Below are 70,224 nucleotides of genomic sequence, written 5' to 3'. Positions count from 1 at the left end.
AAGTTTCAAATTTTCAGCAAAGTAGCTAAAATTATGTTGTTTTAAGCAAGATTAAATTTTTTGACACCAAGATTAAATTTTTGACGATTATTTATAAGCAATTTATCACATTAAAAATAATTAATTCTAGGATAAAAAAAGTTGTTAAAACCTGCTTATTGCACATTTTGTCTATTTTACTAATTTTGATTATTTCACAGCTATTTTGCACATCAACTGCTTTAAATTGGTTATTTAACTAAATCACCCTTTATTGAATTAAATATTGATGAACAATTGAAAATGACAAATGGAAGCTGTAAATAGCGAGCCCAAGAACACCATAATCGTAAGACTTGATAGGCTGAATGTAATGTGCAGAAATACTCTCCTCGATCTCATATTTATAGCTCTAGGCTAGGCGGGACGAGCTCCATTTCTTCAGGACCACGTCATGCGTCGGAATCGGATGTCATTGTTCATCTAGGGGCCATGTTTCACCTTTGACCCGATCTTAAAGTGGCGGTCGAATAATTCGTGCTGCGATCTTCGGGTCTTCGGGGAGACGGTTGAGAGAGCTCGCTGACCCTCACAAAGGTGAGCTCACAGGATACAGGTTGATAGTGATTTGTTATATCGAACTGGACCCGAGCTCAGATCTAGCTCGGTCCGTTTTATGGCCTAACTAGGGCTACGAGATTGCTCTCTTGACCTGAACCAAATTAGACTAATTTGGACGCAATCGATAAGTATTAATGGAGGACAAAGTCCAACATCAACAATGATAATCTCCAAAAAATAAGGATCGACAATTAATTGAGGTTTATGAAAAAGGTCTTCGTAAGTTAATCCGTGGCCGCAGATGAATATTTTATTTTTTTTATACTATTTTTAGTAGTATATTTGATAACATGCAATAGTTAAGCTCAGATTATAAATTTTTAGTGTCAACTAAGCTATATGAGTTCTAAAAGTAAAACAAAAATTATTGATAGAAAATATACAACTGGCCTTTGGTAATCTCCCGCGTTATAATATTCTTTGATGCTATTATTGACCTACAGTTTTATATCCATTGACATTTTAATCATATAATCAATAAACATAATTTATTTAGAATTTTATATCAATTGTCACACATCCTAAGCATTTGTTTTTCATTTTCTTTCGAATTTCGATGGGTCCAATTATTATCAATCCAAACCTTACAATAAAGTAGCATAGATTTTCGTCTCAAATTGAGACACTCAATATTCAAAAGGAATTTTTGTTTCAATATCTCGTATTAATATATTTCACCGGATTCAACGGTTAGAACATGCAAACTCAACGACTTGTTCTATATCCAACTCAAATTACTACTAAATTTATTATTGAACCTTCTGACACACGGTGTCAAGAAGCTGCTAATTTTTTATATTCTTGAAGTTCTCTTCAGTCATATTCATTTCTGTATAAATAGGCATCCGTGAAAACTAAATACGCCACACCAATCATCAATTTGATTACACAAATTATCAAAGAACAATTAATAGCAAAATGGAAACTAGAGGCTTTATCCTAATCTCAACCATACTTTTTGTTCCTCACTTCCTTTTTACTACAAGTTTGGCTCAAACTCAACTTCGCACCGATTTCTACAAAAACACGTGTCCAAATGTCGAATCCCTTGTCCGCGACGCTGTCGAGAGTAAATTCAAACAGACGTTTGTGACCGCTCCCGCCACTCTGAGGCTCTTCTTCCACGACTGCATGGTTCGCGTAAGTATATGAACAATTCATTTTGTCGATAATAATTGTATTCTTTTAATTAATTTTGAATTTTTTTTTAGGGTTGTGACGCTTCGGTTATGATTCAATCGCCCTCGAACAAAGCGGAGAAAGATCACCCGGACAACATTTCCCTCGCCGGAGATGGATTTGACACCGTGATCAAAGCCAAACAAGCCGTTGACGAAGACCCTAATTGCAAAAACAAGGTTTCATGCGCCGATATTCTTGCCCTAGCCACCAGAGACGTCGTTGTTCTTGTACGTCTTAAATAAATAATCATGCTACACAAATACTACTTATTAAATTAACTTTTATTTTATTTTTTTTAATCAAAATTTTACCTATTTGTCACTCTACTCGTATTTAAAAATATATATATATATATATAGACCGGAGGAAGATCTTACGCGGTTGAATTGGGGAGACGGGATGGGCGAGTGTCTACTGTCGCTAGCGTCCAAAGGCGTCTTCCAAGTGCCGGCTTCAAGCTAGATCATCTAAACAAAATTTTCTCGGCTAATGGCCTTAGCCAAACAGATATGATCGCGTTATCAGGTACTTAATATATGATCTTATTAACTATATATTATTAGATAATGTATAATTTATGTTTTTTGTTTCCTCAGATTATTACAAACCAAAAAATGAATATTAGAACTTTCAATTCTACCCGCAACAACAATTTTCAAACATAATTTTTGTGTCACCAACTGTTGTGTATATACATAATACATCGTCACTTGTTATTTTCTTATTTCCTAGTGTATAGTATATTATCTTACCGCGTCCACGTGAATGTGCACAAGCCATAACGTGTACGTTAGATTAATATGATGTTTGAATAGTAGCAATACACACACACACACACACACACACACACATATATATATATATATATATATATATATATATATATATATTATTCTTTACGTGGCGTCATTCATATTACTTGTTTTGAACGCATATAATTAGTGACACCTTGCATTTAGTTTCCTAACTATGTTCTTTCACATTTGGTTACAAGCTTTTCTTTAGAAACACGATTTTGTGATAAGTTTAAAAGATATAGTGCAAATTTAATAGTATTATATATAATTGTTACAAACCATAAACATTAAGTATTTTTACTACCGTTTTCTCGTAAAAATAAATAAACATTTTTAGTTGAATTTGCTATATAAAAAAAAAACATCAAAATTAGTAGAATTTGTGTCCAATTCACCATCGCCATAAATAATTTAATAGCAAACCCTATGAAAGGATCCCTATAAAATGGTAGTGTCATAACGTGATCCATATGTTAGACGATGGAAAAAGACCGTCGTTCAAGCCCTGTATGACATATTTAAACCGTTATCCAAGCCATTTTTTTGTACTAGTATAGATTCATGCATTCATGATCAAAACCCTAACTTTTTCATATATGTATTTATGTATAGGTGCGCATACATTGGGGTTCTCACACTGCGGAAAGTTCTCAAAGAGGATATACAGTTTCAATCGAACACACCCGATAGACCCGACGCTGAACAGACAATACGCTCTCCAACTACGGCAGATGTGTCCGCTTAAAGTGGACCCACGGATCGCCATCAACATGGACCCCACGACAGCCCGGACCTTCGACAATGCCTACTTCAAGAACCTTGTCCAAGGCAAAGGCCTCTTCACGTCCGACCAAGACCTATTCACCGACTCGCGCTCCAAGCCCACCGTCGTCCGTTTCGCCGCTAATGCCGCGGTCTTTTCCCGAGCCTTCTCTAACGCCATGACCAAGCTCGGCAGAGTCGGGGTCCTCACTGGCTCCAAGGGCGAGATCCGCCGCGATTGTACTCGTCCTAATAATTGATATTGTTTCTATATGATGAAAACAACTTCTACTATGTATCCACCATTATTCTTTTCTTGAAGATCTTGAAGAAATAAAAGTTTTCCAATGAATTTAATTAGCTACTTTTGAAACTTAATTTAGCTTGTGGACTTTAATGGGATCTATTCCGGGATTGCCGAATAGCATAGCATTCAAGGGAAAGATGATTGAAATAAGGTAAACATCATACAAAATAGTAATTTGAAACTAATTGTTCAGTAAAATATCCAAAGTATTAAATTACTATCAAAATAGCAAAATTACATCGTCAATTTTTTTTTACACCGTTATTATTTTTTTTTTTGCCGATTTATTTAGGTAATATAATCGCTTTGAAAAAAATGTAATCGGAGGGTCAAAAAAATTATGAAAATTTAGTACTTACACATCTTGGGTATTTCAATTATTTTAGACAAATCTTATCTATTTTACCTATCTATTCATTTCAATAGGCTATTTAGCTAAAACACACTTGACATAAAAAAAAATAAAAAAATAAAAAAAATAGAGCAAAAGCATACCATTAGTTAAGGCAGAGAAAATGCAGAAATAGAACATAATTGTTTGTATTGAGGAAGATAATCTCCATCTCCATAAAATAGATTTGTTTACAATCTAAATAATCCACCCACTGGCGTAGCATATGTGAGATAATTTTTTTTGTTTTCACTCATTTACAAAAGAAGTAAAGATTTTTGTTTACCCTTAAACATCTAGTTTGGGTGGCACTAGCTACCTTCTATTTGTGAGGTCTATTCTTGCATGAAGATATGAGTTCAATCCTTTGAGATATCAATTTATTTTCATTATTTGAAGTTTACATAATTTATTTATAGTCTGAGTTTAAATATTCCATTTAATCAGGATTCAATGTATGAATGAAACAAAAATTTAGTAAAAACGTAATGATTTTTTTTTTAAATTTTTTTTTGGTTAAATAACCACGTATCTCAAATTGATCATCAGAACAATGCGTAGTTGTAAGACGATGACGTTTAAGAAGGTTAAAAGAATTTAATAATAAAACAATGCATAAATAAAGTTCCATTGACATTACAGAAGACAAAATACACATGCAATCAAATTCTTAAAGTTAAGAAAACATTGACAAAGGATTATAATTATACAGCATAGCCTGCTCTATAGTGTAAATTCACTTGGTGTAATAAAATTCATTGAATAGGGTCTACAATCACTAATATTTATGGAGGCTGATTTTTGTTGCAATTTTCTCTCAATCTTATTTAACTCTTCTTTCTTAATATGCATGAAAATGAATGCCGTCCAGTATTATAAGACTTAAACAACGAAGGAAAGAGAAATTGATTAAGCTATTCCTCTTGTTCTAAACTGTTCTAACAAATTGAGTTTGGTCAAATAATCAAACTTAAGGACCCATGAAATTTGAGAACATAACAATTTTTTGCATGAAAATGTAGAAGATAGACGCTTCTCTGAGCAACAGTTTGCTAGTTTTCTGAGTTAAAAAAAAAACACATATACCATTTTTATTTCAAATTTCCTTCTCTGGTCATAGATATATCTCTTTCTCCAATTTTACCATATTTCTAATTTCTTAGTATATATATTCCCGTTTTTTATTTTCAAAGGCCTCAAGCGTGAATTAAAAATTAAAGCTTAAAAAATAAATAAAAACAAAATAATGAGATATTAAAATAAAATTCATATAATTTATAAAAAAAAATAGGTAACTAGTCAATTTAGACATATAAAATTGATACATAGCAAACGTTTGATAAATATTTGGTAAATAACCTCAAACATGAGGTGACATTCCTGATTTACCTTTTCATTGAAATAAATTGTGGAATATTTACGTTAATTTAAGTGTGTAAATACGGATGTGACTATTTATCAAGTATTTATCAAACGTTGATTAAACAGCAATCTCAAAATGTAAATATGACTATATACATAATGGATCCAATTTATAATCCTACCTCTTAACAAATTGCAAAAATCAAAAGGTAGATGGGTGTTTTTTATTTTATTTTATATTTATTATTATCATTTTGTAGATGAAAAAGGTTAAGATTTTTTGTTTGTTTTCGATTTTCATTTATTTATTTTAATATATAATTGGATATGACTTTTTTATTATTATTTATTTTATAATGTTTCATTCCCAGTCGCTGGCATTCCTTGACAATATTTCGTTGAATTTTCTGTATTTGCACGTAACTTTATAGTTGGCATAGTAGTTTATATATGATACATTCCCTAGTATAGCTTATTTCGTTTACAAACAAACCGCAATTGTACTTTTTCTGAATATGGATTTTGACTTTGAACCATTTTTATCTTCCGATATCGAAGTGCACAGAAGAAGTATGGACCAAACAACTATTTGATTTCTTTGATAAATATAGATTTCGAAATATAAAATGTCAAGTCTAATATTCGCTTCCCTAAAAACTTGACGGTAAAGGAGTCGAGTTTGACTTTGTGATGAGGATGTGTTTTTCGTCAAATCTATGGAAGCTGACCTTTCACCGATTTGCCCTTTATGTCTCACGTATCCTATTAATCGCGTTTTTTTCTCGTTTTTCTTCTAGGAGATCGAGGACAAATCTTTGATTTTGGGTGTTTATCTCTGTTGAATAATTCTCCCATCGTCTAGTCGGAATCATACATCCGTTGGGATAACAGCGTCGAAACTGTTCATGAGAGAGAAAAACGTTTAACCAGTTGCCAAGTGACTGGTAGTTTGGTAAGATCAGAGGACTTCTGGAAGCATTTCTACCCACTAGCCCTTGCGTTCCTCTAGCTTTGTCTTGAGACCTTGCTTGTTTACTGCTTCCACTGACCCGTTGGATTATGGTCAGACTGGAGTCGAAAAAACTTTGTTAATTCGTATTTGTCACAGAGCATTCAAAACGAATCAAAATCAAATTGAGTTCCGTGGTCGGATATTCTTTTGGTTGGTATTTCGAACCTTGTTATGATATTTTTCCATACAAATTTCTCAATATTCCGAGAAGTTATTTTATTTAGATGTTCGATTTCGACTCATTTTGAGAAATAATCTATAGCTATTATGGCGTACATGCAGCCTCTTTTTCCTATTAGTAATGCTCCGATGAGATCTATCTCTCATTCAGCGAATGGTATCAGGAATGTCACTGTTATAAGGTTGAATGGAGGAAGCTTCAAAATGTTGGAGAATTTTTGGTACTTGATGCGTTTGCGGGCCATACTCTGAGCGTCCTTTTTTAGAGTTGGCCAGTAAAGAGCTTGTCTAAGAGTCTTTTTGGCTAATGCTTTTGATCCGATGTGGCTTCTGCAAATTCCTTCTTGAATTTCTCAGAGCATGTACTCGGCTTTGTACTCATCTAGGCATCTGAGGAGTGGGCTAGTGAATCCTGAACTTTAGGTTCTAAGATTCTTCCTTGTCACTTAGGAGGATGCCATTTTTCAGGTACTGAATGATCGGAGTCTACCACGATTCTTCACCTTCTATTTGGAAAATTTGACAGCCCTCATGTATACTTGAATGATGAATTCGGATGACGTAAATCGATTCTGAGACAGATCCCTATGTTGCTAACTTTGCCAAGTGGTCAGCCTCTTCATTCATAGCCCTTGGAATTTGGTTGATCTCGCAATATTTGAATTCCTTGGTGAGGCTTCGAACTTTCTCAGTGTATAGCGACATCTTTTCGCCTTTTACATGAAATTCATTTTTCATTTTATTTATTATTAGTTGTGAGTTCGAGTAGACTTTAAGCTTTTTGATTTCTAAATATATTGCAATTTCGAGTCCATGTATCATAGCTTCATACTTGGCTTCATTGTTTGAAGCATTGAAAGCCAAATTTAAATTGTGATTATCTAGTCCTGAGAGTGATATTTCGACTCCCACTCCTTTCTCATTTGCAGCCCCATCTATTTGCATTTCCTAGATAGGGTATTCTAAATGTCGGTATGTGATTACAACGATGAAGTCTGAGACTGCCTGCCTTTTTATGGCAGGTTAGGTTTGAACTAGATATCGGATTCTATCAATTCAATTGACCATTTTATTAACCTTCCCATGGTATATTTCTTTTCAGCACTTGTTAGAGTGGGAAGTTGGTGAGCACTGTGATTGGATGCGCCAGGAAGTACTGTTTATCTTTCTAGATGTTGTGATGATAGCGAATGCTAGCTTTTTCAACTTGGGATATCTGCCTTCTGCACCATTGAGATGTCTCAAAGTGTAATAAACCAGTAGTTCATTTTTCCCTCATTTTTAATGAGTGCCGAGCTTACTGCATGCTTCGAGACTGCTATATATATATCCAGTGGTTTCCCCTTCTTAGACCATCCGCATGGTCAATGGCCAGGTGAGGTGCTCCTTTAGTGCCTCGAAGTCTTTGTTGCATTGTTTAGTCCACTCAAAATCTTATGATCTTCTCAAGGAGTCGAAGAAGTGGATACTCTGATTTGTTGATCATGATATGAAACGACTGAGTGCTGCAATGCATCCGGTGAGCTTTTGTACTTCCTTGACACTCCGAGGTGGTTTCATATCTAGCAAAGTTGTGATTTTCTCATGATTCACCTCTATTCCTCTTTTATGTAAGATCAAATCTAGAAATTTTTCCGCAAATATACCAAAAGTACATTTTAAAGGATTTAGTTTCATACGAAAATGTCGAAGGATTTCGAAGGGTCTTTTTAACTCCTCAACATGATCACTAATTTTTCGAATTTGAACTAGTAGGTCGTCAATGTATGCTTCCATTGTGACTCCGAGTAAGTTAGCAAACATTGTATTAACCAATCTTTGGTATGTTGCTCTTGCATTTTTTAAGTCCAAAGGGCATTACTGAGTGACAATATAGACCTTGGTCTGTAATAAATGTAGTGTGATCTTTGTCGGGGGCATACATGAGGATTTTGTTATATCCCGAGTAAGCATCCATAAAACATAAAAGTCAGAGATCCGTCGTTGCGTCGACTAGTTGAACGATTCTCGGTATTGGGAAACTGTCTTTTGGACACTCCTAGTTTAGATCCGTAAAATTTACACAAATTTGTCATTTCCCATTTGGTTTTTTTAACCAGCACAAGATTTTCTACCTAGCTCAGATATTTGGTTTCTTGGATCGATCTATTTGAAATTAGCTTATCAATTTCTTTTTTTTAATGCAGTGTATCTTTCACTATTTAAAGTTCTTCTTTTTTGCATAATAAATCTCTTTTTGGGGTCTATGTTTAGCCTATGACATTCTAGTTCGGGATCTATCCTTACCATATCAGTCTGAGACCATGCAAAGATATCTAAGTTATTAGATAATAAAGTGATGATGTCGATCTTGGTACCTGATTCGAGGTATTTCCTGATTTTGAGCTTCATTTCTGGTTGCTTGAGATCTGGGATAACCATTTCCACCTCGTCTCTAGGACCGATAGCTCCTCTGCTCGGAAGGCGTAGGTCTAAGTCAATGTTGAACATCATTACTTTGTGGCCCTGTCTGTCTTGACTAGCTTTAAGATAGTCGGCATAACAGCTTCTTGTGAGGGCTTGGATGCCCCGTACTTCCATCACTCCCTGATCCATTGGGAACTTCATTTTTAGATACTGCAATATGTTAATGGTTTTGATCACTTGCAAGGTAGGCTTTTCAATGATCGCATTGAATGCGGATTTGCCAGGAACAAACTACCCACTTGGCGTTGACGGCTTGCTCCCCGGATGTTCCCCCATTGTGATGGGGATCGATAGTGTTCCTTTGAGTTTGATCGAATCTCTTGTGGAATCATACAAGTTTTCTAGAGATGGAGTCAGGGATTCTTTCTTAAGACTCATTTTTGTTGTATGTTTCTCCATGGAGAATACCAATTGCGCTCCCATTGTCTACCAGGATCTGATGAACATTTCGATTCCTAATTATGAGGGAAGAGATGACCAAAGAGTCATTGTGTGGAAACATCACCCAATGTGCATCTTTGGGTGTAAAAGTGCTGGGCTCCGAGATGGATTTAACTATCTTGCTTGGCCTCTGCTCCACTGTGAATAAGACTTGACGGTGTCTGGCATGGACTTCCCTGACATAGCTTTTTTGGATAGCTTATTGTATTCCCTCCGATGTGTGGTCCGTTCACGATTAGTGAGATGTCTCCATAGACTTAATTGTTCTGCTCGGTCTGTTCTCCAATATCGGCTCGGAACTTCTTCATAGATCCTATTCGGATCAAAGCTTTTATAGCTTCTATCAAATTGAAGCAGTCCGAGGTCTTATGGCTGACATCGTGGTGGAATGCGCAATATTTCGTTGTCTCTTTTCGAGATGTCCTTCTTGATCCTATTTGGCTTAGGGAAATCTTCCTTGTCCTCGGTGAAATTGAATAATTCCTCTATATGAGCATTTAGAAGGTGGTACTTATCGAACTTACTGGGAAATGGCTTGACGAGGCCTTCCTCTGAATGACCTTTCTTTGGTGGACAAGCATCTTTGGACCTTTGTCCTCTTTGCTCTTCCCATCGCGGTTTAGGTGATACGACCTTCTGAGCTTTCAATCTTGCTTCTTCAACATTGATATACTTCTAAGCTCTTTTCAGAAAGTCGTTGTAGTCCCACGGACTTGTCTTCTGGAAGGATCACCAGAATTCTGGTTTCGTTTGAGTGACTCCTATGAGCTTGCCTTACTGCCAGGAGCCTTTTCTTGGGATTTTTTTTCCAGAACTGGATACGACAAACTGCTCCAGGAATTTATGAGTCATTTGCTTCCACGAGCCCACTGCATTCAGTCTAAGCTTTCGGTAACACCTTTTAGCGGAGCCTGAAAGGGTAATTAAGAATGCTCTGCACATTACCTCGGGTCTAGCTCCCTGTAGCAGCATCCAAGATGTGAAAGTGTCGAGTTGGTCACCAGGGTCTTTCTTCCCATCATAGGTCGGAATGTTGGGCATCCTGAACCGATTTGGAAGAAGGTATTCTAACACTCTGGCAATGAATGGTGAAGTAGTGTCCCCGACTCTTGGAATTGAATCTTTTTGACCCAGAGCCACTTCTTCGATTCAACGCTCTATTCGATTGAAATCAATTTCATTGGTGCTAACACTGTCCCCAGTTTCCAAATCTTCTTCGCGATGGTATGATACTTGCTTTTCCCAGTCGAAGGTTAGTACCGATCAAAAATCTTTTCCTCACTGGCTTGATAACCTTCGGTGTCCGAGTCTTCTTCATCCATCTCATATCGATCTTTGGCATGCTTCCGAGATTTCTTAACCCTTGACTCCTTCTCGGCATGTTCCTTACCTAGTCGATGAGATGGCTCTTCATCAGGGATTACCACTACACTTCGCAATGTTACCCTCTTAGTTTTGAGTTTCTCTTACAGTTCTTTGTTGCTTTCTTCCAGCGCTAAGAGACATTCTTCCATCTCTTTGAACTGTTCCACCAGGCTAGGACGTGGCAGGTACCCAGTTCCTCTGAATTGAGAAGCAAAGTGTTGTTGTGGTGCTCAATTCGATGATCAACACCGGTAGAATTATTGATTCGATTGGAGTTGACGAATTTCAATGCTATCCCTTCCTTCAACCGTCAAAATGTTGACATGTAAAAATAGTACAACAATTATCTCACGAACAATATTTGGTTCCGATAATGCAGTCCCCAGAACTTCAAGTTTCTAGGCAAGATTATCTCTAAATATAGACGAATCTAATAAAAAAGAGAAATGCAAATAAGGGTGCTGAATGATAGGTAAGTCTTCTGGCGTGTTCTTGTATGCGTGAAAAAGTGAATTGTCCCCTTTTTTCTATCCTCTTCTATTTATAATGGTTGGGGTCGAAAACGTGGGATGCCCAGTCTCACGCCTCTGACGGCAACTGGATAACCGCTCTCATAACGTGTGTAGTGCGTGGTTATGTGCTCGAGTGCTCGGGATAATCGTTGAGGTGTCCGTTTTACTTACGTTTTTATTTATCAACACGTGTTTTCTTTGGTTGACTAGTCTTTGACTTATCAACTTCTCTTCTATCTGAAGTTCTGCTCGGTACGGTTCGTTCTTGCCTTATCAACGGATTCCTCAACTTATTCTGATCTCTCGGGTCTATTTGACTCGGGATCGGTGATAGATTCTTACTACTTCTTGGAACATCCGACCACTTCTTCGAAATATACGAATCATGTAAGTAACAGAGAGTAACATTAAGATTTAAAACTGGAATGGGCATTGACTTCAATTACGTATATTATTTCATCCTTACCTCTCATGTACGCATCTCCCAATTATATTATAAATTCTGTTATGTTCGTGTACATAATATTAAGAGCTTTGCAGTCGAGGGCGGGCCCAAATGTAACTTTCAAGAGGTCTAATCCCCCTAAATTCAAATTTTTGGGCTAAAAAAAATTTAGTTTTTTTTTTTTTTTTTTTTTTTTTTCTCAGCTTAAATTGTTTTTTTTACCTCTCTCCCTTTTTTTTCTTCTAAAATTTGGGTCCGCTGCAAGCAGTAATTGTCAATGATAATATATTCGGTTATTAACAGTTTTATAGTGACTAGAAGTATTACGCTAGAACTATAAAAATTGTGACTTAAACAAGAAACGGGAGACCATGTCTCTTCCTAGAATGATTATTTAAAAAAAAAAAAAAACACTTAAATTGACTACAGAGTACGATATAGTGATTGAGACAATAGACAAAGTCACTAGTGCTCATAAATTTCGTACTCTATTTATTTATTTATTTTAGGTCTATTTAAGTTACAAGTCTTTGTGATAATTTGATTCATCCACCAATAGGTGCAATTGGAGGAGGAGGTCTATAGGGGCCAGATCTCCGCACAGGTCCTTTGGTGTCAACGATGACGTGGAGGCACGTGCAATGCCCGGAAATACTGCAAATCTTTTTCCCTCCGATCACGTGACATGTGGTGTCCTTACAATCGTCGTCGCTCGAACATTGCTTGCCCAATGCCATCTCTGCGCCTACACGTGTACGACTTACATACATTCAACAGCGACCAAGCACGAAGCCATAGTGCTCAGGGGTATTATAACACCCCCTCAAAAAAAATTTGCACTTTTTTTTTACAGTTTTTAATTTTTTTTTTAAATTTATCCCAAATATTTATAAATTAGACCTTTCTCCCAAATATTTAATTACAAATTATCTCAAAGTTGAGAGAGCGCTATTTTTTTTAAAAAATTCCTTGACAGCGACCATATATATATGTGAACGGAGCCAGAAACTTAAATTAAGGCTTAATATGCAAACAAAAAAAATGGGAGAACCAATTTGTAAATACTTAGAAGTAAAAAATAAAGATGATATAAAAAAAACTGGCAAAAAATGTAAAAGAAAAATCGAGGGAACTTAAACACCATAGGCTTGAAGTAGCTCCATCCATATCAATAATATATATATATATATATATATGTATATTATATTTATATATATATATATATATATATATATATATATATATATATATGCACGCTTGGTATGCATGGAACAGCTCTTATAATTATATCAAGAATTCCCTCCAACAACTTGCTGGAGATCGATGCAAGGGAATGCTATTTAGGGTTATGGATTTAAGGGTATGTGATATATATATATATATATATATATATATATATATATATATATAATATAAAATTATACACACACTTGGTATGCATGGAACAGCTCTTATAATTATTTCAATAATTCCCTTCAACAACTTGCTGGAGATCAATGCAAGGGAATGTTATTTAGGGGATTAAAGGGTATGTGTGTTATGTATAAATATGTATATATACATAGTTATATACAACGAACATACCCCTCTTTATATACATAGGAAGAGCGAGAGAGACTTACAGGCCATAATGGCTAGAAACGCAACCAAGGAAGTCATGAGACTCTTCATGTTAGAGCTTTTGGTAATCGTTTTTTGAAAATTCTGAGGTCGATGAATTCCGATTCAGATCAAGATGAGACTATTGGTTTTTAGTGCTTTTACTTGACGTTAATTTATAGGCGAGGAAAATTATATATTTTTTTTTATCTTTACTAAACTGGTATACGTGATTATCAAAGTAAGATATTAGTATTAATTAAAACAGATTTTTATGTGAAGTATTAATGAAGAAGTAATGACAGAATCAGGAACTCCTTTAGTTTAGATATTACCATAAAAACTTATTTTCGGATAGTATGTGAAATATTCTAACAAATTTAGTTGCATAAGGATATGTACAAATTTATTTTCTGATAGTATCCCTTAATTAGCTTTTGCAAAAGGATATGTACAAATTTAAAAATAAAACTCTCTCGTCCAACACTAGCCAGAACTAGGGATGGCAACGGGTACGGGTAAGGCCGGGTACACCTATTCCGTTACCCGTATCCGCTATAATTTTTTACCCGTTACCCGGACCCGTTTACCCGGATTTTGAGACGGGCCGGGTAACGGGGATACCCACCGGATAAGCGGGTTAAAAATATTGGACCCGTTACCCGTTTACCCGGTTTAAAAAAAGGGTAGCGGGTCGGGTAGACCTACTTACCCATTTATAAAATAAAAATCCTTCAACAATATAAAGTTTAAAAATAATAAAATTTAGATGAAAAATATTAAAGTGCTACTACAATATAAATGACATTAAAATTCAAAATAAATAAATAAATAATACAAAAGAAGTCTTCATTGCAAATTGGATCATCTTCATTGTAAATTTGATCATTTTCATTGCAACGCTATCACACTGGAATAAGTTATTCCCTAAAAAAAATGGGTGTAACATATATGAAAGAACCAACTTTATATTATTCTTATGTATAAAAACAATGTTTAAAATATATCATCTAATTAGGTAAACATATGATTAATTATATTTTTAAATATTTAAAAGTTACCGGGTCGAGTCCCGGGTAACCGGGTATGGGATGGTTATTCCGTTACCCGTACCCAGACCCGTTAAAACCTTAACGGGTATCACCCGTTTACCCAAAAAGAACGGGTATTACCCGACCCGTATAAATCGGGTAACGGCCGGAACACGGGTAACGAGTCAAATTGCCATCCCTAGCCAGAACTCCGATCCATTGTGATTTGAGGATCCCAAGAGGAAATGTTCTCTTTTGTCTAGATATCACTGTCGAATTTCAGATGATATATTTAAGGTAAATGAGAAAATTTGTTCTATATTGATGTTTGATTTGAATAAATCTTAGAAAGTGTTTGTGGTTCGACTAAGGGCCAGACCCGCTAGTTGCACGTGATTATGGATGCTTGATTTCCCTCGCTCTGAAGTAAGTGCCTCGTCGGAAAGAGATCCTTGAGCTCATTCCACCAAGATAATAAGAAAATGAAATGGAAATTTGTGGAATTTGTTTTGAAGTCCGATCGTGGAAAATTGTGATCGAAGATAAAACTAGTCTTCAATTTGAAAAATAATTTGAGATTTTGGACTAACTATAATAGAAATTTTATTAAAATTTTAGCACAAATTCTCCTATAATATAAAAAAACTAAATTCCTACAATTTAATATATATATATATATATATATATATATATATGTATATACACTACTACAAATTTGATTTTCTGATGCGCAAGATCATCAGATGCGACTAGTCGCATCTAAGTGACTTTTAGATGTGACTAGTCGCATCAGATAGTCAATCAGAAGCCCAAAAAATTCGCTCAAATTATCTTTTGATTTTGGCTATCCGATGCGATTTGTCGCACCTGAAAATATGTTCAAACATTCAGGTGCGACTTTGTCGCATCGGATAGTTTAAAATTTTTAGACGGGCCTTATCTCCCACTCTTTTATTTCATTAATCTGACGTGGCGAATGAAATTTTTATTTTTTTTATTTATGATCCTGTGCGACTAGTCGCATCGGAAGAGGTATCAGGTGCGACACGGTCGCACCTGAAGAGTTATCAGGTGCGATAATGTCGCACCTGATTATTAGGGTTTGTTTTAAAACCCAGGTCGACTCTTCCTCTCAGTAGCCGCTGAAACAAGTTTTTAAACTCGTTTTTCTCTCTCCCTCTCTACTAACTTCTCTTCTCCGGTTGTAAACTCAGTAGCCGACTCCGACCACCATCTCCTCCGTCCCTATCTTCTCCGACTCTTCCTTCACCTGAGAACACTTCGCCGACCACCACAAGCGCCCGTCTCAGGTCCTCTGCCTCAGCCGGCCATCGGACCACCACAAGCTACCGCCTCAGCTCCGACATCCTCAGTCACCGGACCACCAGGTTATCTCTCTCTCTCTCTCTCCCTCTCACTCTATCTCTGGCTCTCTCTTTCTCTCACTAATTTTCTCTGTTTCATCAGCCGGAGCTGCGCCAGCTCTGCCACCGTCTCGGCCGTCGCTGCTCCATCTCTGACAGTGCCTCAACCACTGGACCTCACCGTCTCCGCCGTCCCCTGCTCAATCTCCGACGTGCGCAAGGTTAATGTGATTTTTTTTTCTGTTTCATAAATATTAGATATATATATATATATATATATATATATGTTTTGTAATAATATGGTATATTTGTGTAATAATATATGTATATATATGTATGTTTAGTTTAGGTTTGTTATTAATTAATTTATATATTGTGTTAAGTAGTTTTAATTAGATTAGATAAGTTTTAATGTGTAACTTAATTAGTATTAATTTGATAATTTCACATGTTTAGTAATTTGGTTAAGTTTAATAATTCTATTAGTTTAGGTTAAAAGTTTAAATTGATTGTAAATTAATTAGGTTAAAATTAAGTTTTAATCGTTTTTTGACATGTTTTGATATACTTTGCGACATTTTAAAGTTTTTTGCTTTTAATTAATTTAGATTAATTGTAAGTAAATTATTACCTAAAAATTATAATTAGTTGAATAATATATGTATATATGAGCCATGACTATTCTATCAATCAACTAAACCCTTAACTAAACCTCACTAGCTAGGTCACAACAATTCAACAAACTATAAAAATAAGATAATACACCTACATCTAAACTATCACAATTTTCAAATTACTAAAATCAAAGCAAATTAACTAAATTAATTATAATTTCAAATGCGAATACAATTAACTAAAATCAAAATTAATTAACTCATTACAATTTCAATCTCAATTTACTAAAAGAAAATTAAATTAACTAAACTAATTACAGGGGATTCGTGTGCCCAGGATGCACTCGTGGTCTAGTAATGTGCTCATAATGGGCAAAGACATCGAGGCGGTCTTGAATAAAAAAACGGTAACTTTTTATTATTTATCGTTTATTAATGTATTTTACATTATTTTGGAATATTGGTAACGTTTATTAATGTATTATAGGTGGGTGTTCTTCAAATGCTGAGACCAAGGGCACCAGAGAAATAAATGTTCACTCTCCTCGAGACACAGACGAGCAAATGTCTGTATCCCATAGACGTCGAGGGAGAAGATGCGACAGAGCCGCGAGACATCGAAGAAGAAATAGATCGAGTCGCGACTGTTGCAGAAGATGCCATCGTCGGAGACTCCGACGACGAACACGTGTCAGACACTCCACGTGTTCGTCTTGCTAGTCCGACCACTCCCGCAATGGGATCGAGGCCCACAGCGACCTCTCGCGCCGACATTCCCGAGGCCTTTGTCATAACACGGGAAATGTGGGAAGAAATGCGAGCTTCCCAAGAACAACTGCGAGCATCTCAAGAACAACTGCTAGCATCCCAAAAACGAATGATTCAGTCACAAGGGATAGTCTTACGTTCTCTTTGCACGACCGGCCGTAGAGTTGAGCGCATGAGTGTTAGACAGGTTAGATTTTGTGACAAGTTTAAATCAATTTAACCCTTTTAGAGTTGAGTTTAAATTTAATTTAACGTTTTAAAGTTGAGTTTAAATTTAATTTAACGTTTTAGAGTTAAGTTTAAATATAATTTAACGTTTTAAAGTAGACTTTAAATTTAATTTAACGTTTTAAAGTTGAGTTTAAATTTAATTTAACGTTTTAGAGTTAAGTTTAAATATAATTTAACGTTTTAGAGTTAAGTTTAAATATAATTTAACGTTTTAGAGTTAAGTTTAAAATTTAGAGTTGAGTTTAAATTTTATTTTAACGTTTTAGAGTTAAGTTTAAATTTTTGTGACAAGTTTAAATTTTGTGACATATTTTATTACTTTGACTTTCAGCTTTCTATGTGGAAGAGGCTGAACATTTTGTTCGAGGACGCAACGGGCTTGCCTGGGGGTGAAATTCCCACGACCCAAGCTGATGGTCATAAACGCCGGACCCCTCCTCCTCCTCCTCCTCCGGCGGCTAGTCAAAAGCCGGCGTCTCCATCGCATGAGGCAGAGCCGTCTTCTACGCATCGCAAGTCATCGAAGAAGTCAGAGCCGTCTTCTACGCATCGCGAGTCATCGAAGAAGTCGAAGAAGCCGTCTTCAACGCATCGCGAGTCGTCGAAGCGATCGGAGATCAGGCCGGTGACTTCTCCCAGGTTGTCGACGTCTTCGTCGAGTCCTCGTAGAGAAGACATTTCGGATAAGCTACGGCCGCTCACAACTCCTCTAAGGAAAAGACAGAAGGCACAGCTTACTCCGGCACGTCCAGATCGGCAAGTGCGACAGAAGACGTCGCGTTGGGCCGAATTCACTGATCCGACGAGGCCCAAGTATTTGGAAAAGCCGATCCCCAAGTTCAAGCCGTTGAAGGACGCGAAGCAAAAAGAGTTTGATAATTTCGTTAAGTGGGTGCGGATAAAAAAGTGGGACGGCAAGTTCATGGAGTCTGTTCGACTGAAGACGTGCGACAGAGACACGATTTTCTTCGACACGATATTGACAGAAACCAGATGGCTACATGATTCGGTACGTTATTATATAATTTCACTTTCCCTATCAATTTAAAATAACGCTATATGTTTGTAATGTCTCAGCATATTGATGCTATGATTCACATGGTTCGGGCTCGCCAACGAGCTCTCGACGGATATCGGCAAGACGTCCGAATCATGGATTGTCGGTGGATCTCCAAGCTTTCAAATACGATATGTTCACACCCCATCTTGTCTTCACTTCTTCCCTGACGTTATGCGCCGAATACTCCGCCATAGAGTTAATTGAGTACTTGTCTTTAAATACGTGACCGATGACCCATGGTGCCGCTCCTCGATGGCCCTCTGTTCGAACAACACGCCCACATGAGTGTTTACCCTCATACGACGTAATGTCCCATACCTCAGACCACTGCACGACACCCCTCAACCTCCATGTGCATCTCTCGTTTTTGCATAGAACATACCATCTCTTTTTCGAAGAAGATTTCACTCTAAATTCGAAATTATGTTTCAACGCGCACAAGTGGATATGTTTCTTCAGTTCATGCTTGTTTTCAAATTGCTGCCCAATATATATTTCTTCTGAGCTACCTGTTACTTTCAAAGGTTAGTTAAACAATATGTGGTTTCATATTATACTTGAATCTCATTTGAATCCACTTAAATTACCTGTAGAAGAATGACTTGGATAATGACTCGGGTTTTCCTTCACAACATCATCGGCGCTGAACTCGGGTGCTTTCCATGAATAAGGAACGATAGGTGATCCGATCATCGGAGGCTCACGCTGACATTGACCCGATGGTTCACAATGACCCGTTGGTACCGTAAACGTTTCCAAAAATTCTTCATATTCTTCGGGATTGGCGAATTCTTCAAATTCTTCACCTCTACCGTTGTTATCTCCGTCATATCCATCACTATTCTCTTCATCACCATCGCTACCTTCGTTTTCATCACCTTCGCCACCTTCGTTTTCATCACCTTCGCCATCTTCGTATTCATCACCATTGTGTCCATCATATTCGTCACTGTTGTGATTACAATCTCTATCACGCCTGTATACTTCGTCACCGTTTCCGGCACCCTTGTACTCGTTAAACAAGTCATCGTCACAGCCACCGTCTTTGTTTTCAATTATAGGATCATTTTGTCGATCCTCGATAACAAGAGTATTCCGTCTATTCTTCGGTTCATTGCGAGACACCATTCCAACTTCCACATCTTTCCCTTTACATACTCCTCGATACGCAATAGGTGCAATGACCTCGATCTGTTTCGGTACCAAACTTACACAGAGTGGAAATCTATTACGATATTTGTGCTTCATAAAATGCGAAACATCACCATTGTCCTTCAATACGGCAGGACCTACTGGAATTGTACCGACTGCGTATGGGACTTCGAGTTTTAAGTCGAACGCGAATCTGTCTAACTCGAACTTCTCGTATAAGAAATCTACTAACTCCGTGTACGTTACCTCTTTCGGAATTACGAATGCACGAAATTCTGCATTGGTGAAAACCCATTGGTGTCCTTCCTTCTCCCAAGTGCCGTTAATCATGACAAAAACTGCAAAAAACAGTCAAACTATGCAAAATAAGCTTCTATATCGTACATCATCGTACATCATCGTATACCATCGTACACCATCGTACAGAATCGTACATCATCTTACAGAAAGGCATCGTACGGCATCGTACAGCATCGTACAGAATCGTACAACATCGTACAGCATCGTACAGCATCGTACAGAACGCAATTTTTATTCTAAATTTCATCGTACAAAAATTTAAATTTCATCGTACATCATCGTATACCATCGTACAAACAAGTTAAACCCAGATTTTGGACTTTGTTTTCAGATCTGATCGATTTTTTTTGCTACATTCTATCATATACAATCATAAACTTTGTAAAAATGATTAAGTTAGTAATCTTACCCATGATTCTTTTGAAACCCGCTTAAGTAGAGAGGATTTGAGTGGATTTGAAAGAGTTTGAGCGAGTGATAAAGTGAGAGTGAGAGGGAAAGGCTCGTTCAAATGAGCTGATATAGTCACAGGGGCATTTTTGTCCATTTTCGGTACAAAAGTCCATATTTAGATATTTTTAAACATTAGGGTCTAATCTTGATATTTAATGGCTTATTAAGCCCACTTAATGAAATTTCTCTTTATCCACAACCCTGATACATATATATGTATAGATAGGGCTTTATCGTTAGCTTATTTGATGTATCTGAGACGTCCACGTGTACAGGTGCAGAGATGGCACTGGGCAAGCAATGCTCGAGCGACGACGACTGTAAGGATGCCACGTGTCACGTGATCGGAGGGATAAATTTCTGCAGTTCGGGCCATTGCACGTGCCATCACGTGATCGTCAACGCCAAGGGACCGGTGCCGAGCTCTGGACCCTCTAGACCTTCTCCCCCGATCAGACCTATTGGCGGTGAATGAATATTAAATCACAAGATTTTGAAACTTAAATTGACCTAAAATAATTAGAGTACGAAGTTGATGATGAACACTAATGACTGTTTGTCTATATTGTTCCACTATGTTGTACTCTGAAGTCAATTTAAGTTCTTAAAATGTTTGTGGGAAGAAAGACATGATCTCTTGTTGGTTTATTTGATAAATTTTTACTTTTTAGTTAGACCTTCTTTTGGGACTTTGTCACAATTTTTAATTGTTCTAGGGTGGTAGTCTTAAGTGGACTTTTTATTAATAAAGAGTATTTATTATTAAGTGAATGGTTGATTTGTGGTTAATTTTTTTTATTGAGGTCCACTCATCGAAATTGAATAATTCTAGCGTATTATCACTCATTGTTGTCAAGGGGTATAAAATCGAATATTTATTTTTCAGATCAAAGCTACGTTGAGTGTGATATACAATATGTTTATATTGTGATAACGAACATGTTCTTGATAGAGCAAATAATTTAATGTACAATGGTTAGTCACATCTACGTCGACGACATTATCGCATTAGACAACTTCTCTCGTCACGAGCAGTGACGGAGCCAGGATTTCAATCAAGGGGGCAAATTTGAGAAATATTTTTTAGGAGGGGCATTATTGAAAAAAACTTACAAATTTTGGTCAAAAACATAATTATTAGTAAAATTTAGGGGTAAAATTATAAAAAAAGTATATAAATTTGGGATTAAAAAAAAGTAATTTTCAAAAATTGATGGGTAGTATTGACTATGATAGATCCAAAAAGAATATTATAGCTTAAGACTATTTTATTTTCCTCGTCAATACTCTAGAGGCAGCAGAGTCCTTGTAGAAAGGCTTCCCGCCAATGTAATCAAACAAGATTATGCCATCTTACATTCCTTGCATGGGAAAGATCGCGCCTTCCTTGTCTCAGAACGCCTAAGCTCACCAAATGAGCTCTTCCCAACCTTGCACCTATTTGCCAAATGGCTGCGTTGGGCTGCGACTTCACAGCCCGTTTTGGATCCATTTTGCTTGCAGGATTAAATGAATCAACATACCCTGTATCGCTACAACATCATAGACTTTAGAAGCGGAATAGTTTTTGAAGTGACGTGTTACTTCTATAGGTATCACCAGAAGTGAAGTTTTAAAGTTAATTTTTTAACTCTAGGATTAGCATGTCGCTTCTAATATTTTGTCACACTTTTTCGCAAAAATTTGAGCGAGTCAAATTAATTAAATATTTACAATTTACTATATTGTACATACAAAGCTAATCTATACAGACCTAAAACTAAAATGATCCAATTATAATGGGGCATAGCAGATTAATGTGTTACAGTGGTTTCAAGATTTTTTTTTCTTTTTCCCTGGCTAATGAGTCTAATGCCATAATTGCCAACTCGGTAGTCTAGTGGAAGAGCAAAAGGGCATGACTTTATATTGGAATTCGCTGAGGTTTTAAAACCAGCTCGCTCCATCCTCGTAGCTCGCTCCATCCTCAGCTCGCAGCTAGCTCGCTCAACAGCTCGCGGCTCGCCAACTCCTCAGCTCGCAGAATAGTTTTTGTATTTGGTTTAGTTTGTTTTGTTTCTTTAGTCCTAAGTAATCGAGTATTATAAGATTATTAGGAATTGTTGTTTTCCTTTTCTGTCCTTTACTTAGCCTGTTAAGTAAGGTCCTTTTTGTCTTTTACCTTTGTCTTTTGTATTTTAAATTGGGTCTTCGTTCCCAATTCGAATTCAATGAAACAGTTTTTCTTTTTTCGTTTCACGATTCTTTTCTCTCGATTCTTTGATTCAATCGTGATATGGTATCAGAGCAGATTTTCCGCAAATCTCTTTGATTGAATCCTTATCGGAGTTTCTCTTTTCCTTCTTCTCTCCATCTCAATTTCCTTCTTCAATTTAGAAATGGCGAGCGAAGAAGCTTTGGCTGGAGAATTGTCTGCGACTGGAATTACATCGCGGAAAAATTCGATCGTCGATGTTGTCGATCCCTATTTCTTGCATCACACTGATTCACCAGGAATGATCTTGGTCACATAGCAGATGAATGGCGAGAATTATCATTCATGGAGTCGATCAATGAAGATGGCTCTGCAGATCAAGAACAAGCTAGGGTTTATTGATGGCTCGATTCCGAAACCAGACGGTACAAATCAGAATCATCTGATTTCTTGGAAGAGGAACAATAACATCGTCATAGATTGGATCCAGAATTCTTGCACGAAGGAGATCGCCTCGAGCCTAACCTATGGAGAATCGGCGATTGATGTCTGGAAGGACCTTCAAGAAAGGTATGAACAGAGCAATGGACCTCGAATCTTCGAGCTCAGGCGAGAGATCACGAGTCTTGTTCAAGATCAGATGAGCGTTGGTGTTTACTACACCAAACTGAAGATTCTTTGGGAGGAGTTGAGTAATTACAAGCCGCCATGTACTTGCTCGTGTGGAGGATCAAAGGAGCTACTCAATTTCATCACCAGCGAGTACGTGAGGTTGATCTTTAATTGGAGACTAGGGTTTCCTAAAATCTCTCAATTCCACTACTATAAATAGGGGTTCAAGGGAAGAGATAAAATGTACCTAATTGCTCTAGAATTTTCGTTCGTTCCCTCTCTGTGGTGGACGAAAATATCTCTCTCCCTTGCCCTCGGAACTCCGTGATTCCAATCCCATAAACACGGTGCAACCTGAATTCATTGTCCGAGGTCGTAGTGAGATAAAGATTGTGTTCACTCATATTTCCTATTCGTCTCGAAGATCACGTTTCGGAAGACTGCGGTGTCATCAACGACGGCTTGAAGCTGATCCCGAAGTTTCAGAAACAACACGAATGAGTAGTCTTATAAAGACTGAAGACGGATTTGTCAAAGCTTGAAGATTCAGTTCGTGAGCCCAATGAGTAAGTGTCACTAGAACTTAATCTAATTTTCACTAGAACTTAATCTAACTTTTTATCGGTTGCTTGCTTGCTTTCATACTTTTATAGTACACACAAATAAATCTAGATTCTTGTTTAATAACCACCTTAATTAGCTTTCGAGTAGCGTAATTTTTTTTTCCGCATGGTTATTAAGGTGAACTAATCACCAACATAAATATCTAGAGAGCCCTACTTATAATATTTTTGTATTGACATTCACCGATCTTCTTCAAATACAAGAGTAGTTAGGTAAACGAATTTTCATGTGCTATATTACAATTAAATGTCCTTATAATTAATCAACTATTTTTTAAAATGAAGCTAGCAAAACAAGATAAACACGTATATATATACTCAAAACAAGCTACATATATGTTGATTCTAGCTTATTGTCCTTCTTTGACCGAGAATTTGTTAGTATCCATTGTATCAGAAAAACTAAACGGCTTCTTGTTGACCATAACTACAAATGCTACCGAAAATCGGAGGTTAATATTTCGAAATGAACGATAATATTTAACATCTTAAGGGAAATTATATCTATAGTATTAAACATTTCATTGAAATTGAAATTGAAACTGGTATTAATATTTCATTTCATCTGAAAGTTTTAGAGTGACTCGGTGAAATATATAGACTTAAAACATGAGCTGTCCGTTGAAGAAATATATTTTTTTAAAATGTTATTTTCGGAAAATTTTCAAAACAGTGTCATTTTCTGAATTTTACAGTTGATGTGTACATCTTGGAGAAATGTGAGTCGTTTTAATTTCAAAGCCAAGCAATCCCCAAGAATTGCACAAGTCATTTTCGAAATTTATTTTCCAAGAAATGGTATTTTGAAATTTTCTTCAAGAATTGTTATTTGTGAAATTTTTCAGCTAGTCTATGACCTTCTAACTTACCTACGCTGTAGATGTTATATATATATATATAAATACAAAAAATTAGCAAAATAGCAAACTTAAACCTTTGGGTTTAACAAAATAACCAACGTCTTGTAAATCTTAGGGAAATAGCCACTGCATTTTATTTACAAGTGTATTTTTTTTACAAAAATACCCATAAATAAGTTCAATTTTTTTTCGGGTAGTTATGGGTATTTTTGTAAATATACACTTGTAAATAAGCGTAAATAAAATGCAGTGGCTATTTACATAAGATTTACGAAACGTTGACTATTTTGCAAAAGCAAACGTTTAAGTTGGCTATATACTTAATGGACCCTATAAAATATATACATACATACATATATATATACATACATACATATATATATATATACATACATACATATATATATATATATATATATAATAAAAAGAGAGAGAGCTGGTTTTTTAACTCATCAAAAGAGAAGCATTTGAAGTAAAGATATATAATTATGGGTATCGAAAATGCGTTTAAAGTAAGTGACCTAGCGAGGCCTTTGCCCTGTCAGGCTGAGCCTCGCTCGGAGCCCGCGGGATCTGCCCTTTTGGGCTAGGCTCATACTGGCGGGCTGGGCCTCGCCTGTGGCTCACGAGCCCCGTATTGGAGGGTTGGGCCTCGCCCTAGAGGTCGCGGGACTTGCCCTTCTGTTAGGAATATTTTCCTTCTGATATCAGTGCGATACTTTGTATTTGATACCATATTGTATTTCTATCAATTGATATCAGAACGATTGTTCGTGTTTGATACCAACTTGTAACTTCCTAACACTTTCGGGCTGGGTCCTCTGTTGGGCGTCTCTTGATCAGGTGGGCCTCGCTTAGAGCTCGCGGGGCCTACCCTTCGGACTGAGCCTCGCCTATGGCTTTCGAGGCCTACCTGGGCCTTGCCTGAGGTTGGTCGGAGACTGGTTGTTTAGCGGCGAGGAATGATTACATTTCTCGGAATTGGCCGTAGTTTATCTTTTTTCGAGGATCGATTTTGAACCTTTAACAAAAAGATACAAAATTGTAACTATAAACGTATGATTGAGGTTTTGCCATATATTAACATGTATATTCACGTAAAACAACTTATAATTTTTAATCAATTTCGATATGGTTGAAGTTGAAAATGACAATATTCATATAAATATCAATTCACGTACAATAACGCATAGTCAATACAATTAGATATATTACCATCTAGTTGTATACCTTGATTCATATAGTTGTATTGTCATTAGAAAATATCGTAAATTAGTTTTGACATTAATATATTTTTATTTATTATGTATAGTCAATTATTATATCGAATGTATATGTTATATAGTTTTAACATCAAATATTATTTAATTTTGAAGAGTTGTAACAAACTTTATTCAATTTTAAATAGTGATATTAAATTTTATAGATTGTAAAGTAGCAATTACCCTCGTAAATTCTAATTGTTGCAACAAATTCTCCTAAAATAAATCATCAATTGTTGTTAATAAATAAGTTTCGAAGGTGAGAATGGTTCCAGAACGAAAAAAATAAATTATTTAAAGACGAGTGAAATTGTGAAATCATTTTAAGAAATTGTGGAATAAGTTATATTACCAATAAAAAGTTTACGGTTAATTCCTATCAAATTAATAAAATATCTCGAAGGTGAGACTAGATTGTGGGGTAAATAGATAAGTAATCCAATAGCTCAAATTAATAAGATGATCTAATTAGTTTCCTACATCTTATTTTTATTTGTGGGGTAAATAGATAAGTAATCCAATAGCTCACACTGCTTTAAAAAAAATCATTTCATTAAAAAAAGGAGCTTAAATAATAAATTAAATTAATTTAAGTAATAAATTAAAGTTATTTTTTAGTTAATTAATTTACTGTGAGTTTAGTAAATTATTTTCTTAATTTACTGTGAGTTTAGTAAATTTTAATAGAAATATAAAAAAATAAGTTAGTTGTAACAAATTCTTGAATTTCGATTCTTTTTGGGTATGAAATTTCATGAGTAAATGAAAAGAGCCCATTTGCAACCAATAAAATTAAAGTGGTATTTGCATCTTATGTCATAAATTGGCAATCCAATTGCAAATAAGTCACACGCAAAAAATTTAGAAAGTTTTAGAGGAAGATGAAGTGATTTTTAATGAGGTATTGTAAAAATTCAGAAGACATTGAGTAACTAATAAAAATATTAAATGATAAGAGAGAGTAATTTGAAATTTGCACATGTGACACGAATGTAAATACGTGACACAAATGCAATTTTGACAACTTTGTGATACAAATGCAAAAAACCGACGAATTTGTGACATTGAGGCAAATTTCCCAAAATTAAAAGAAAAGTTACGTTCCAGTGGAATCTAGGAGGGGCAAACAAATTGAGGAATTTAAGAGCAAGTTGCAAGAGTTTTCGTTTAAGACAAAGAAGTCTTCGCTACCCTCGCTCTCACGGCCACATCGGAGAGAGAGAGAGCTTCACCGTGATTCGCACCAAGGTATGGTCGCTCACACATCTTCTTCTTCTTCCTTGCTCGAAAATCTGAGAAGAAAAGAGTTCGGATTTCTTGTTCTTGGTCTTGACCAAATTAGAAATTTGTTGTGAAATTAGGATTCCGTGGCTTCTGTTTATATCATTTTTGCACGATTTGTATTTATTTTTTATTCTTCATGTCGAAGCTTGAGACGAGGGTTCTATTGACTGTCAATGTACTGATGTTTGTTGCTCATATTTAGCCTGCTCCCAAGTTGTCAAACCTCGCTGACACTCTCTCTCGTTTATTGAATCTTGAATTAAATTTTTATTTTTACAGAAAATATTTATTTTCTTTATATTTAAATATTTTATAATTATAATTATAATGCAAATGTTTACAATTTTTTTAGTCAATTTTTACTATGTCTTTTTTTTTAATCAATGTTTAGTATTTCTTAGATATTAATTATATTTTCATAACATATCAAGAAATGAAACTTTGTTCTCACCATCACTCATTATATTTGCTCTCGCGTTTGAGCTTGAAAGAAAACTCATACTAAATGATTTATAATTACTAATAATAAGTCAACGATGAACGTGGGTAATCGTGGACATTTTAACCGGTTAAATTTAACCAAGCAATTAATTTTAATGGTTAATCATGGTTAACCTTAACAATTAATTAACTTTTTCAGATAAATTACGGTCAATCAGCTAAACCTGTAATTTTTGTTACGGTAAACTGTTAATCATCTAGAATAGATAAAAGATTAATCGCTTAACTGTTTTATCCAGCTTTTTTTTTTTTTTTTTTTTTTGTGGGACTGTCTTATCCAGCTTTAAATGTGAGAGATGTGGAAAATATTGAGGACTAGTGATCGTTGAAAAATATTCAATGTGAAAACATTTCACGTTCTCTTTGGATGGTTGTGTCCACACTAGTATGGGCTAGGCTTGTGGAAATGCTATGAATTATTGAACCCAACAAAAGTGGGTGAACCATTATTGAATAACGAGCTTACGCAAATTAATAGAAGAAAAAAAAACTGAAAGAAAGTAAGACCAGACAATTGCTTACGAGCTTATCTTCTTTTTACTAAGAGGTGTTATATTCTGTATTGGTATCGATACTCATCTTTCCTGGTATGCTTACCATGTATCTTCTTATTTGAACATTCATCATGATTTCAATTACCGTAATTTATTTTTATCATCGTTTTACTGGATATAAAATTATAAGCAACGACCAACTGAGATTAAAATGAATTTTGACATAATGATAGTTTTTTTCGCTTGCTATTCAAGTCTGTTTCAGATCAAGTAATTTGTGGCTCTCGGAGGAGTTTTTTTTTTTATTATCGGAAGGGGCTCTCGGAAGAGTTCGTGCTCTTTTTATTTCCGGTGGTCACTGCACAGACGACGCTTTGACTGTTGTTGGTAAGTCTCTCTCTCTCTCTCTCTCTCTCTCTCTCTCTCTCTCTCTCTCTCTCTCTCTCTCTCTCTCTCTCCTTAATTCGTAGTCAAAATAAAGTTAGATATCAGTACAGATTTTGAAACTGAAGAGACTTTTCCAAAAAACAAAAAAGATTAAATAATTTTTCATAGGGAGAAGATGCGAGATTTATATGTTTAATATGATATTCCCTGTTCAATTAACTTGCTTCTCTGTTTCCAGAATTGGAACTTGATTTTGAGAAGGAAGGGTTTGTTTTTTTTTTTTTTTGGGATACAGATTTGTAGTAAGTAATAAACTTTGGTCAATTATTTCAATTTCGACTTATCTGACTATGCGTAAAATTTCTCTCTCAGCCTTTCTGAAAGTAAGGTCTCTGGGCTATAAAGAAAAATAACAATGGCTTTGGAAGCAGTCGCCGGATGTTTACTTTCTTCTTCCCTTCAGTTTCTGTTTGAAAGGATTGATTCTAGAGAAGTTCTTGCATACTTGCAAGGAAAATCAAAGAGCCGTGATATAGATCAACTGGTCGGAAAGCTAAAAAATGTGTTGAGCACTGTGATGGCAGTGATTGAAGACGCCGAGCAGAAACAAAGAAAGAGCAAGAGCGTTGTGGTGTGGCTTGACATGCTTCAAGATGCTATTTTTGATGTCGAAGATCTGTTGGATGTGATTCAAACTGATTCAAGCATTGAGACGAGTAAGACTCGCACTCTCTTCAAGGAAAAAATGCAGAAACTCATTTCACAGTCCCATAGTTCTGAAGCCGGGAATCTGAGGAGCAAAGTGAAGGATCTTGTCAAGAGGCTTGAAGATATCGCGGGACGAAGCGATTTTCTTGGGCTAGAAAAGAGTGTCAATATTCCGGAACATACCTTTTGGAGGTTGCCTTCCACATCTCTCGTTGACGAGTCTGAAGTTTATGGTAGAGATCATGATAAAGACGAAGTGATTAAATTCGTGTTGTCCAAATATGAGAGTGATTATGAGAAGACACGCGTGATTTCAATCGTGGGCATGGGTGGGGTCGGGAAAACTACCCTCGCGCAAATAGCTTTTAATGATGAGAAAGTTAAGGAGGAATTTGATGTCAAGGCTTGGGTGTGTGTCTCTGAAGAGTTTGACGTTTGTAGAGTGACGAAATCCATTCTCGAAGAAGTTACTTCGCGTTCTTTCGATGTTACCGAACTCAATTCGTTGCAAGTTACGCTGAAAGAAAGGTTGATAGGAAAGAAATTCTTGATTGTTTTAGATGATGTGTGGCTTGAGAAACCTGCTGGTTTGGATGTCCTTTTTCTTCCTTTCAAAGGTGGTGCTCAAGGAAGCAAGATAATCGTTACTACACGGAGCGAAAAAGTTGCGTCATGTGTTTGTTCCGACCGGACTCACTGTATGAACAAATTATCGGAAGATTCTTCTTGGCAACTGTTTGCAAAGGAAGCATCCGGTAATAACAAGGGAGAATTCCGACTGGAAGAAGAATTAGAAAGGATCGGTCGAGAAATTGTAAAGAAATGCGATGGTTTGCCATTAGCTTTAAAGACGCTTGGTGGGCTCTTACGCTCCACAGTTGATGCTAGAGAATGGAGAAGAATAGTCGAGAGCGATATTTGGGATTTGAGCGAAGACGAGAGCGATATTCTTCCAGCTCTGAAGTTGAGCTATCATTATCTTCCCTCGCAGCTTAAGCGATGCTTTGCTTTTTGCTCAATATTTCCCTCTGACTACGAATTCGAAAAAGAGGAATTGATTTTATTGTGGATGGCTGAGAATCTCTTGGAGTGCCCTAATGAAAACAGAAGAATTGAAGATGTGGGCGAGGATTACTTTAATGGTTTAGTCTCTAGATCATTTTTCCAGAAAGCAAACTCCAGGGACTCCACTTTTCTGATGCATGATTTGATACACGACTTGGCAAAATCAGTATCAGCAGAGTACTGTTTACGCTTGGAAGATGGAATAATGCAAAGTCAGCAGGTTAAAAAGAAGAAGGTACGCCATCTTGGGTATACTTTTAGAGACGTTGATCATTACAAGAGATTCAGCGACGTTTTTGAAGCAACCAACCTGCGAACTTTTCTATCAGCGGAGAGAAAATATTGCTTTCGTTTGATATCAAAGAGGATCATGACCGATTTGTTGTTGAAGTTGGAGCGTTTGAGAGTTCTTTCCTTCTTTGGGTATCATAACATTAAACACTTGCCTGATTCGATTGGAAAACTAAGGCATCTCCGCTATTTAGACGTCTCTTGTACCAGTATTTCCAAGTTACCTGAATCAGTTTGCAATCTTTTCAATTTACAGACACTTAAGCTTAAGTCTTGTAAGAGACTCGAGAATCTGCCTAAACACACACATCGTCTGATCAATCTGAAACACCTCGATCTTCGAGATTGCGACAGCCTTGTGGAGATGCCAACACAGTTGAGTAAACTGAAGAAGCTTCAGACACTGAGTACCTTCATCGTCGGGAAAGATAATGGTACAAAGATTGGAGAGCTGAAAGAACTTTCGGATCTTCGGGGGAAGCTTTATCTTAAGAATTTAGAAAATATTGGAACTGTCGAGATCGGATTACTGGACGATGATTCGGAGCTGTTACATAAGAAGAGTTTCGATTCGGTATCGTTTGAATGGATTGATGATCGTAATGATGATAGACAACACGCAAGGAAGGTACTTGAGATGCTTAAACCTAACAGAACCCTAACAGAGCTTTGTATATATGGGTATACAGGTGTGGTATTTCCTGATTGGCTTGGATTCAACAACTCATTGGACTACATAGTCTCACTTAGGCTTTCAAAGTGTAGGAATTGTACTTCCTTACCACCATTAGGGCAACTTCCATATCTGAAAACCCTAGACATTTCGAATTTCGACGCAATTGTTGATGTGGGTCCCGAGTTTTATCAGGGGGGTGGTTCTTCTCGTGTTATGAACCCGTTTCGATCCCTCGAGGTTCTGAAGTTCAGTGGCATGAAAGCTTGGGCCACATGGCTTCAATCCGATTCTGAAGCGTTTCTTCAGTTAACGGAACTTCATATATGCGATTGTCAAAATCTCAGCGGGGTTTTGCCATGCTTCCTTCCATCATTAACAGAGCTCAGAATTTCGGGTTGTGAGAACCTTGCTTTCGGTCTTCCAAGAATTCCACGTGTCCGTGTCCTGATTCTAAGCGCTTGTAAAGACATAATGCAGTTGGAATCCTCTATCAACAGTTTGGAATCTTGTGAATACATGGAGTTTTCTCATTGTTCTTCCAAAGTACGAATACCAATCGGATCTCTTCCCGCCACTCTTAAATATCTAGTCATACAAGAATGGAAAGGACTAGAGATCGAGTTCGATCGTCCTCACGTGTCGCTTGAAGAACTCAACGTACACACTTGTGATGCCTTTCAGTCTTTACCCATGGACTACCTTCCCAAGCTCAAGAAACTCATAATCGGAGCCTCGGAAAGTCTAGAATCCTTATCAATGTCCAAGTGTCTCCAAGAAGTACAACATAACTTGGCATTATCTCTAACATCTTTGCATATCTGGGGATGCTCTAGTCTCGTACACTTTCCCGATGGAGGATTGTTGGCCCCGAATCTCACTCATCTCCGGATCAGAAATTGCAAGAAATTGAAGTCATTGCCTGAGAAAATGCCCATTCTCCTTATCTCTTTGAAGTTTTTTATAATGATTGATTGTCCGGAACTCGAATCCTTTCAAGGAGATAGTCTTCCCTCCAGCTTGACAGAGCTCAAAATATTCGATTGCGAAAGATTCATCGCCTCCCGTGAGAATTGGGGTTTAGAGCGGCTCCCAAATCTGATAGCCTTTGTAATAATAGGCAGCAACGAAGACTTCGTGTCTTTTCCGGAGGAAGGGCTACTTCCGAAAACTATAAGGGTAATTGAAATCTCGGGATTTCCATGTCTGACAACGTTGGACAAAAACGAGTTCCGTACACTCACATCATTGGGAAAACTTCGCATAAACAAGTTGCCTAAGTTACAAACAATCCCAGGCGAAGTGATGTCTGTCTCTCTAAAACATTTGAGCATCTCGGGATGTGACGAGTTGCAGAGAGTTTCTGGAGAAGACCTTACAACCACTCTCGAAGGTTTATCAATCCAAGGTTGCCGAAACTGCCAGATTCTACTAGAGAATGGCCTTCCCGTTTCTCTAAAGACTCTTGTTATCGACGGCTGCGACGAGTTGAAGGACATTCGATTGGACGGGCTTGCCAGATCTCTAAAACGTCTTATCATCCGGAACTGTGATGGGTTGAAGAACATGTCGGTAAGAATATATCTGACTGAGTTAGAGATAACGAACTGTCGGAATCTGAAGACGATTCCGGCGAAATATTTCCCAAATTGTCTCCAACGCTTGTGCATAGACGAATGCCCTTTGCTGGCAAAAAAGTGTGAGCCGGAGAAAGGAGAGTACTGGAATTACGTAGCACGCGTCCCTTACATCAGCATCGATGGTGATATCTTTGTTTCATGATTTTTTTTTTTGAATTCAGGTATTTTCTTTTATTCACTTCTTACCTGCTTGTGTATAAAATAAAATCAAAGCTATGATTAGTATATCTCACAGCTTACCTTATTCTATGTGTTTCTCTGTGAAATTTGAAGGCATATGGACACTTGATTACGTGGATGAAACGGTCATTGCTTGGAGAAGGTTCAATGGAAATATATTTTTATTGCAGGTGTGTCTGTCATGCGATGTGATTAATTTTCAAAGGGCTGACGTATAAAGAGATTTACTTTGATTATTGATGCATTGTAAATTTGCGTGATGAAGATTCCTAATATGAGTCTCTGCTTTCATTTGTCACGCGTGGTAATTGTTATTATTAATTTTTTTGGGTATTTTTTTCTGTTTCCAAAGGATAATTTGCTAGCTTTTCTTTTGGCTTTGGTCTGTTTGAATATCCTGTTCCATTTGTTATTTATATTCACTGTAACATATGTTTTTAAGGCATGACTCAAGGAATTAAGGTAGAAGTATTATTCAGCTCGATTAGTCTTGCCTTGTCTTTGACTAAAAAAAAAAAAAATCTTGCCCTTATCTTTGATTAAAAAAAAAGTGTTGACTTATCCATACCATAGATAATAAGAGTCTATGGTACTTAAACCTCTATCCAGGGAGTGCCACGTGGCAATCCTTTGCCCCCGTCTTTGAGCGCCATGTGGCAAAAAAATTATCTATTCCCTTAGTGACAAGAGCCGATTTTCTTCTCCTGTCTTCTCCCCTTCTTCAACAAACGTCCATGGTTCTTAAAAAAAAAAAAAAACAACAACAACAACGAACCTAAAGGAAGGGGAGGAAATTGAGAAGGTTGCGACAAAGAGAAAGCTCCAAATCACACTCTTCCTTGGAGTCGGTGGAGTGGCAGAGGCGGCGGTAGGGGCCCCTGATCTTGTGGCCTCCGGCAACGGGCCGCTGGATGACGGTGGGGACGCTGCCGCAGACGCGGCAAACGCTCATCTGAGACGAGTCGCTGACCGTGAAGAGGCGCTCGTGGAGGTTGGCCGACGCCCCGTGGGCCAGCAGGCAGTCCCTCTCCATCTCCCCGAACTTGACTCCACCGAACAGCTTCTGGTCCGACACCGGCCGCGCTTTTGCCACGCCTTCGTGATTAGTTCTGTCCAATCTAATCTCCTTCAACGTTCATCTCCGACAGCGATTTCGCTGCAGGCTCAGCCTAAAAGCCCTCTCCTAGGTGAGTTTTTTTTTTTAAAGTTATTGATGAATATAGAGGAATCAGAAGAAGAACCCGGGTTCTTAATCGACGGTAATGTTTTAATTACAATTTCCTCGTAGGACTCCGACCCGGGTTCTTAATCGACGGTAATGTTTTAATCAGAATTTCCTCGTAGGACTCCAATGAACGAAGCACCGACGCAACTCCTATTCTGGTACTTCTTTTCTTCTCAACTATATATTTTTTGTATTTCAAATATTTGTTGTTAATTTATAAATACTGATGCTATATGCCTCTATCAATTATCGACCATATGTTTGTTGAATTAATTCTGAAAATTTGGAATGCTATTGAGATTAAGATAGTAAAAAACACGAATGTCATTTGTCTACCGTGTGTTTGTTGAATTGATTGTGAGGAGTTTTGATTTTGGGCTTCTTGTTGTTTCACTATGGTATGGACTATGGTATGGATCATCGATGTTTTCTTTGATCCCTATATCGGTTTTATGCTCCTCACAAAGGCAATAATTTTTTTTTTATGAAATTAAGTAATAATAACCTATTCTGCTTCTAATCTGATCAAGATAAAAGAGGCTTATGCTTGAATCTCATCAAATAAGGCCTGGTGTTTTTATTTTAGGTCTGCTTCAATTTTGAAAGGTAAAAAAGGTATGGGTTGAATGCAAAATTAATTGCATTCCCAACGCATTTTTTTGCTGGACTGAAAGGAGACTCTTGGGTGTTGACATGTTTAGTGAGTGTCTTTAGGGGAAATTACTTGTCTTTGTGCTTAAGTTAACCATTCGCAGTAGGTTTATTTTCTAATGTCTTCACATCAACATTATAAATTGATAAAAAAAAAAAATGTAGTTTTGTCAACTACAGCTTTTTGATTTTAAAAAAAATTAACTACGAAACTACAGCTTCTTTGTCCAATTCGCAAGTTTCATGACATCTACCAAACTTGTTGCTTTTATGGAACATCGCTTCTTTACTACCAACTTTCTGGAACTAATGGGACTAAGATTAATCTGCGGCTCTTTTTCTCTATCAGTTGCTATTCTCTTGCAAAAGCAAAAGAGTTGACTTGATTTTTTTTTTTGTAGCATAAGAGTAACGTCTTTGAATTCTTATGTTTTTCGGGTTGATAGGTTATGTGAATTGTGTTCCGCTGAATTTGTCCTCGTCTAGGAAAAAGAGTCATGTCTGATGCTTGGGTACTGGATACTACTCAAAAACCATATGTGTGGCAAAGGTTGACCCTTGAAGGTGATATACCTATGGCTAGAATGTGAGTACTGGTCACACTATTGCTGGTTTTCTTGAATATTTTTTTACCTGTTCAGAGATATTTAATTTTTTATAAGAGAAATTTTATTACTAAAACTTCACATATTTAAGTAGGAGTATTACATGCCTTAAAATGATGCAACCATGAAATAAGCAGCCACATTCTGTAGGTATGCTACGGCTAGCACACGCTCAGACGGCATGTTTCCGCTTTGTGGTGGAAGGGACTCTTCTGGCACGGTATGTTCTCTTTCATAGAAGCTGTGTGTGTTTGGCTGATGGAAAGAGAATAGGAGGGCAGATAATTGGAAAACAGACGAGAACTTAAAAAATTATTGTAGCAAAATCTCTGTTTGCTTTTCCCCTTCTTTTTGTTTCTATTAATGAGATACTTGCACTCACAGCCCCTATGAGATGCTTATGGGCTACTTATGCATAGAAATGGCCAGTGGGAATGGACCCCTGCTCCTGGAGTTTCGCGTTCCTAGTCTTAGAACATGTCAAGAGCAAAAGACCAATCGCATCTCCGAATCGTGGGTTTAACTCACAGCTCGAGGAATTCGAAAAAGCCCTTCGTGGTATGTTTAGCTACCGTTTATATATTTTTTGAAATCAACATTTAGATTCAGAAATAAGTCTTTATACGATCTCTCTGTCTCCCAGATATCTTTTAGACCAAGTTCTCATATCTAATGCCTGATCTGTATTGTGATATTTGTGTAAGTTTTCATGTTTTTTTGTCCTCGTTGACAACAATGGAACTAATATTGCATTAGATTGCAATTATCCAGGTTTATTCATCTTTGGCCTGATTGCAATTATTTTGCACTCGGAACTTTGGCCTCATCATCTTATGATCTTTGTTTCGACCATAGATTTATAGTAATATATGAAACAAAACCCACAATCTTATGTTCCAAATGTACATTTCTGTTCCAGGATCTACGAAGGAAGTTTCCAGTAACTCGCCACCTATTTCCATGGCACAACACAGTCTGGTAGCCTTAGCTCGCACGAGTCCGAGCCTTATGGTCCTCAGACCTCGAGGTTTGTGACATGTCAATCTCATCTCCGTCACTAAAAACTCAACTGCCACTACCAGAAATTTGGCCTCTTAACTACTGCCGAACGCCGTAGTCATTTTAAGTCCACTACAGTTTACCGACTGTCATCTATTGCACTGGAGTCTTATCTCTTTAATTATGACTCCAGTTTTTTGTCGTAATGTATTGGTTTTATAAGACTGTAGTTAAAATATATAACTACATTTTTTAGATATAGTCTTACTAGTATCATCTATAAATACTACAACGTTATGCTATAGTTATATAGAACTCAATTACATAAGAAAAAAACACTACAGTTTTAACTAGTCTTAATTGATTCAATTAGACAGACTACCGCGTTTTTGTGGCATTTATTGCACTGGAGTCTTATCTCTTTGCCTATAACTCTAGTCTTTTCTGTTGAAGACTACATTGTTTAGCTGCAGTTTATATTTATGAAATTATATTTTTACAATATATACTACATCTTATTTCTTTAGAGCAATTTTTTTAATAAAAATATATATTTAAATAAATATATATACTAAAATACATTTATAATAAATGAATATCCAAAAAATATCTAATAATAATATAAAAAAATCTCATATTTCATTAAATCAATCATAAATATAATTTACATTTACATGCATAAATTTGGCATTACAAATATTTGGAAAAGATAAATTACTTACAATTTGTTTATGACCCTACAAGCAAAGCTAATATAGTGAACCCATTGAACCTGCAGGCAAGGGAAAAACACACCAAAATCACACAAAATCATAAACACCTGAGACATAAGAAAAAGCCACACCATGTACTAACACCCTGAGACATTGTTTAGCTTTGAACCTAACACTAATTAGACACTAACACTAATATTTCACACACACATGATCAAATCAGACTTACCTAACATAACACACACAGACCTACCTAAACAAACACACACACACACACACACACACACACACTACCATACCTATCTCAAAATTTAATCGTTTTGAATCTGACCACAACCATCTGAATGGTTACTAGCGTTGTCAATATTAATATCTTGAAATCAATATTAATATCATAATAACATCAAGGCTTATATACAAATCTTTAATCCATATTAAGTACTTACAATTTGTCATAGACCCACTGTGGATAGACTCACTCTTGAAATCAATTAGCTTCGTTGCTGAACTAGGACAGCCTCATTGCTGCCCCGCATTGCTGCCCCGATGTGCTTCAAAGTCACATCTTGCTTCCACATAAGTAGACTCCGATTGTGCTAATGTAGCTATCCAGATAGAAATCATCCATTGCGCATCATAATTATTAAAGAAAACTAGGATAGACATTGATAAACTTCATTCATAAATCAAGCGACAAACATTAATCGGATTCATCAAGCCCATCACAAAATTCCAATTCAATTCTCATAAACTTTGACATAGAAATAGCCTCAAATAAAAAAATATGTACCAATTTCTCAAGTAAGCTTTTGAATTGGAAAGATCCAACTCAATCGCTTTTGTTTGCATCTGAAATAGCCTCTGATTACTTACAAATAAAAAAATATGTACCAATTGCATCCTTGGAAGACTATGAAATATTAGAACAAAACAAGCTCAAGTAGCAATGTTCAAGTCAGAATCACCGTTATTAGACTTAACACAACAAACTCGTTCACACTTGTATTCTGACTACTATCAAATATTGTAACTTTTTTTATTACAAGATAACTTGCTTCTATAGTCTAACAAGTCATGAGTGTTGATGAATGCATAGAAACAGATCTGATAACCACATGGATGAATATTAGCAAGAAATTATTTGTTTTACTTCAACAATATCACTAAGCTCAAATACTCAGATCAACACCCTATATTTTCCCTAAAAAGTATGCAAGCCTGACTTCTACAACTTACCCTGTTATGCTATGCTTTGGTCTACCGTTTCCATCTCTTTCCTGACCTGTTCAAAGAAAGAAAGAAAAGAATCAAGAGCAGAACAATAGTTCAAAACACTGCCGGCTTGACTAAGCCCATTTGGACTTGTGAAAGTTTTAAACTAACAATGGGTTGAATATTTATTTTTTGTAATGAAACTGAAACAACTTACAGATAGCAGATTGAATCGCTCATCGAGATGTAAAAAACCTAAGACTCAGTTAACTAAATTACTCAAAATCAACCTCAAGCCAATCTAAAATAAATATTTCAGAATCCATTGAGATGTAAAAAAACTGAAATCAGCCATATTCATTCAAAAAATTCAATTCCCATTCTCTTACTTGTGGTGATGGGGTCGGAGCTCAGCCACATTCCTGCTCGTATCTTCCTTTTCTCCGACAAATATGAGAAAAATTGTGTTAAATTGGTTAGGGTTCAGAATAATAGAAATTTCAAATATTAAAAAAACCCCAAATTAAACCCTAACCTCACGAAATCCTCAAACACACAACAAGCAGCGTCAACTATATGCAGAAGTCGACCTAAAATAAGTCGGAAATTTTATAAAATATAAAGACAATATACAAATTAAATTAGGTCACAAACCTTTCTCGGCCATGGAGGCAGGGGAAGAGTGGAGGAGGTGAGGAATGGCGCCAAAGGGCCGAGAGAGAGAGGGGGAATCGCGGTGGCGGTTGGGCAGAAATTTGTAGAGAGAGATTCGACATGAGAGAGAGAGGATCTGAACTTGGAGAGAAATTCGAGAGGAGAGATACGAGACAAGAGCGAGAGCTGATAATAAGAGAAAAAGGGAGATGAAACTCGCTGAGGACGGTTGAGTGTGCAGGACAGCAGAGGCGAGGCGGGGAGGAGGGCGACGGTGGTCGGCAACACAATAGAGATGATACAAGATGAAAGAGATAGAAGATCTGACCATGTTTGGTATTCCTCTCAAAAACAATTTTTTTGTTTTTGAGTTGAAAAAATTGAAAACATGTTTGGTTTAAGTTTTTGGAAAAAAATTTCAAAAAATTTTGAAGTTGTTTTGGAAAAAAAGTAAAGAAAACTGAAAACAAATAAAAGGTGTTTTTGAAAAAAAAATTCTTCTCTTCTCTCATCTTTCTCCTCATCTTCTCTTTTCATTCTTTCAAAAACAAAAATGAAAACTATACCAAACACTTTTTTCAATTTTTTCACTTTCTCAAAAACAAAAATGAAAACTGTACCAAACAGCTTTTTGAAAACAACTACAAAACAGTTTTTCAGTACAACTACAAAAATTAGAAAACAGAAAACAAAAACTTTTTGAGTTAACTACCAAACACAACCTGAACTTTTTAAAAATTATAACCAACTAAAAAAAAGTATGGTGAAGTGAGATATAGAAAGTGAATATACTATAGTGTATACGCGCACTAAGTCAATTTTTTTTTTTACTTTTCATACACCGCTAAAAATGAAATTCTTAAGAGGGAAAATTTCCCTCCTTCTAAACTTGGTAAAAATTTGAACCATTTTTTATTTTTTAAGTTTTACACTCTATTATTATATTGGCACCGTTTGGCACAGCTTTGTTTTTTTAAAAAGTGCTTTTAGTTTCTGTTTTTAAAAAAAACTGTTTTTTTTAAAACTGACAGGTGTTTGGTAAACTGTTTATAAAACAGTTGTTGCTGGTAACAAAAACTGATTGAGCGTTTGGTAAAATAAATATATTATGGTCAAAAGACTAAAATAGACATGGTCTTATAAATTAAATAATAATTATTTATATACTTATTTATATGCATATATATGAATTATAATTACAAACTAGAAAAATATGGACGAAACAAATTTATTTTATTTTTAATATAAAGTTTTTAAACAAAAATGTAAACTACAAATTTATTTTATTTTTAATATAAAGTTTTTAAACAAAAATGTAAACTACAAATTTATCGTTTCTACTAAACTTGCAGCAATCTCATCTCTTAACTTGTCCATACTACTCGAAGAAGTCTGACAATCTTCATATTGATCTTCAGTTGTGTCGTTTTCATCCCCTTCGCCATCGCCCTCTCTGTCTCGTCGAATATTTCAAAATCCATCTCTTGTCTTGCATGCATTCGAATATAGTTATGCAGTGCCATAGTTGCGATAACTATTTTTACTTGATTTTTGAATGGATAACTCGGCATGACATTCAGGATTCTCCATCTTTTTTTCCACACTCCAAAGCTCCGCTCGATGACGCTTCTCAGAGAAGAATGTGCACGATTGAAGATTTCTTTGCTTGTAGTAGGTTGAGTTCTTCTTGCACGAAAATGCTCCAGATGGTATGTTTGACCTTTATACGGACCAAGATATCCAGGCAAATTAGGATAACCAGCGTCAACCAGATAATACTTTCCTGTGACATATCAAGTTGAATATAATGATTTAGTTTAAACTGTATACAAGACAAAGCTATAAAAAAAAAAAAAAGTCATACCTTCTGAAGGTTTTGGAAAGTTAATCTCAGTATCACGAAGAGCGGCAGAGAATACCCTTGAATCATGAGCGCTACCTTCCCAACCAGCATACGCAAAAGTGAATTTCATATTGAAATCACATACAGCCATAACATTTTGAGTAGGAATCTTCTTTCTACCGATAAACGGTATTTGATCTGCTTGAGGTAAAGAAGCTGGAACATGAACACCATCTATAGCACCAATGCAATCCTTAAAAAAAAACAATGTCGAGAATATTAACAGTAATTATTAGGATTGTTATTTAGTATATTTTATTATATTTGTAATTAATTAGAATCAGAAGTAATTAGCTGTAATCTCTTTTTAATAGATGTAATCTGTTTTGATAAGATAGGATCAATTAGTTGCTAGTTTTATGTAATGCATTTACTCTGTAATTTTATATTTAAACAAGCCTAAATGGCTGAATAAAAGTCATTAGTTTCTGACTTTATGGTATCAGAGCCTAAAATGGCTGAACCCTCTGATGATACATCGGCTCTCATGAGCCCTGCTCACCCACCACAAATCTCTCCAAACACTGAAACCTTCCAAAACCTGTCCATCACCTCTCACAGACTGAATGGAAACAATTTCCTACAGTGGTCCTAATCGGTTAAACTGTTCATCCGAGGCCGTGGAAAATTCGGCTATCTTACAGGTACCAGCACGAGACCGACTGAGAAGGCTGCCGACACGGAAAAATGGGAGTCAGAAAACTCTATGATCATGTCGTGTCTCATAAATTCCATGGAACCGAGCGTAGGAAGAACATATCTCTTCCTGCCCACCGCTCATGCTATCTGGACCGCTGTGAACGAGACTTACTCTGATCTCGGGAATGCGGGACAGTGGTTCGAGCTCAAAACTCAGCTATGGCGGCTAAAACAAGGTGATAAATCCGTTACTCAATATTATACGGATTTGAAAACATTGTGGCAGGAAATAGACATGTTCAGCGATCATGAGTGGGTCTGTGCAAAGGACCGAGCCTTATTTCAGAAAATGGTGGAGAAAGAGCACGTCTTCGAGTTCCTCGTCGGACTTAATAAAGAGCTGGATGAAGTGAGGGGACGCATACTTGGCCGTGATCCATTGCCGAGTACAAGGGAGGTCTTTGCCGAGGTCAGAAGAGAAGAGAGCCGGCGGACTGTTATGCTTGGCGGACACTCATCAACCTCCACCGAACCATCTGCCCTGTTCTCCAGTCAGCCACCACGTCGCACTGATCGTCGCAGCGAGAAAGACCGACCGTTCTGCGAGCACTGCAACAAGCCGGGACACATCAAAGCGAAGTGTTGGAAGCTGCATGGCAGGCCAGCCGAGAACCCTTCATCTTACCGGAATCCTCGTGATTCAAAGGGTTTTCATGCCTCATCCGAAGACACTTCCAAAGAGCCGAAATTTGCCTCAGAGACGTCTGCCTTCAGCAAAGAACAGCTAGAGCAATTGTATCAACTAATGAGTTCTCATTCCATATCCAACACTCCTAACTCATCATCTTACATTGCCTCTTCTTCTTTAGCTAAAAAAGGTACATACCCTACAGCTTTCACAGCCGGCTCAAAATTAAACCCTTGGATCATAGATTCAGGGGCAACAGATCATATGACTGGTAGTTCCTCCATATTCTCTTCATATTATCCTTTATCTGGAAATCTGAAAGTTAAAATTGCCGATGGTTCTCTAACCTCTATTGCTGGAAAAGGCTCTATTATTATTTCTCCATCTCTCACATTATTAAATGTCCTACATGTTCCAAAGCTCTCTTGCAATCTCATCTCTGTTAGTCGTATTATTCATGATTGCAAATGTATTGCTACAGTAACATTTGCTGGATTTGAATTTCAGGATCCTTGTTCGGGGAAGATGATTGGCAATGCTAAGGAAGTTGATGGACTCTATCACTTGGTCTCGGAAAATCCTTCAGATGAACAAGTTCAGAAACCAAGATGTTTTACTACCTTGTCCTGTGAGAATGAAATAATGTTGTGGCATTATAGGTTAGGCCATCCCAGTTTTAATTACTTGAAATATTTGTTTCCAAATCTTTTTAAAAATAAAGACATCTCATCTTTTTGTTGTGAAGTTTGTGAATTGGCAAAACATCATAGATCTGTTTATCCTACTTTGAAGTATATGCCATCAAAACCTTTTTCACTCGTGCATAGTGATATTTGGGGCCCTTCAAGAGTAAAAACTGCCTCAGGTTCTAGATGGTTCATCACATTCATTGATGATCACACTAGAATCACATGGATTTATCTTCTAAAGGAAAAATCCGAGGCAGCAAATGTTTTCAAAAATTTTCACTCTTTGATTAATACTCAGTTTCATACTAATATTCAAGTTCTTAGAACCGATAATGGCCGAGAATATTTTAATGCAATCTTGGGTGATTTTTTGAAAGAAAAAGGAATTATTCATCACAGTTCTTGCGTTGATACTCCCCAACAAAATGGAGTGGCTGAGAGGAAAAATAGGCATTTATTAGAGGTATCTAGGGCATTATTATTTGCTATGAATGTTCCTAATCGTTTTTGGAATGAAGCGCTCTTAACTGCGGCTTATCTGATTAATCGAATGCCTACAAGAGTTCTTAATTACATCACTCCTTTGCAAGCACTAAAGAATATGTTTCCTGAAAATAGATCGTTCACTGATTTAACACCAAAAAATTTTGGTTGCATTGCTTTTGTTCACATACACGGCCATAATAGAGGAAAGCTTGATCCCCGGGCACATAAATGCATATTTCTTGGTTTTTCACCAACACAAAAAGGGTATAAATGTTTTGATCCTAAATCTGGAAAATATTACGTGAGTATGGATGTCACTTTTTTTTAAAAACAACCTTTTTTTGAGAAAGACTCCATTCCGGGGGAGAATGATTCTGAAATGAGTTTTTGGGAGAAAATATCTTTGCCAAAATCGGTTGAAAATAGTTTAGTGGAACCAATTATTTCTGTAACTAATCCTAGGATTTCACAACCTATAAATTCACAACCTCGTGAGACCCAGGTAGAAAACAACTTGGAACCACCTACTGAACTTCGTGTTTATTCTGAAAGGAGGACTCAACCAAGTAATATTCCACCAGCTCCCGAGGTGGGCCAATCATCGGACTCGACCGAGGTCCAAGGTACGACTTCTCTTTCTCCTACTTCTCTTCCAAATTTAGAACCTTCTATAGAATTCTTTGAACCCATAGCCGTACGCAAAGGTGTCAGATCATGTACCACAAAACATCCAATATCCAATTTCGTATCTTATCATAAGCTCTCACCAGATTTCAAAGCCTTTTCCACCAGGATTATGGATGATGAACTACCTAAGTCGATACATGAAGCTCTAGAGGTTCCGAGATGGAGAGAGGCGGTCTTTGAGGAGTTGAAGGCCCTGAAGAAGAATGACACGTGGGATCTTACCTCTTTACCCGATGTGTCGGCAGCAAGTGGGTATTTACCATAAAATACCATGTTGATGGCTCGATTGAGAGATACAAGGCTCGACTCGTAGCACGAGGCTTCACTCAGACATACAGCCTGGACTACGAGGAAACCTTCGCTCCTGTGGCCAAACTAAACACCGTACATGTTCTTCTCTCGTTAGCCACTAATCTGGATTGGCCTCTCAGACAGTTTGATGTGAAGAATGCGTTCTTAAACGGCGAGCTAGAGGAGGAGGTGTATATGGAAGCTCCACCAGGCTTTGATGAGCTAAAGAAGGATGGCAGAGTATGTAAGCTAAAGAAATCCATATATGGATTGAAACAATCTCCGAGGGCATGGTTCGAGAGATTCACGAGAACTGTGAAACAACATGGTTACACTCAAGCTCATTCAGATCATACGATGTTCTACAAACACAATCATGGTAAAATTACTATTTTAATTGTGTATGTAGATGACATTGTGATGACAGGAGATGACATAGTAGAGTTGGAGTCACTGAAGAACTTCTTATCCAACCAGTTTGAGGTCAAAGATCTAGGACAGCTCAAATATTTTCTTGGAATGGAGGTGGCTAGATCCTCAAAAGGAATAGTTATCTCACAAAGAAAATATGTTCTTGATCTCTTGAAAGAGACTGGATTGCTCGGATGTAAACCAGTGGCAACTCCTATCGATCTGAATCAGAAACTCGAAAAAGAAGATGGTGCTGAGGCTGTGAACAAGAACCGGTATCAGAAGCTGGTGGGGAAGCTAATTTATTTGGCGCATACAAGGCCAGATATTGCGTTTGCAGTGAGCTTGGTTAGTCAGTTTATGCATTGTCCATCAGAAAAACACTCCAAGGCGGTTTATCGGATTCTTCATTACTTGAAAGGAAGCCCGGGTAAAGGAATTATGTTTTCAAAGAATGGGAGCCGAAGAGTGGAGATCTTCACGGATGCTGATTGGGGCGGAAGTTCTACAGACAGGAGATCTACCACTGGCTATTGCTCCTTTGTTTGGGGCAACTTAGTTACTTGGAGGAGCAAGAAACAACCAGTTGTCTCTCGAAGCAGTGCGGAGTCCGAGTTCAGAGCCATGGCGCAAGGAGTATGTGAGTTGTTATGGCTTCGGAAGATCTTAGAGGAGCTGAAGGTTGAAGGAGATAAACCGATGAGGTTGTACTGCGACAACAAATCAGCAATCAATATTGCTCAGAATCCTGTGCAGCATGACCGGACAAAACATGTCGAAATAGATCGACATTTCATCAAGGAGAAACTGGAAAACGGCGATATCTGCATACCCTTTGTTCCATCATCTGAACAGCTCGCTGATGTTCTTACTAAGGGACTTTTTACTGCTATGTTCGAAAGGTTTCTATCCAAGCTGGGAATGATCGATATCTATTCTCTAGCTTGAGGAGGGGTGTCGAGAATATTAACAGTAATTATTAGGATTGTTATTTAGTATATTTTATTCTATTTGTAATTAATTAGAATCAGAAGTAATTAGCTGTAATCTCTTTTTAATAGCTGTAATCTGTTTTGATAAGATAGGATCAATTAGTTGCTAGTTTTATGTAATGCATTTACTCTGTAATTTTCTATTTAAACAAGCCTAAATGGCTGAATAAAAGTCATTCGTTTCTGACTTTAAACAAATATCTCAATTAATTTATACAGAGTATCGATGAAAATAAATAACAAAAATATGAGTATAATACCTTAAAATGTGGCATATATCTTGGATCGTTTGCTATTTCTTTGGGAGTACTCTTAAATTCTGGATCAGCAGGTTTTATGACATCGGCTCCCATGAGACATAATATATCCAACGTCTCCGAAAAATATCGACTTATCGTCTCACCAGAATGTTGAAACATCTCTTGCACTAACCGATTTCCTAGACCATGTCCTAGAATCATTAGAGTCATTCCTAAAATCTCCAATGCAGTCATATGTCTTGAACCTTTGAAACCGTAACTTGTTTCCAAGTTATTGCACAAACTTGTGAAAACCTCTTTTTCCATTCTGAACAGTCGTTGGCACCGAATTCTGTTTCCCCTCAATATCTCTTGAAGAAAAATATGCCCCGTTTTTTTTTAATCCATACAAGGAACTTTATGTATGTATGTATCATAATAAATTTGCATCAAATGAGCAATTTTCCGTATAAGAACACTGTGTTCGTTATGTTCCTTTTTGGCAACAATGTCGAACTCATCGTCTGATGTGATATCCATTTGTTCCTGAAAACGAATATGTGATAACATAAGACTAAATAACATTCGATGTAAACATTATTTATACTACAAAAAAAAAGTAACAAAGGAATATAAACGAGATTAACATTCTCGTATTTTTAAAAAATGAATTATTTCTATTATATATCATATGAAATAGTAAATAGTAAAACTTAAAAAATGTATTATTTCTTTCAATCGGTTAATTCTTTTAAAAAATGTATTATTTTAATTCTTTCAATAGTAAAAATGTAAAATATACACACTAGTTTACTTATAATTATGAGTATATTGATTTGATATACAGATAGAGTATATAGATAATAATATTACTAGTTTACTTATCTATATTTTGACTAGTATATAGATAATAGTATACAGATGAGTTAATTTTTAACCGAAGTTAATTTTTTAACACATGCACCGCTTTTCTCATTCAATGGTTTATCTTTAACCGAAGTTACTTTTTCTTCTCTTTCCCCACATCCAAAATCGCGAGCGACATTGTTTTTAGAGAGAGAGAGAGAGAGCGCGAGCGAGCGAGCCTACGTCGCCGGGGAAACGAGGGTTTAGCTGATTTATTTCTTCAAATCCGTTGTGCTCGAGATTGTTCTTCAAATCATTGAGCTGATTTTTAAGTGGGGGGGTATTAGATTTTTGGGTTTCCTGGTTTAGGGGTTTCTAGGTTTTTGATTTTAGGGGTTTGGGGGTTTTGATCTAAAAACTGTAGTCGAGCTCGCCCAGCGTCTCCTCCAAGAGTATGTCGTCTTCCAGTGGACCAGCGCCAGAGCTCGGTTGATCTTCTGCTCCAGGATGAACCGCTCCTTCAGAGACGCCGCCGACTTGAGCCGCTTCATCAGCTCTCTGCTCCTTCAGAGACGCCGCCGACTCGATCTTCTTCATCACCTTGTAAGCCTCATCAAACGTCTCTACTTCTTTTCTTCAAATCCGATTATTCTTCAAAATGAATTTATGGTTTATGTTTGGGGGTTTTGGTTCTGTCATTCCTCAATCCGATTGAATATAGGGTTTTAAGCTTATTTTTTTTTGGTTTCGAGCTTGTTAGATATATGATTTCGTTATTGAATAGAATTGCGTTTGTGTTGCGTTTGGGTTTTGGTTCTGGCCGGATTTCAATTTTTTCACTTGACACAATCGTAGTAATATGTTCTGATAAAAGTTGTTAATGATAAATTGAAGATGGGCTTGAATTGGAAAACATAAAAATGACTTGAATTGTTATGGAAATGTAGACATTTTTTCAAGTTTGTTATCTGTTTTGTGGTTACTTTTTACAAGCTGATTACATTGGAAAATAATTTACCTTGTTTGTAGAATCACTCAGTAAAAGTTCCTCTACGTCAACTTCAAACTCTGAATCTCTGAAATATGGTTAGTCCTAAAAATTGAGAGCCACCAAAGTTCAGTTATTACACGTGACCTGAAAAAATTTTGACAGTAAAAAAGTTGCATAGTATGATTAGAGCTTACCACTTGTTTACTTGATTCTTTTTCTGTTCAGTTTCTTCCCCAAACACGTATGCAGAGATGAAAATGAGACCGCCTTGCTTCACTGCGTTGTTCCTCACATGTTTGTGTAATTAAGTGCAACTGTTTCCACATACTTAAACTGGACGTGATCAAATCTGAAGTCAAATCTGTGTATCACATTTTTAGTAACAAATTAGCTTAGTCAATTGTAAATACGCATGTATAGGGTATTTATTGCTGTGTTGTGTAATCTGAATGAGTAAATCTCGTATATAAGAGATCAATTCAAATATTTGCTATTTTATAGAAGGTAGTTTTTTTTTTATTCTGTTTAAATTATAAGCAGACTATTTAAACGTGTATTTATTTCTTCTGTGACTAAGTTTCTTTAGTTAGAGAGTTTAGGAGATAATTTAGGGATTTAAAAAATTGACAAAGGATATTAAAGTAATTCTCTTGCTTTTTTAAAAACGCTGTTTAAGAAAGCTACGATTCGTAGCTTTTCCGAATCTTGTACAAATTCCAAAAGCGATTTTGAAGTTTTTTCTAACCGCAGTTTTACCAAACACCCAAAATCGTTTTTGCTTATACTAAAAACAAAAACTGGCGAATTTAATCTATACCAAACACGCCCATTGACCATAGAGAATATAAAGCTAATCTCTCCAGTTTTCAAACTGACTAGAGTCTATTAACTGCCAAAAAAAGGATGACCGTAGTCTACTTTAAAAGACTTTAGTTTAAGACAAAACCGTAGATTTCTAAAAAAAAAAAAAAACTGTAGTTAAATGCCTTTTTTCTGGTAGCGTTGCATTTACTCCATATCCTTCTATAGGCCTTCTATACTGTTGATTATCATATTTTGTGCTTGAATGTCTTGCAAGTTCTGATTTTCGGACCAAAAATGCATTTTTTTTAAGTTTACCTAAAAGCTGTTGGTCTAGGAATGTTATATTTAGTATCACTATTTTATCAAAAACGTTTTGCTGATTAGGAGTGTTATATTTAGTATTGCTATTTATCAGAATTGTGTGCTATCTTTGATGCTCAATTTGCTACTTTCCATAGTTTAGTTACATTCACACAAGGCATGTTACTCTTGCTGGTTCTAATATATTTATTGTCATGTCACTTCAATAAATTAGAATACCAATAGGCACCAAAGTAGACATCATAGTAGAATATTAATAAACAGTCTCTTTGTTTTTATTACACAGCTTCTTCAATAAATACATCTAAATACCCCTTCTAATACCAATTCCAGCTAAAATAACATCTTCTCTTCTGCTCTCCACATGATGACTTCAAGGTTAGTATCTTATTCTTCAAATTTTAAGATTCACAAACAATAACACATGTACTGTGATGCTTACTGGAAACTGTTCAGGTAGTATAGCTTATGAATTCTATATCCATTTTTTACGAGCTTTAAAATATATGGTTCTGAAACAAGTAAAACAGATTTATTTTAATCAATTTTTTACTTCAAAGTTAGTATCTTTTTCCTCATATTTTAATATTCACAAACAATAAGACATATACTGTGATGCTTACTGAAAACTGTTCAATTAGTATAGCTTATGAATTCTATATCCATTTTTTTCTATTAGCTTTAGAATATATGATTCTGGAACAGTAAAAACAATTTATTTTAACCATTTTTTTTACATTCTCTTCGATTCTTCTTTGTAAATGTGCAGTTTTGAAACTGCCTCAAAAAATATAAGTTGATACCTGAAATACAAAAAGATGAACTGGGCTGGACATCTAAAGTCGTTGTTGCTGAAAAGACAACCCCCTGTTCTTCAACTCGAAGCCCTATCAAATACCAATCGTTGACCTTAGTAGACCTGCAGGTTTTTCATCTTTCTTAACAAACGTTATTAACGAATATTCTCTGCTATATTTACCTTCGCTATTGATTTTGTCACAGGGAAACAAAATACGGGCAGTGATATTTGATTCAGCGATTACAGCTTTTCAAAACAAGCTCCAGCTGACTAAAACATATCTCATCTCGAATGCATCTGTTAAGGAAGCAAAGACAGAGTACAAACAACGACATGACGAGCTGTACTTGACTCTAAATTCACGAACAACAATTCAAGAAGTAGAAGAAAACCATGCAACCTTATTGGAATCAACTTAGAACTTCACTCCTTTCTCAGATCTTCAAATTCATATGGACAAAGTGTCACATATTAGTAATACATGCTTACAACCTGTGATTTTTTTTTCACTTTCAAAAATCTGTTTCTCTGTAACATAATTGACAAAATAAATGTGCAGATATCCTCGATGCTGCTATAGACATTCTTCCAAAGAGGAAAATCCAGACAAGATCCTCTACCGCTAGCGCAATACAAGAAGTGGTTCTTCTTAATGCAAAGTAAGAATTTGAAACTTCTAAAATTACATATGTAAGTGTGCATACTGTATTTGCTGATTGACATAAGTATGAATAATGACTTTTGTTATTTCATTACCGGAGATTTCAAACCATGACGTTAACGATGTGGGATTCTTTCACTACAAATGAATGCGAAACACTCTCAAACATTATTCATAGAAGGCCAATTATTGATGCCATTCAATCACAAGTTGTTTCTCACAATGGTTAGTTCACCAACAATAAAATCCTTATATGTATGTATCTAAAAATAGCAATGAGAAATTTGCAATATTTATGTGTTTTTTTTTTAATTTCAGGAGCTGTTAGTGTTCAGACGAAACATACGACATGCTTCATCATTGAACCTAAATTCGACATCGCGAAGCAACTTCGCGGATGGTCTAATTTCTTACACAACACACATGCCACAGATTTTAAATCTATTTTTTCTTTAAGTTCATGTTCTGTTTATTTTTTTACCTCATCTCTTTCCATTGACTGTAAACAGGATCATCGACAACTCTAAAAAAATTGCTGATCTGATCGACGACAAAAGCTATGACACTTTATCTATTCCACTTCGTCCTCCTCCTGATGATCAAATTATTCCAGTCAGCCATGTGCATGATATGGCTCTGATGGTATGAATGCTTAGACATGTTTTATCATATCTTTTTTTATTTACATTTACATATATTAGACATGTTTTCCTTTATCTACAGAGGTCGGCATTTTGGGTGAAGGGCAAGCTGAAAGTTACAGACTTTAAGCAACCATTTTGATACGTTTCTTGTGAAAGATGTCACAGTTTTACAAACTCTGTTCGAATGTCTTTTCTGTGATACTCCACAAGCAAGAGCTATTCCCTGGTTCGACCAACTAACTTTCGTATTTCTTTTATGCAAATAACGAACACTTCTTAACTCTCTGCGGGAATAAACAAATAACAAATTATTCTACTATGTTCTAGGCCTAGAATTGAAGTAGATATAGAAGACTCAACAGGGTTCATATCAGCTACTCTCTATGGTCAATCTGCTGAAAACATACTTTCATGTCTAGCAACGGACATCGTCGATGCAACATCGATGGTAAGTCACAAAGTTGACCAAACTTCATATTCTTTTACTACAACTTTATGACTTATTCATGTTCGTATTTCTTAATTAGGCTCCTAATCAAGCACCTCCACAGTCTTTTTTTGAGCTGTCACACAAGAACAACTTCCTTGTGTATATGAAAGCTCCAAAAAATGATATGCCTATTGCCATGAGAACAAAGTTCACAGTTGTTTTTGCTGCTGAAGAAACTAAAGACATTGGACAGGACACTCTGCCCAATATCTCAACATCAGTTGCACTCATCGAACATGAGTCTGAAAAACAAGATAATCCAGTCATTATTCCAACTCAGACAAAATACACATAATCGAATGAACTTTCGGTTCAAAAATCCGTTGAGAAATGTAAACTCATATCTACACCATCCCAACCTGAGGCACAACAAAGTGACGATCACTCATTCAAGGTCGGTGTTTCTAACCGTGAAGATCTCAACACTAAGCTCAAGAAGAAGCCAAAAATTGAAAAAAAAAAAAAACTGAAGTGTTACTTTTGTTGAAATCAAACTATGGTTTTTGATGACTTACCCCTCTTTGTGATTATAGCTATATTATGTTGGCTGCTTTTGAAGTTTTTTTTTTATATTGTATTATCTAAATGTTTCTCTTATCAATCAAAATTTTCCAGCCATGTCAAAATCAACTGTTGGATGTATTTTGAACAACATTTTGTGTTAGGATTTTAAATCCCTAAAATTAATCCTAATTCAATTCAAGAGAAACCAAACCATAGATCTTAATAGCGGAAGCGTACCTGAATCCATGGATTGCAAACACCAAGAGTTGGATGGTCTTCTGATTGCAGTTTGCCTGAGTCTTGAGAATTCTGGTTGACGGGGATACAAGAAAATTATCGTACGTACTGCAATCAGGGACCTACCATGTTATTAATAACTGCCAGACAGTTACTAATAACTATTGCTTATTTCTAATTTGGCCCCTCATCAAATTAGATTAGCACTTATGGTAGCCACATAATAACTTCATGACAAATATGTCCTTAAGTCACAAACTTTATTCTAAATTAGACCACATCAATTTTGACTTAATTAATAATGACCCAACACATTTATTTAATGACATTATTAGTCCCAAAATTATTCTAACAATCTCCCACTGGACTACGCATGTATAAAATAAATGTGTCAACCTTAGCGCGCAGAAAATGTTTGTCATTATCATGATGTGACATATTACAATCTCGTCCATCAATTACATCAATATAGAATCAAAGTTGTTTTCGTTGTATCAATCACAACTAAACACGTCAATGGTCACATACATCAATATAATCAAATGACATAGATCAATCATGAATATGTGGTAGATAAAATTATATGCAAGGTGATTTATTCATATCAATTTTATCTGATCCAAATTTAAAGAGATCAAACTTTATCCTGAATATGCAAAATGTAATAACCTAATACTATAAATCTGATCAGAAACAATAAATATGTGTGTTTACAAACAACACAAGCAAACATAAAGCACACAACATAAATAAAACAAATAAACAAACTCTCACCGAATCTAGATATCCTGAAGCTCTACAACACCCATATGAGAAGTGTGTTCGTGAAAGACCTTCGGTGGTAGACCCTTTGTAAGAGGGTCCGCTATCATGGAGTTTGTTCCTAAATGCTCTATGTAAATCTGTCCACTTTGCACTCTTTCCTTAACAACTAAGAACTTGATGTCGATATGTTTCGACTTCGTCGAGCTCCTGTTGTTGTTGGAATACATTACGGCTGATTTATTGTCACAATATAACTTAAGCGGCCTTTCAATTCCTTCCACAATACGCAGCCCCGTGACAAAGTTCCTCAGCCATATACCATGGTTAGATGCCTTATAACATGCTACGAATTCTGCTGCCATGGTGGATGAAGTTATAAGAGTCTGTTTTGCACTCTTCCATGATATAGCTCCACCACCCAACAGATAGACATAGCCTGATGTGGATCTCATACTATCTTGGCATCCCGCAAAATCGGAGTCAAAATAACCAATGATCTCCAATTGGTCTGACCTCCTATATGTGAGCATGTGATCTTTTGTTCTTTTCAAGTACCTCATGACTCGTTTGGCTGCTTTCCAATGATCCATACCTGGATTGCTTAAGTATCTGCCTAAAACTCCAACAATATACGCAATATCCGGACGCGTACAAACCTAAGCATACATAAGACTCCCAATTGCCGAAGCATATGGAATCTTTTCCATTGCTTGAATCTCAAGAATTCCTTTAGGACATTGATTGAGACTGAATTTGTCTCCTTTAGCGACAGGGGTGTCTCCTGGTTTACAATCATACATGCCAAATCTTTAAAGCACTTTATCGATGTAGCTCTTTTGTGATAATCCAAGTAAACCTCGAGAACGGTCTCGGTAAATCTGGATTCCTAATACAAAAGAGGCATCACCAAGATCTTTCATCTCAAAATGATTTGATAGAAATTTATTGGTTTCATGCAACATGCATTTATCGTTAGTGGCAAGTAGTATGTCATCGACATACAAAACTAGGAACATATGTTTAGTTCCATTGAACTTGTGATACACACAATCATCAACAACGTTGCTCTCAAAACCATACGAGAGAATCACTTGATGAAATTTGTGGTACCATTGACGGGAAGCTTGCTTTAGTCCATAAATGGATTTTGTCAATTTGCAAACCATCTTCTTTGGGTCTCCCAACACAACGTTTTCAGGTTGCACCATATAGATTGTTTCTTCAATGTCTCCATTGAGAAACGCCGTCTTGACATCCATTTGATGGAGTTCCATATCAAAATGTACAACAAGTGCCATGATTGTCCGAAAAAGAGTCCTTTGATGAAACTGGAGAAAAGGTCTCTTTAAAGTCAATCCATTCATTTTGAGTATAACCTTTTGCTACAAGACGAGCCTTATACCTCTCCACATTACCCGTTGAATCCCTTTTGGTTTTAAAAATCCATTTGCAACCAATAGGTTTCTTTCCTTCAGGCAATGGGACAAGTTCCCAAACTTTATTGTCTTGCATAGACTTATACTCTTCATTCATCGCTTCAATCCACTTTATAGAGTTTGAATTATTCATGGAATTTTGGAAGTTGACAGGGTCATCTTCCATCACACCACAACCATTCTCATTTTCGAGAAGAAAAACTATGTAATCATCTGGTATAGCATTTCTCCTTTCTCTAGTGGATCGCCGCAAAGGCACTTGATCTTGAGGTTGTTGAGTTTGTACCTCAGGTGGTTGAATGACAATGTCTTGTTGCTCTTGATTGATGACAGGAACAGAATCCTGAACATTATCAAAAGTAACTGGAATAGGAATCAAACTTTCCTCAATAGAAATTGTTGAGTCCGAATCCTCCTGAAAGACAAAGTCTTTTTCTTTATTTCTCCCACCAAACTCAATATCCTCAAAGAACGTTGCAGTTCCCGTCTCAAAGATTGTCTTAACTTTAGGATCATAAAACTTATACCCCCTTGATCGCTCAGGGTACCCAATAAAGTAGCTGCTTACTGTTTTGGTATCCAATTTCTTTTCACTCGGCCTATAAGGCCTTGCTTCAGCAAGACAACCCCAAATATGAAAATGCTTTAAACTAGGCTTTTGCCCGGTCCAAAAGCTCATAAGGTGTTTTGACAGCGGCTTTAGTTGGTACCCTATTTAAAATGTAGGCTGCGGTCTTGAGTGCCTCTCCCCAGAGTGATTCTGGTAAGGTTGAATGACTAATCATACTCCTTACCATATCCATAAGAGTCCGGTTTCGTCTTTCAGCAACACCATTCATTCTAGGCGACCCATGCATAGTATACTGTGGGACGATACCACACTCATCTAGGTATCTGGCAAAGGGTCCCGGACGTTGTTCACCTGAGCCGTCATATCTACCATAGTACTCACCACCACGGTCAGATTTGACTTTCTTTATCCTTTTGTTGAGTTGGTTTTCAACTTCGGCTTTAAATGATTTGAACACGTCCAATACTTGGGACTTTTCATGAATAAGAAAAATGTATGCATATCTTGAATAGTCGTCTATGAATGATACAAAATATTGTTGACCATTCCAAGAAGGAGTAGGAAATGGTCCACAAATGTCCGTATGTATCAATTCTAAGACGTCTGTTTCCCTTAATGCACCTATTTTCTTCTTTATAATCTGTTTTCCTTTGATACATGCAACACATACATCAAAGTCTGAAAAATCAATTTGATCCAAAATTCCTTCGGAAACAAGCCTTTCAATTCTATTTCTAGAAATGTGACTTAATCGCTTGTGCCATAAAGAACTTGAATTCTCATTGCTTAATTTACGCTTAGTACCACGTGATTCCACATTCAAGGTTTCATTATAAGAAGCAACAGTTTCAAGCATATAAAGATTGTCATAAATAAGAAGTGAACCGGTCCCAACAACTTTTTAGAATTAATAGATAAACTGAACTTACTGTCTTGAAATGAACAACAATATCCTAATTTGTCCAAATAAGAAACAGAAACCAAATTCTGTCTAAACGACGGTACAACAAAAGTATCTATTAAATCCAAATAATAATCAGTACTTAATAACAATCTAAAATGCACAATTGCTTCCACATCTACCGACTTGCCATCACCAACATAGATGCGTCTCTCGGCATCACTTGGCCTTCGGTAGCTTAGGCAACCCTGCATCGAAACACTTATGTTAGAAGTAGCACCAGAATTTAACCACCAAGTGTTTCTAGGTACTGAAGCCAAATTAACCTCAGAACAGACTAAAGCAATGAATGTACCTTTCTTCTGACGCCATATGCGATACTTAGGACATTCCTTCTTCTCATGTCCATGCTTCTTGCAAAAGAAACAACCCTCTGGAAGCTCCTGTTGGGCTTGTTTCTTTAGGGCTGGACCTTTATCTTTAGCAGCCTCATTTTTCCTCTTGAGATTCTTACTTTTAGAGGTACTTGCCAAATGAGCACTTTCAGTCTTATCTTGCTTCAATCTTTCCTCCTCTTGAACACAAAATGAAATGAGCTAGTTAAGAGACCATTTCTCTTTCTGGCAGTTATAACTAACCTGAAGTTGACTGAATTTAGGAGGGAGAGATATAAGGACCAAATGGACAAGCAAGTCATCCGATAACTCAAGTTTGAGTCCTTTAAGCTTTGAAGCAATATGAGACATTTCCATAATGTACTCCCTTATGTTTTCATTGCCCTTGAACTTCATTGAAATAAGCTTCTTTAAAAGAGTGCTCGTTTCAGCCTTATCGCTCTTTTCAAAACGCTTTTCGATTTCGGCAAGAAAATCTTTGGCATTGGTGATTTGTTCAGACACCGCACCCCTAAAAGCTTCAGGTATGCCGCGCTTGATGATCATAAAACTCATTCGGTTAGAACGGTCCCACTTCTCATAGATCCGCCTATCATCAGTGGAACTAGCATCCGTAAGAGAAGCCGGCTTATCCATTCTAAGCGATAAGTCAAGATCCATGCAGCCAAGAACAATCATCATGTTCTCCTTCCAATCCTTAAAGTTGTTACCATTAAGGACCGGAACCGAATTGAGATTAGCAGATACAGTAGCAACAGCTGAAATAGAACAATACAATCACATAAACATATATACACACACAAAATTAACCTTAATAAGCAATAAAATTCAAATAATGGTAAATCTCATCTCAAGATACCTAATGCAACATCAATATCAAGTCTTTGGACAATAATATTAACTGCTAACGGTATTCTTGTTGTAATGTCAAACATTAACAATAAGGCTCGTAAAAAATTAACCTATCTTTGGATCGATCAATTATTCACAAGTAAAACTTTACTATTGTTACATGTTTATCATCACAAATATGTATATGTAATTTGGTCAGTCACTAATCTTCCTTTGGGCCGACTAGTATCCGCATAAATTAACATATACACAACATCTAAAATTCTTCATAAATAATCTATACAAGAGAGGTCACTTTGGCGACATTTTTGTTTCGACTCTTTATTAGGAATAATAGACCAAGAATTATTTATAATAACCATATATTTGAATTACCAAAAGTTTTAAATATGTGTATATAATATTCTTAACTTTTGAAACTTTAATATATACATGAATGAACCTAATGATACATACAAGAGTCTTGCTGTACGTGATGCCTAACTAAAGAAAAAAAATTAAATCTATTGATATTGATTTAATCTGATATATAAAAGCACTGAAAATTATAAATGTCATGTACGACAAAAGACTAATATTGAACTTGAAAAGCAAAAAGTAATACTGTCACTTTAACATCCAAAAGCAATTACCAAAACCATCGAAAGTCGCATGTTGCGATAATTACATAAACAATTAAATTCCACTAAAAACACATGCGACACAGTTTATGGCACAAAACTGATACTTTTGGTTTATCGCAAATAGCCAAACAACAATACCACCAAGCAAAACAGAACGATTATATAAGGTTCGCAAATCAATAATTAACACATTGCCCAAACAATCAATTGCGTAAATTATAAAATTACGATCCAGATCGATTTTTCATGTGTTAACGCAATTTAAAAAACAAAAATTCTCAAGAATCAAATCAGGATGCTCTGATACCAATTGTTAGGGTTTTAAATCCCTAAAAAATAAATCCAATTCAATTCAAGAGAACCAAAACTAAAGATCTTAATAGCGGAAGCGTACCTGAATCCATGGATTGCAAACACCAAGAGTTGAATGGTCTTCTGATTGCAGTTTGTCTGAGTCTGTAGAATTCTTGTTGATGAGGATACAAGAAAATTATCGTACCTACTGCAATCAGGGACCTACCATGTTATTAATAACTGTCAGGCAGTTACTAATAACTATTGCTTATTTCTAATTTGGACCCTCATCAAATTAGATTAGCACTTATGTGATAGCCACATAATAACTTCATGACAAATTTGTCCTTAAGTCACAAACTTTATTCTAAATTAGAGCACATCAATTTTGACTTAATTAATAATGACCCAACACATTTATTTAATGACATTAGTAGTCCCAAAATTATGCTAACATTTTGAAGTATATATTTATCTTATGTTCAAGGTATTTAAAGTCTCCGTATCGTTTACTTCATTGTTTCTCAATTAAATATAAGTACAATTTTGTTCAATTAATTGGTACATGCATACTTTTACCAAAATTTTCATCAACGGTTTGAATTTCTTCGAACTTGTTCGTCTTTCATTTTACGATCATTCGCGCGTAGCGCGTAGCCATTACTAGTCTAAAATAAAGGAATTTATGAATTATTTTGATGTACTAGATAATATTGTAGTACAAATTTATATATAAGTTATAAAAAATCACACATTTACTTGTCAGGCAGATAAAAGATTAAGACAATTTTCTTCCCACAGGCTTTAAGACATTTACGTGTTTTTTTTAATAAAGGAAAAATAGTACAAAATAGCCATTTGAAACTTATTGATTAGTAAAATAGTCAAAGTTTCAACTTTTCAGCAAAATAGTCAAATTTACGTTTTCAAAATTTTTTTGACAGCCAAGATTAAAAATTTTGACGATTCTTATAAACAATTTATCACTTTCAAAAAGATTTATCTTGGTGTCAAAAAAATTTTTGAGACCAAATTACTGCACATTTGGTTATTTCACTAAGTTAAGACAAACCTTGACTATTTTGCAAATTCATAATTTTAAATTGGCTATTTAGCTACATCACGCTTTAATAAACTGGAGTATGTGCTCTCTTTCATTAAACTGTTAATGCCTAATAAGCCCCAACAACACCAATAATACAAGGAGGACACTCATTCAACCACAATACACTAGTTTAAAAATTGAATAGAAATGGAGACTAGAGTATGAGCTGCACCATTCCCGTCTCAGGGAACATGGCAACAAGAAGAAACCCCATCCTCCGTGAAAAGGCGCTGAACATCTCATACTAAGTAATCAATAGCGGCCGGGCATTTGTTCCCCGCATCGATAGCCGAGATAGGCAGCAGGCTATCACTCCCTACTATGTTGATGCAAATGCTGTTATTTTCGCGAAAAGCATGCCCTCCCGGATAACAACTGTAAAGGATAACTTTTGAATATCGCTGTTTGTAAATTTACGGATTATGAATGAGCTACCGTGTGTCACAAGTAAGTTCTTGAATGAATTATGGACGTATAAGTTTATCGAGTTAATTTAAACTATTTAAGGATAATGGAAAATCTCGGAATAAATAAAGGATTTATCGAGTTCGTCTCGAATAATAAATTATTTTCCGAGGAAATATTCCGGAAGCTAATTTAAGAAAATAAATTCTCAAGGACGAGAATTATTTCCGAGAAACCTTAAATATATTTAAATTAATCAAGAATGAACGAGAAAAATTCTCGGTTTAAATTACTTAATTAAAGTCCAATTGGTCACAGATTTAATTAAATAATTTGGTGATGAAGGATGTAATTGTAACAAAACTCGGGATCCACTTGAAATAAAAACGTGAGTTTGGGGGTTGATTTAAGAAGATGGAGGAAAGATGGATTTAGTGAATAAATTATTTTTTTTTCCTTCTGCTACTATCTTCTACTCCCTTCTTCTTTATTCTTCACGTTATCTTCTTCTTCTCTTCCTCACCCGCGCGACTTGCAGAGGATAACAAAGAGAAAAAAAATTCGTTAGCTCCAAATCATCGTCACCACCGAGCACCACCTCACCGCCACCTTCTCTCTCCCTTCTTGTATCTTCTCTTCTTCTTCCCTTGCTCTCGCTTGTCCAGCGCCTCATCACCGAGCCGCGCGCTCGCCATCCAGCCGAGACCGAGCACTGTCGCGCGCAACCGCCGCGAGTCTCCGAGAGCGCCGCCGCGAGGAGGCGCCGGTGAAGAAGAAGTTGAACGTCAGAGAGTTCAAACCCACCCAAAGCAAGGTGAAATTCTCTTTCACCCAGAATCAAATTCAAGAAAATTAGGGTTTGGATAAATTGATTTGGGGGTTTCTATTTGTGAGCGTGGGTTGATGGGTTTGAATTGCTTTTCGGTGTGATTTATGTTGGGTTTTGATGTTGATGATTGGAATTGATGAGATTTGGTTTTGGAGTTGAGTTTTGGCCGTGTGGTTGTTCATGACCGTGTGACATATTTTGGTTAAGTGGTTTGCCTTGGCCGTGTGGTCTTTGATGTGTAAATTGGTATGAATTCTGATTGTTGCTGTTGTTATGAGACTGTGATGATATTTGTAAATTCTGGAATCTGGATTGATGATGATTTGAGGCCGTGATGAGTTGTTTGTGAATTTTGGATACTTGAGATTTGTTTGTTATCGTGGCCGAGTGTTGTCTTGGCCGAGGGCTGTTTGTGGCCGTGAGTTTGGTCTCGGTTATGTGTTTTGGTTCACTAGTTATGTTGCTAAACTCTAAGCCTCGGGAATGATTTACATTGAGCTTGTTTTGTATTTGTTGATGAGTCGGGAATATTTTGTGACAAGTTGAGATTCGCTAGTTGTTCGTTTTCGGATTCTAGGTTTGAGTCGGGAGTTCGACTTTAGGAATTGACTCGATGTTCATTTCTGAATTTCACAGCTCAGTCGCAGATCAAGTCAAAGCCAGCGAGAATCGGTGGAAACTGAGCGCGTCGAAGCCAAAGAGTAGTGAATTCAGAAAAAGATTTTAATGCTCGATCTCACTCGTGAGTCGTTTATCGCTTTATAGCGTTAGACTCGAGTTTTAATTTTTGGATTTGAGATTGTATTAAGGGATTATTAATTATTTATTTAAGAATGTTCGAGAATTTAAATTCTGGTTAATTAATTCAGAATTCTCGGTTTGTATGATTTTTCGGATTATTCATTTAATTTATTTAAGACTCGTTAAGGCTTGAAAGTTAAGGCTTCGGCCACTCTTGCTTGAAAACTTAGTTCGGGTACGCCCGTTAGGTTCAAACACTAACTTGAACCAACCACGATGTTATCTTGTTTTATTAGATCCCTCTGCTAACCATAGTGGATAGGTTAGATCAAGGGTGACGGGAGAGCATAAGTCAAACTCTTGGATTTAAACCAAGGGTGGAAGTACCGGGAGTCACGTTCCGAATCTTCTTTCTAAAGCACTTAACGAGCACGAAAGAGAAACATTAATTCTTTCGGGGTTTATCCCGAGAATGCTCTCCTGTAGTAGTATAGGAGTGTACTCTGCGTGCTGCAGAGTACCCGAACCTTAATTGAACGGTTGTCGATGGTAACCACAAGTCAACGACTTGTGTTTGTGGCAGACCAAGGTGGTCTGTACGGCGCTGGGTACTCAAAACTGGGGAGAACCCAACGGTAACGGGCAGTCGCCACGAGCGACCCCGATGGTAAAGGGCAGTCGCCTCGAGCGAACCCAATGGTAACGAGCAGTCGCCACGAGCGAACCCGATGGTAAAGGCCAGTCGCCTCGAGCAAACCCAACGATAACGGGCAGTCGCCACGAGCGAGCCCGATAATAAAGGGCAGCGCCTTGAGCGAGCCCAACGATAACGGGCAGTCGCCACGAGCGAACCCGATGGTAATGGGCAGTTGCCTAGAGTGAACCCATTCAGCAATGAGCAGTCGCCTCGAGTGAACTCATTGTCGTGTCAAGGCGGCACACATGCGCCGACGTCAGGTGAAGATGGTACCACTAGTGGATCCCAGACAATCTTAAAACGCCCAAGTCGCCGTAAGATTGCTGCTCGAGGTCTGAGGCTGGCTTATTGTCGTTTTGGAGATCGTAGCAGAAGATGATGTACGATCTTGCAGAACGACAAATGAGTAGATAAAGTGTGATATCACGCGTCAGTCATGCTCTAATGTTATGTTCTAGCTATATCTAGCAATCATTCTGCATTGTTATATGTTTGTTTGCACGTCTCATGGCATTAGTCATTTTACTGTTTAGATAGACTCCCACTTACTGAGTCAATCGACTCATAGTTTTATGACCTTTAGTAATGTAGATAAGGGAAAAGCTGGTAAGCGGGAAACGAGATTGAAAATCGAGACCGAGCGCGTATTGCCTTGATCTATGGGTTATGGGGTTTCTTAATCGGGGGTTAGTATCTTTTGATAAAACATTCCGGAACATATTTGTATAGGAGTCGCTATAAGACTCTAAGTTATAAAAAAACGAAAAATTTCCCCGAGTTTTCGCAAACTATTTTATTATATAATCTTGTGAGATATTATGTTTAATTTATGTGTTTACATTATGAGTTATGTACAGATTTGAGTTGATCAGTCGCGGTTCGTGGGGGAGCTGTCGCTCACGGGTCGTAACAACAACACAGTCTGTGATTAATGGGTCATAGGTGTTAATCGCCGTCTTGAAAAAATCTCCCACCACCTGTCCGCCATTGTCCTGTACAACACCATGGAAACCTGTGCCAACTCCCGACTGTGGTAGAGAGGTGTCACTGTTGAGTTTGAGCTCACATGGTTTCAGCGGGAACCATCTTGCCTTCTCTTGTTGATGTTGGGGTTGGTCTTGGAGATGGTGAGCGGCCTTAAACTCTGCCAGCAACTCACTTGCTGTAGATGGGACGCGCTCCAGAGGAGAGCTCTTGAACCTATTGGAGATTTTATTCCGGTGACGCCAAAGGAGGAAACACATTGTTCCGAGAAACTCACACTCCTCCCGAGAAGAGCATTGCTATACTTGATCCATACTGTCACGTAAATCACTCATATTGCGCAGTGATAGCCGGTTCTAGAAGATTGGGTTCTTCCACATATTCCGGGTCTTCCAACAATGAAAGAGCACATGCACGATAGATTCCGATTTACCACATGTACAATATGATGTCCAGCAATCTATACCCCACAACTTTGACCATATCGACTGACTTCTAGAGGATGGGGCAAGCAGGTGGGTCTCTTGGGCCATCAATCGATATCCCGATCGGATTGAGTATTCTCCCGACTTCTCGTAGTGCCAAATATCCTGTTGGGAGAAGGATATAAACCAAGTGGGATGCTTTTAATAGCAACATGGTCAATCGTCCAACACATCATCCCAGCCTTGGCCATTCTCACGAACAAGAGAGCTTACTAGCCTTCTCTATCCTTTGTCGGGACGGTGATTGGGCCAAAAGATGGGATCGAGGAACCCATTTGTCCTTGAAGACTCTAATCGTGCCGCCATCGCCTTTCAATTAAACACAATGGATACCATTGATATTTTTCTTTCTTTTAATTATTGTCATTGTCATTCCTTAAATCTCTATGGTTTGGTTTGGTTGTCATTATATACATATAGTTTTTTGTTGTTGACTGACTTGTTTTTTCAATTTTTTCCATCCCATATTTGATTATTTTGTGGTTTTGATATCGAGTAAATACTACATATAATTTAGTTTTATTAATTTTTTTTTAAAAAAATTGGTTACCAAAGAGTTGGAGATATTTTAATACAAAATCAAGTTTATATTTCCTTTTCTCAATATTATTTTCGTTACTCACGTAAATTTTCCTTTGGTATGATCGTCATTATTTCTTTGTTGTTTTCTGTCATTTTGTTTTTGCTCCGAAAGCATTTGACTAGTTAAGAGCGTTTGACGTTAAAATGGGCATTATTTTTCTATAATACATTCACGGACTCGATGAAATTCCCAACGTCTCTCTCTCTCTCTCTCTCTCTCTCTCGAATATTCCAAAAACCCGTATATTAAAACCCCCCCAAAAACAAGAACCGAAGCTAAAATAGAAACGAAAGTATCGAATTATTTTCTTCAATTCAAGAAGAGCAAATCGAGTCCGGAGCACTAACAAACCCATTTCGCTCACTCATCAAACTCGAACGATGTTTATGGTTGAATCTCTTTCTATTTATCATTTAATCCAGTCCCGAGTTTCCTCACCCCTTTCTCACCCAACGATCTCGAATGATTCTCCGAAACCCATTACATTTCGAAATCCCAATCGCTCTCGAACCTCCCACTCGCCGCCGACGCTATGAAATTGGGCCAAAAGATGGGATCGAGGAACCCATTTGTCCTTGAAAACTCTAATCGTGCCGCCATCGCCTTTCAATTAAACACAATGGATACCATTGATATTTTTTGTGTACTTGGCCTCTTTCTGTGCCACATCCGGCTTGTCCTTCAACTTCTTTTGCAGCTTCTCGTGATAACGCCGTAGGTTCACCGACAGGCTGGAATACGTCTCTGCCCAACTAAAATTTCCCCAAGGCATCTTGAAGAAGAAGGGGAGGTCTTGAACGATGTATAGAAATTTCTGCCACCTTTCTTCGATGGCTTTGTTGGCCGGCTGCCCCAGAAGATACCCATAGACGAATACGAGCAGCCCGAGCTTGAACGCAGCGTCAGGGCTTCGACATATGGTGAACGCGTTGATCAACGCGCTCAACTTGCTTCCGGCAACGCCGTTCAAGTGATCCGTGATCAATCCATCGTTGTTTCGCTCGTCTTGTTCGGCTTTGGTCGGACCGTCTTCATAAGTCATCCCCGAGACGAGTGCGTACTCGAGGCGTCCAAATCGTACTCGTTTGCCTCCGATACCAAAATGTATCTCCCCCCGTACCGTCGCCTCGATCTTCTTCTGAAGGAGAGTATGTACGAGCACCGGTGAGAAACCAAGCTCGCTCTCCGTAAAAAATTGCTCGAACGAAGTCCCGATGATTCGTTCTTTTATCCCGAGCTCATCGAATCTACTCCGTACAAGCTTCAAGATCCCCGTCCCACCGTAGGTGATACGCCCCGGGAATGAGACGTTGTATATGTAGTTTAAATTGTCCTAAAAAAAACAACAAAATCAAATCAGAATCACAATTCAATTTCCCGAGACCGCGCGCCGCGCAGAGACAGTCGCGCGCCGCGCATACGGGGATCTCTTTCATTTTTTAAAAAAATCATCGTATATCATCGTACAGCATCGTATATCATCGTAAAACAAGAAATTAAATTTTTTAAAAAAATCATCGTATAGCATCGTACAGCATCGTATATCATCGTAAAACAAGAAATTAAATTTTTTAAAAATATCATCGTATAGCATCGTACAGCATCGTATATCATCGTAAAACAAGAAATTAAATTTTTTAAAAAAATCATCGTATATCATCGTACCGCATCGTACGACATCGTACAGAGTCGTACGACAATTTTTGAGAAAACATAAACCCATCGTACACCATCGTATCGCATCGTAGAGCTCTATGAATTTCATCGTACGACATCGTACAGCATCGTACGACATCGTACAGCATCGTACGACATCGTACGATGCATCAATCTCATCGTACACTGGCCCTAATTTCAAACCCTAACAATCTAAATCCGACCCAAATCACCTCAAATCAACTCAAATCAGGTAATAACTAAGTCATAAACCCTATTCTAACTATTTTCAACGAAGTTTAACAAGAAATTTCATGAAAACTTACCTTTTTACTTGGTTTTGAAGCTCGGGATTTCTATCCGTCACCGCCACCGGATCTCGACGCATTTCCACCGTCCGCCATCGTTCTCTATCGTACCAACTCGTATGCCCTCGTACACGATCGTATGCCGTCGTATGCCCTCGTACACGATCGTAGAGTTTTTTGTTTTTTTTTGTTTTGAAGTGAGCAAGTGACAGAGAGATTCGAAGAGAATGAGTTCAAATGAGAGAGTATAAGGGTATTTTTGTCCGATTATGGTACCAAAGTCCATTTTGGGATATTTTTCAATATTAGGGTCTAATTTAGATATTTAATGGCTTATTAAGCCCACTTAATGAAATTTCTCTGGATAAAACTGGTATTCGTTATACATATATATTTCATATCGTGGGCTTAATAATTTAAGAAATATCAAGAATGGACTTTTTATTTGCAAAATATCCAAAAATAGACTTTGGATAAAAAAGAGATAAAATATCTTTTCAAGACATTTAAACTTAATGTTATTTATTAAAAAAAATATTTTAAGCTCTATCATTAAAAAAATGTTAAATTTCATCGTATTTTATCATAATATATTCTACTTTGTCATAATTTATTGAAATGAATCAAAGTTAAGGTAAATAGAGCAAAAAAAGACTACTATTAGCAACAACGTTTACAAAGTGTTGCTTTTTATTCAAATCAATCCAAAAAATACGATAAAATACGATGCTTTACGATGATCTTTAAATATCATCGCATTTCATCGTATTTTATCGTATTTTCGGAATTTATTTGAATAAAATCATATGCAACTCTTTTTACAGTCGCTGTTGCTAAAATTAGTCTTTGTTTGCTCTATTTACTTTAACTTTCATTCATTTCAATAAATTACGATAAAATACAATATATTGCGATAAAATACGATGAAATTTAATATATTTTTTTTTCAATGATAGAGTTTAAAATATTTAAAAAAAATAAATTTAAATGTCTTGAAAGAGTATTTTTTTGTATATTTTTTGGTCTAAAGTCCCTTTTTAGATAATTTGCAAGAGATCCATTCTTGATATTTCTTAAATTATTAAATCTACAATATGAAATATATATATATATATATATATATATATATATATATATAGAGAGAGAGAGAGAGAGAGAGAGAGAGAGAGAGAGAGAGAGAGAGAGAGAGAGAGAGAGAGAGAGAGAGAGAGAGACTTACATGCCACAATGGCCAGAAAAGCAACCAAGGAAGTCATGAGACTCTTCATGTTAGAGCTTTGGTTATATAATTTTATTTATTTTTGTTGAAAACTATGAGATCAATGAATTCCGATTCAGATACAGACGAGACTGCTAATAAGCCTAAGTGCTTTTACTTTACGTTAATTTATAGGCGAGGAAAATGATATTTTTGATCTTTATTACTGGGATAAATTAATTATAAGGCAATAGGAGAAGTAATGACAGAATCGTATCGTTTTAGTTTGGAAAGAATAATGAGAAACTCTCATTTACGTATAACTTATTTTGGAAAAAACAAATCATCAGAAAAATCTTAACGAATTGGATCGCCTGCTTAGTGGCTGTAAATCAATTTAAGAAAGTATCCTTTAATTGCATTTTTTGCAACAGGATGTACAAAATTTAAAAGTGAAATTCTCTCTTCCAACACCTGCCAGAACTATGAGTGGATTGTTCTTTATAAAAAAAAAAAAAAAAGGTAATAGAGAAGTGCCAATTCTTACTTGGTCAAGATTTTAGAATTAGATGATTTTCATAAAACATCTCTATTTTAGAATTAGATGATTGTTATAAAGCAAATCAACTAAACTAATTATAATTTCAAATTCGAATACGATGAACTAAAATCAAAATTAATTAACTCATTACAATTTCAATCTCAATTTACTAAAAGAAAATTAAATTAAATAAACTAATTGCAATTTCAATTTTGACTACAATATAGTAAATTGTAAATATTTAACTAATTTGAATCGCTCAAATTTTTGCAAAAAAGTGTGACAAAAATATTAGAAGCAACATGCTAATCCTACAGTTAAAAAATCAACTTTAAAACTTCGCTTCCGGTGATATCCATAGAAGCAACATATCACTTCAAAAACTATTCCGCTTCTATGATGTTGTAGCGATACAAGGTATATTGATTCATTTAATCCTGCAAGCAAATTGGATCCAAAACGGGCTGTGAAGTCGCACCCCAACGCAGCCGTTTGGCAAATAAGTGCAAGGTTGGGAAGAGCTCATTTAGTGAAAGATGGCATAATCTTGTTTGATTACATTAGCGGGACGCCTTTCTAAAAGGACTCTGCTACCTCTAGAGTATTGACGAGGAAAATAAAATAGCCTTAAGCTATAATATTCTTTTTGGATCTATTATAGTCAATACTAATGACTCGTGACGAGAGAAGTTGTCTAATGCGATAATGTCGTCGACGTAGATGTGACTAACCATTGTACATTAAATTATTTGCTCTATCAAGAACATGTTTGTTATCACAATATAAACATATTGTATATCACACTCAACGTAGCTTTGATCTGAAAAATAAATATTCGATTTTATACCCCATGACAAGAAGGAGTGATAATACGCTAGAATTATTCAATTTCGATGAGTGGACCTCAATAAAAAAAATTAACCACAAATCAACCATTCACTTAATAATAAATACTCATTATTAATAAAAAGTCCACTGATTAAGACTACCACCCTAGAACAATTAAAAATTGTGACAAAGTCCCAAAAGAAGGTCCAACTAAAAAGTAAAAATTTATCAAATAAACCAACAAGAGATCATGTCTTTCTTCCGACAAACATTTTAAGAACTTAAATTGACTTCAGAGTACAACATAGCGGAACAATATAGACAAACAGTCATTAGTGTTCATCATCAACTTCGTACTCTATTTATTTTAGGTCAATTTAAGTTTCGAAATCTTGTGATTTAATATTCATTCACCGCCAATACGTCTGATCGGGGGAGAAGGTCTAGACGGCCCAGAGCTCGTCACCGGTCCCTTGGCGTTGAAGCACGCGCATTGGCCCAATCTATTGCAGAAACTTATCCCTCCGATCTTCTGACACGTGGTATCGAAACAGTCTTTGTTTCTCAAGCATTGCTTGCCCACTGCCATCTCTGCACCTGTACACGTGTACGTCTCAGATACATCAAATAAGCCAACGATAAACCCTATATATATATATATATATATATATATATATATATATATATATATATATATATATATATATATATCAGGGTTATGGATAAAACTGGTATACGTATATGTGGACTTAATAATTTAAGAAATATCTCTTTCAAATTTTTTTTTTTTTTAAGAAATATCAAGGATGAATGGACTTTTAATTTATTTGCAAAATATCCAAAAAATAGATTTTGGATAAAAAAAGAGACAAAAATATATTTTCAAGACATTTAAACTTAATGTTAATTATTAAAAAAATATTTTAAACTCTAACATTTTTTCAATGTTAAATTTCATTGTATTTTATCGTAATATATTTTACTTTGTCATAATTTATTGAAATGAATCAAAGTTAAGATAAATAAAGCAAACAAAGATTACTATTAGTAACAGCGACTACAAAGTGTTGCTTTTTATTCAAATAAATCCAAAAAATATTTTAAACTCTATCATTGAAAAAATATTAAATATCATCGTATTTTCGGAATTTATTTGAATAAAAATCATTTGCGACTCTTTTCATAGTCACGGTTGCTAAAATTAGTCTTTGTTTGCTCTATTTACTTTAACTTTGATTCATTTCAATAAATTACGATAAAGTACGATGTATTGCGATAACATACGATGAAATTTAACATTTTTTTTAATGCTAAAGTTTAAAATAATTAAAAAAAAAACAATAAGTTAAAATGTCTTGAAAGAGTATTTTTTTTGTCTATTTTGTGGTCTAAAATCTATTTTTAGATAATTTGCAAGAGATTCATTCTTGATATTTCTTAAATAATTAAATCTACAATATGAAATTTATATATATATA

General features: G+C 36.3%; 3 protein-coding genes, 2 long non-coding RNA genes and 1 pseudogene across 9 annotated transcripts; 4 read left to right on the top strand and 2 right to left on the bottom strand.

Moving 5' to 3' along the window:
* The first annotated feature begins 1,484 nt into the window (after nt 1–1,484).
* Nucleotides 1,485–3,701, top strand: LOC149394740 (peroxidase 16-like). The gene is made up of 4 exons (XM_089615054.1): nt 1,485–1,740; nt 1,812–2,009; nt 2,142–2,307; nt 3,192–3,701. Exons 1-4 carry the CDS (start codon nt 1,519–1,521, stop codon nt 3,599–3,601), a joined length of 996 nt encoding a protein of 331 aa, XP_089471180.1. The 5' UTR covers nt 1,485–1,518; the 3' UTR covers nt 3,602–3,701.
* Nucleotides 3,702–22,952: 19,251 nt separating this feature from the next.
* LOC149394739 (uncharacterized) lies at nt 22,953–23,701 on the top strand. Its single transcript, XM_089615317.1, has 2 exons — nt 22,953–23,280; nt 23,625–23,701. Exons 1-2 carry the CDS (start codon nt 22,953–22,955, stop codon nt 23,699–23,701), a joined length of 405 nt encoding a protein of 134 aa, XP_089471443.1.
* A 4,492-nt stretch (nt 23,702–28,193) lies between these two features.
* On the top strand, nt 28,194–33,834 carry LOC149394738 (putative disease resistance RPP13-like protein 1). Of its 4 annotated transcripts, none has more exons than XR_016297021.1 (5): nt 28,194–28,317; nt 28,480–28,611; nt 28,984–33,149; nt 33,262–33,338; nt 33,742–33,834. XR_016297021.1 is itself a non-coding variant. In XM_089614769.1 (4 exons), the coding sequence occupies exon 3, from the start codon at nt 29,027–29,029 to the stop codon at nt 33,128–33,130; it is 4,104 nt and encodes a 1,367-aa protein (XP_089470895.1). In that variant the 5' UTR covers nt 28,194–28,317; nt 28,490–28,611; nt 28,984–29,026; the 3' UTR covers nt 33,131–33,149; nt 33,262–33,532. The 4 variants fall into 4 exon arrangements, 2 of the variants coding, with proteins under 2 accessions (XP_089470895.1, XP_089470894.1); XR_016297022.1 differs by having other exon boundaries at nt 33,778–33,807; XM_089614769.1 differs by lacking the exon at nt 33,742–33,834 and having other exon boundaries at nt 28,490–28,611; nt 33,262–33,532.
* A 16-nt stretch (nt 33,835–33,850) lies between these two features.
* On the top strand, nt 33,851–37,047 carry LOC149394737 (uncharacterized). Of its 2 annotated transcripts, none has more exons than XR_016297024.1 (6): nt 33,851–34,355; nt 34,457–34,551; nt 35,531–35,630; nt 35,800–35,869; nt 36,034–36,207; nt 36,569–37,047. It is a non-coding gene; the product is annotated as an uncharacterized LOC149394737 (long non-coding RNA). The 2 variants fall into 2 exon arrangements; XR_016297023.1 differs by having other exon boundaries at nt 33,852–34,355; nt 35,491–35,630.
* A 218-nt stretch (nt 37,048–37,265) lies between these two features.
* On the bottom strand, nt 37,266–39,998 carry LOC149394736 (uncharacterized). The gene is made up of 7 exons (XR_016297025.1): nt 39,950–39,998; nt 39,228–39,550; nt 39,109–39,163; nt 38,963–39,009; nt 38,598–38,643; nt 37,808–37,966; nt 37,266–37,420 (listed from the first exon to the last, which is right to left on the bottom strand). It is a non-coding gene; the product is annotated as an uncharacterized LOC149394736 (long non-coding RNA).
* A 16,443-nt stretch (nt 39,999–56,441) lies between these two features.
* On the bottom strand, nt 56,442–57,373 carry LOC149394735 (uncharacterized; annotated as a pseudogene).
* Nucleotides 57,374–70,224: the final 12,851 nt, after the last annotated feature.

This window comes from Urtica dioica, chromosome 5 (assembly GCF_054948205.1).
Source record: "Urtica dioica subsp. dioica isolate 48M chromosome 5, U.dioica_male_clone48M_v1_H2, whole genome shotgun sequence".
In the NCBI taxonomy this organism is placed as follows: Eukaryota; Viridiplantae; Streptophyta; class Magnoliopsida; order Rosales; family Urticaceae; genus Urtica; species Urtica dioica.
This window is presented reverse-complemented; position numbering and strand designations above follow the sequence as displayed.

Excerpts from the sequence above, each read along its gene's own strand:
- LOC149394740 (XM_089615054.1), top strand. The coding sequence starts at position 1,519 with ATGGAAACTAGAGGCTTTATCCTAATCTCAACCATACTTTTTGTTCCT. Across the intron at positions 1,741-1,811 it reads TCCACGACTGCATGGTTCGC|GGTTGTGACGCTTCGGTTAT; the intron begins GTAAGTATATGA and ends ATTTTTTTTTAG. Across the intron at positions 2,308-3,191 it reads AGATATGATCGCGTTATCAG|GTGCGCATACATTGGGGTTC; the intron begins GTACTTAATATA and ends ATTTATGTATAG.
- LOC149394739 (XM_089615317.1), top strand. The coding sequence starts at position 22,953 with ATGGCTCTGCAGATCAAGAACAAGCTAGGGTTTATTGATGGCTCGATT. Across the intron at positions 23,281-23,624 it reads GATTCTTTGGGAGGAGTTGA|ATCACGTTTCGGAAGACTGC; the intron begins GTAATTACAAGC and ends TTCGTCTCGAAG.
- LOC149394738 (XM_089614769.1), top strand. The coding sequence starts at position 29,027 with ATGGCTTTGGAAGCAGTCGCCGGATGTTTACTTTCTTCTTCCCTTCAG.